Source organism: Phyllobates terribilis, unplaced genomic scaffold (assembly GCF_046119375.1).
Source record: "Phyllobates terribilis strain yellow unplaced genomic scaffold, ASM4611937v1 Scaffold_1__5_contigs__length_1240528914, whole genome shotgun sequence".
NCBI lineage: Eukaryota > Metazoa > Chordata > Amphibia > Anura > Dendrobatidae > Phyllobates > Phyllobates terribilis.
Window position 1 is genome coordinate 1,028,619,802 of NW_027362761.1, and position 72,089 is coordinate 1,028,691,890.

Consider the following 72,089-nt stretch of genomic DNA (forward strand, 5'->3'; position numbering starts at 1 on the left):
CTGCATCTACCTCTGAAAAAATATTGGGCTTCAAGCTGTGTGTGGGTCTTGTTCTATTAATCCATCTATACTGACCTCCATCAGGTTGCAAACTGAATATAATTTTTTTCTGCATCTAGCTCTGAAAAAATATTTGGCCTTCTAGCAGTGTGTCGGACTTTCTCTATTAGTCCATCTATACTGACCTCCATCAGGTTGCAAATTAAAACTAATTTTGATCTGCATCTACAGTACCTCTGAAAAAATATTTGGGCTTCTAGCTGTGTGTGGGACTTGTTGTATTAGTCCATCTATACTGACCTCCATCAGGTTGCAAACTGAATATATTTTTTTCTGCATCTACCTCTGAAAAAATATTTGGGCTTCTAGCTGTGTGTGGGACTTGTTGCATTAGTCCATCTATACTGACCTCCATCAGGTTGCAAACTGAATATATTTTTTTCTGCATCTAACCCAGCCAATAGTTTTGGCCTAATACCACAGTTTGGCCACTCAGCTCTGCTCGGTTACCATCCATTGTTTTTTTGTGCAAACAACTCCAGAGTTGTGAATTAGTTAACCACCAAAATGAGTGGAAAAAGGCCTGCTGCTGGTGGAAAGGGGAATAGGCGTGTTGGGAAGGGGAAAAAAGGTTGTGTCCGTGGGGTAGGTGTTAAAGCAACAGTAACATCTGCAGAAGAAAGACCATCTTCCAGCCAAACTAAAATGTCTACTTCTTTTAGCGGACAATGTGATAAGATCCCTTTCTTACGGCCACGCCAATCGCTACAAATTCCAGATGAGGCACAAAAACAGCAGGTGCTTCAACGGATATCAAGTGCTCCTTTAAGTGGGCTCTCCTCCACATCAACTTCAACATCACAAATACTCCAGTCCTCAAAGGTGTCACCCAAATCGCACTTGCTTCCTCACAGCTCCCAAATCTCCAGCTGCCCGTCTGAGTATGAGGTAGAACAGATGGTTGAGTCTGCAGAGCTGTTTACTCATACTATAGCCTGGGAATCAGAGGTCGACTCCAGCGCTTCTGTGAATCCAGACGAGGAAATGATCTGCACTGATGCCCAGAATCTTTATGAGTCGGATCCAGGACCAGACGCAGAAGGTTCTGACCATAATGTAGACCCTCATTCCCAAACTGTAACTCCTGTTGGTGGAGACAATGAGGAAGACGATGATAAGACTCAAATACCTGATTGGAGCGACAACTTTAGTTTTTTGTCAGGGCAGGAACAGGTTGGCTCTGAGGACGACGGGTGTGATAACGCACAGGGTGATGATGATGAGGTTGGAGATCCCACTTACTGTCAACCCACAGTCAGCCAAGAGATGAGGTCAGCAGAGGAGGTGGAGGAAGATGCTAGTGACCACGAGGTCAGGTTGCGCCTTCCTGGACAGAGACGTAGTACTGGAAGCACGTCAACAACTGCATCCTCAAACACAACTCTGCCTCTCACCACAAGTCGTGGTGGCTCTTCAGGTCGCATGGGTGCTAAGCCTTGCATAGCCTGGGCATTTTTTCAGATCGATAAAGATGACCCAACTCGTGTTATCTGTAACATTTGTCAGTAAAAGCTAAGTAGAGGCCAAAAAATACATAGTTTGAGTACTTCATGCATGAACCGGCACATGGACATGAAGCATAAGTTGCAGTGGGAAGCTCAGTGTGCTACAATGCGGCCTAGCCGGCCGGGCCAACCACCGTCTGCCATATCTTGTGCATCCGCGGCCTCTTCATCCTCTGTGACTGGGGGGACAGCAGTCACACCTGTTTTGGGGCGCAGACCTGCCACCTCTTTACCCGCAACAGCCAGCGTGATTGGCAGGTCATCATTTTCTTTGGAGGTGGTAACACCAGCTGGTCTTGAGCGCTGTCCGACATCGATAGCACCACCTTTGGATCAAGGCAACCTAACATGTCCGCCTGCATCTTCCTCACAGACCGGCAGTTTGCCGGGGACACCCTTATCAACCCCGTCTAAGCACAATAGCCAGCCCTCGGTCCCTCAGATGTGGACAAGTAAAAGACCATTTCCTCCTAGCCATGAGAAAGCTAAGAGGTTGAATTTCACCATCTGCAAGCTCTTGGCTACAGAAATGCTGCTTTTCCGCCTGGTGGACACAGAGGATTTTCGAGAACTTATGTCCGTCGCAGTGCCCCAGTACCAGATGCCCAGTCGGCACTACTTCTCAAAGAAAGGTGTGCCTGCGCTCCACCAGCATGTCGCACACAACATCACCACTTCTTTGAGAAACTCTGTGTGTGACAGGGTGCATTTCACCACAGACACTTGAACGAGTAGGCATGGACAGGGGCGTTACATGTCGCTGACTGGGCACTGGGTAACTATGGTGACAGCAGGACAAGGGGCTGCTGTCCAAGTGTTGCCGTCCCCACGAGTTGTGCGTCAATCCTCTTTATGTCAAAGTTCCTCCACTGCTTCTGCCTCCTCAACCTCCTCACGGTCTTCCACCTGCACCCAAAGCCTGTCTGGTCATGCCACAAGCTTTCTAACTGCGCAGAAGGGATCCTGCACACCTCCTTACTATGCTGGCAGTAGGGCTCAAAGTCATCAGGCGGTTTTTACTTTGAAATGTCTGGGAAATGTGAGTCACACAGCTGAGGAGTTGTGGTCAGCTCTGGAGAACCAATTTCATGAATGGTTGTCTCCACTGGACCTGAAACCAGGGAAGGCCGTGTGCGACAATGCTGCAAACCTGGGTGCGGCCCTTCGCCGGGGCAATGTCACACACGTGCCTTGTATGGCTCACGTGTTGAACCTGGTTGTCCAGCAATTTTTAGCCCACTATCCCAGACTAGATGGCCTTCTGCAGAGGGCACGGTCGCTGTGTGCTCACTTCCGCCGTTCGCATCCCGCAGCTCAGCGACTTACATCTCTACAGAAGTCGTTGGGCCTGCCACTTCACCGGCTAAAATGCGATGTGCCTACCCGGTGGAATTCAACTCTGCACATGTTGCAGCGACTGTGGCAGCACCGACAAGCCCTGGTGCAATACGTTCTGACGTATAGCCTGGGCCAACGAGATTCAGAGGTGGGGCAAATCACGCTGGAGGAGTGGTCTCAGATCAGGGACCTATGCACCCTTCTGCACAGTTTTGAAATGGCGACGAAGATGTTTAGTGCTGACGATGCCATTATCAGCATGACTATTCCGGTGATTTAAATGCTGGAGCACATGTTAAACAGAATTCGGAGTCAGGTGGTGGCACAAGAGGAGGTGGAGGAAGTAGAGGAGGAGGAGTTGTATGCGGAAGGGCTAACATCTGCAAGGTCCAGACGGTCGGCAGCACCAAGGCGGCAGGCATGTGAGGGTGGGGGAGATGGTTTTACCAGGGCGCATGGTAGCAGCCAAACTAGTGAGGAAGGTGCAGGAGCCCAGGAAGAAGTGGAGGACGAACTGATGGAAGACTCATCAGATGAGGGAGACCTTGATCACATTTCTGTTGTGCGAGGTTGGGGGGAGAGGACAGAGGAAGGAAGCATGATTGTTACCTCGCCACCAACACAACAGGGACTTGGTGCTCCTGGATGCGCAACACACATGAGTGCCTTCTTGCTGCACTACCTGCAACATGACCCTCGAATTGTGAGAATTAGAAATAATCCTGACTACTGGGTTGCCACACTGTTAGATCCCCGGTACAAAAGTAAACTTGCAGAAATTATTCCTGCCATAGAAAGGGATGCACGCATGCAGGAGTATCAGCAGAGACTGTTGCAGAATCTTACATGTGCTTTTCCACAAAATACCAGTGGTGCACGTAGTGAATCTCACAGTTCCAACTTGCCAACCGTGGGACCGTCAAGTGTTCAGCACTCAAACCGTAACAGAGCCACAGTATCTGCTGGTAACATCAATTTTGCGGAATCATTTCACCACTTTTTTAGCCCATCCTTTGCAAGGCCACAGGAGACAAAAAGTCTGACACATAGTCAACGCCTAGAGACGATGGTACAGGAGTATCTACAAGTAAACATTGAAGCCACGACTGTGTAACTGGACCCTTGCTCTTTTTGGGCTTCCAATCTGGATAAATGGCCGGAGCTAGCCATTTACGCCTTGGAGATCTTGTCATGCCCCGCAGCCAGCGTTCTGTCTGAACGTGTGTTCAGCGCTGCTGGTGGTGTGCTGACAGATAAGCGCACGCGGCTCTCCATTGATAATGTAGACAGACTCACGTTCATAAAGATGAACAAATCATGGATCCGAAACGACTTTTCTACCCCTGTGTCATCCTGGGGAGAGTAAAAGCTTGATGATTGGTTAAAATCACCCTACCAACCGTTTTAAGCTTTCAAATTACTACTCATGTTTATCTGTATCTTGACTGGAAAATAATTTGGGCTTTGTAGCAGTGTGCAGCACTGATCCTATTAGGCCATCTATACTAAAGCTTCACCAGATTTAAAATTAAAAATAATTTTTAGCTGCATCTAGCCCGGAAAATAATTTTGGGGCTCCGAGATGCGCAAGACACATAAGTGCCTTCTTGCTGCACTACCTGCAGCATGACCCTCATATTGTCAGAATTCGAAGTAATCATGACTACTGGGTTGCCACACTCTTAGATCCCCCAAACTTTTCGATCAACCTTTTCATTTTAATAAAGACCAAAAAAATGGTCATTTTTGAAATTATAAGCATTAGCAGGTTGTTAGAAACTGAAATCAAACAGTTTTCAACTCAAAACTTTATTCTAGGTGATGTTACATTTTCACATAGGACCCCTTGTTCGAAAGGAGCTTCTGAACTCTCTCGTCCATTGAATTTGTCAGGTTTTGGATGGTTTCTGCTTCAATTGTTTTGCATGAGGACAGAATACCCTCCCAGAGCTGTTGCTTAGATGTGAACTGCCTCCCGCCATCATAGACACTCCTTTTAATGATGCTCCAAAGGTTCTGAATGGGGTACAGGTCAGGGGAGCATGGGGGTCACACCATAAGTTTGTCCCCTTTTATGCCCATATCAGCCAGAGATGCAGGTATTTTATGTGCAGCATGAGATGGTGCATTATCATGCAGAAAAATGATCTTGCTGTGAAATACACGGTTCTTCTTCTTGAACCATGGCAGGAAGTGCTGTTTGAGAAAATCCACATACATTATGGAGTTCATCTTTAGCGCCTTCAGGGATCCTAAAGGGGCCGACAATCTCTCTCCCCATGATTCCAGCCCAAAACATTACTCCACCTCCTCCTTGTTGGCGCTGTAGCCGTGTTTGCATGGGGTGTCCATCAACCAGCCATCCTCCACTCCATCCATCTGGACCATCGAGCGCTGCACGGCACTCATCCGTGAACAAAACAGTTTTGAAATCAGTCTTCATGTAATGTTTGGCCCACTGGAGCCGTTTCTGCTTGTGTGAAGTAGATAGAGGAGGTCGACAGGATGGCGTATGCACAGCTGCAAACCTCTGAAGGACCCTGCATCTTGTTGTTCGGGGGACGTTGGAGGCACAAGCAGCTTCAAAAACTTGTCTGCTGCTATGACAAGGCTTTTTTGCCGCTGCTCTTTCAACCTGACGTAATTGCCTGTAGGAAAGAGTCCTCAATTTGCCCTTATCAGCACGCACACGTGTGTACTGTGAATCAGCTACATACTTCTTGATTGCCAAGACACGTCATCCTGATCATCGCACAATGTTGATTGTAGTCATGCCTTGACCTAAACACTCCACAATTTGTTGCTTCTCAGCAGCCGACACATCCTTTTTCTTTCCCACTTTGGCAGAAAATGTAGGCTGCTGAATAATGTGAGAGAGCCTTCTTAAGTAGTCTTGCCTTTCATTGGACACACCTGCCAAACTAATTAGCACTGGTGTCTGCAATTGCTTACAGTGATATAAAGAGCCCTGACACACATCACCATCAATGAGTTTAACTGACAAACAAACAAATTCTTCCCTTATCACTCCTAAACACTTTTTGCATAATAATTTGGAACACAGTGTACATGTGCTTTTCCACAAAACACCAGTGGTTCACGTAGTGAATCTTACAGTTCTAACTTGCCAACCGTGGTCTGTATGGAGTTGTTCAATAAAGGGCCCAAAATTAAGATAACATAGATGGGAGAGGTCTCTATGAATAGGAATTCCTAAGTATTTGCTACCCTGTGAGGGCCAGGCAAAGGAAAAGTTGGACTGGATGGAATCCTATATGGATTTGGGGAGGGAGACATCGAGGGCCTCAGACTTCGCTGCATTGATTTTAAAATTTGACCATGTAACAAAGTGATCTATTTCAGCCATAACAGCATGGATGGATATATGTGATTGAGTGATATATACTAGGACATCATCAGCAAATAGAGAGCACTTGTACTCGGTGCCTCCCACCTCAATCCACCTAATATTGGGGTTATGGCGAATTGATGAGAGCAGGTGCTCCGTCACTAGGATGTATAAGAGAGGGGACAGAGAACATCCCTGCCTTGTCCCAATGGTGATTGTGAAAGGTGATGAAAATGTTCTGACGCGCCCCCTGGGCCTTGGGACACCCGGAGCCGGACCCTTTTTGGTGGATGCTGGTGGTTGTAGTCTCCGTGGCGGCAACCCGGTTCCGTGGCTCAGGGCGGTCAAACCAGTGGCGGAACTATTTATGTGGTTTTGATGTTTAAATGTCTGACTACGCCACCCGTGGATTGCGGTCAGAGTGAACCGCCGCTCCAGGGCAGACCGCTGAGGCTGGTGTTGTGGGTGCAGCAGAGCGTAGCATAACTCCCCACGGGAGGAGTATAGCCTCAGGGCAGTGTATGCGGAGGATGGCGGTGATGGTGCAGGGCAGCAGCAGTAATGACACGGAGTCAGTGATGCAGTCCAGGGACTTTACTCACAGTTCTTATTATCCAGACCACGTTTGCAGGTAACGGCTGCCCACGTCGTACTGTGCTCATCAGGTGAGGGGCTCAGACAACTCCCAGATAACTTTGGAGTGCTTCACAGGACCCCCTTTGTGTGTCCTTTGTCTGGCCTTTCTTACCAACCCTTCTGTCCGGCTGCCTCGGGCCTCCTCTTGGTAAACTTGGCGCCAGTTTCCCTGACCCTATGTGGTGCCTTCCTAGCGGGTGTAGCGAGGGGCTGCGCCACATAAAATGTCACAGCCTCCTGTTTCTAGCTGAGGGTCGTTTCCTGCCTCCACTAGTTTCGGGGACCGGTCTCCCCCTTTGGCCTGACCCCTCCACGCAGGTGGATTCTGGCGTGCGGTGGCGACTCGCCCGTCCGCACCCCTGAGATCCCTTCGTTCCTCGTTCCTGGAGCCTTCTCCGCTCCTATTCCTTCCTTCTCCTTCTTCCAGGCCTGGGCCTTTGTTACTAGGCCCGCCTCTGGAGCAGAGCTCATGCAGAGCCCCTGCTCCCTGCCACTTCTGCTCAGACTTCTCTGCACTGAATTAAGATGGTGCCCACCTTTTATACTCCCTTCTCAATGCACCCAGGAACTGCTTCCTCCCTGCTCCTGCACTACAGGGTTCCCCTTCCTCAGTGTTCCCTCCCCCCACTCCAGCCAGGGACAGGGACTGTCGTGCCCATCTCAGGGGCATATTGGTCGCCCTGCCCCACGGCAATGTGGTGTAATGCATGCAGGTGTCGGGTCCTGATCCACACTACATCCTTACCTGAGAGTGAGATATCACACCTCTGGGTGAGGTGCAATACCTCTGTAGCAACCGAGCCCTCAGGGTGCTACAGTTCCATTTATCTTCAGCCTAGGTGACGTATTGCGATACAGGGCCGTGATTTTGGCTATAAAAGGGTCCCCTAGACCCCTACCCCAAGCTTTTTAAGAGAATCATATATGGCGTGCCAGGAGACTCTATGGAATGCTTTCTCAGCATCCAACGAGAGTATCTAATTACAAATTTTTAACTGCATCTAGCCCAGGAAATACTTTGTGCCTAGTAGCAGGGTCTGCTAGTCAGCGGATTATCCCGGCTGTTAAGCAAGCTAAACCACCTGTAGTTTGGACACTTCATTTTTTCAAAGGAAATGCTTCGGGACCACTGGATACTCAGTGAAGAGCATCAGGAGGCACCCCAAGGCATAGGGGCTGGGACTGGCAGTAGGATGCCTTGCGGTGGACAGCCGAGCTCGATCCTTATAAAAGCTTTTTAACTGCAACAGCTTTAGTGGACGCTACTGGAGCTGGAATTACGTGGCTGCTGGCATGAGACTTGCCCTCCAATAGATCCTTGTAAATGGATTTAAAGTGTATTCATTCAAATTAGAGAGACAATTTAAATTAAAAAGCTTAGAGCTGCCTACACCACAGGGGGGCTCGCTCGACCCACCAGCGGACAGGCACCAGTATTGGGAGAGGGGGGCTGGCCATCAGGGTTCACCGCGGCTCTGGCACAAACCCGACGACAAGGAGGTGGCACGGGCAGGAGCGGACTGGCCGTGTCGGCTTCTCACTTTTTGGATTTTAGAAGGGCATGACATGCCTATATCTGTGTCTCCCCCTCCTTTTACTCCTCCACCTCTTTTATTTTCGCATGACTATATGTACTTGTCACTTTTCCATGTGTTAGTTATGTCTTCTGAGCAGTTTGTCAGCTTTTGGACACCTTTGAAGGTGTTTTCTATGTGTTTCTATGTGTTTTTGTTTGCCTGCCATTGGTTTTAACGGTGTTCGAAGGTGTTCGACAAACAGTTCGACGAACCGAACCGAACTCGAACACTACGGGGGTGGCTCAACACTAGTCACAAACACTATTTTTATAGGGCCATCAGGCGGCCCTTACTATTCTTAAAGGGCCAGCAGTCAGCTATGCTTTGTTGTTCCCATTATTAAAGAGTGGGTCTCCTATACTGTTATTGGGCATGCAGTGACTGCAAGGGCTGCCAAAAATTTGGATGCACCCCAATGTCCCTTTGAAGAGACACAGAGTAGGGCCTCAGTAAAAAAAATGTTCCCATTATAAAGGAGTGGGTCTCCTATAGTGGTAATGCCCATGCAGTGACTGCAAGGGCTGCCAAAATTTGGGAAAAACCCCAATGCCAATTTAAAGACACATAGAGCCGTGTCTCAGTAACGACATGTTCCCATTAGAAAGGCGCGGGTCTGCTATCCAGTTATAGGGTATGCAGTGAGTCCAGCGGCTGCCAAAATTAAGGAAAAACTCCAATACCAATTCAAGACACATAGAGCTGGGCCACAGTAACGACATGTTCCCATTAGAAAGGAGCAGGTCTGCTGTACAGTTATAGGGTATGCAGTGAGTCCAATAGCTGCCAAAATTTAGGAAAAACACCAATACCAATTTAAAGACACATACAGCTAGGCCATAGTAACGACATGCTCCCATTAGAAAGGAGTGCATCTTCCATACTGTTTGACTATGCAGTGAATGCAACAGCTGCCAAAAATTGGGAGGAACTCCAATGTCCCTTGCAAGAGACATAGAGGTCGAAGGGCATCCTGAAAACAATTTTCCCCATATTAGGAAGTGGGTCTCTCATACTGTTCACCTATGCAGTGAATGCAACGGCTGCCCAAAATTTAGAGGAACTCCAATGCCCCTTGCAAGAGACGTAGATATGGTGATATGGTAGATATTTTGGTGACATGGTGGTGGAGGATGAGAAGAAGGAGGAGGACAAGAGCAAATAGGCAAAATCAGAAAGCGTATACCCATGTCTGGGTGTGAAGATAGAGGTGCATGCGAATAGAGTTTAACCTCCCCAAAAATGGATACTGTATTTGAGATTATGCTTCGCTGCTATCATTCGGTGGTGTTGAGAAGTCTGGCCCAATCCAGCCCTTTTTCATTTTTATAAGAGTCAGCCTGTCAGTATTTTCAGTTGACGCGTGGATGCGCCTATCGGTCATAATTCCACCAGTGGCACTAAAAACCCGCTCTGACAAAATGCTAGCAGCAGGGCAGGCCAGGACCTCCAAGGCGTAGAGAGCCAGTTCTTGCCACATGTCCAGCTTGGATACCCAATAATTATAAGGCACAGACAAATCACGGAGGACTTTGGTACAGTCGGCAAGGTACTCCCTCAGCATCTTCCAAAACTTTGCACTCCTTGTGAGAGCACCCCGCACCTCAGGGCCTGTGCGATGGGAGGGTCTGAGAAAACTCTCCCAGAACTTTGACAGTGTTCCCCTGCCTCTGCTGGATTGCATTTGTGTCTCTCTCGCCTGTACTCCTTGGTTGTCCAATGAATTGTGACCTCTGCAGCCAACGTTTTCAGATGGGATTTTTTTCAATAATTCCGCAACAAGGGCCTTTTGTACTGCACTATTTTATTAGGCTTGTCCTGCAACGGAATAAGAGACAGAAAGTTCTCCAAAATTTGGACAACGCGAGGGTCACGGGAAAGTCAGTGTAAAATAAACTCAGCTATGTGTGCCAGACTGCAAAGAAGCAAGACTTCCGTGTCCTCACCAAGAGGATGACTGACCATGCTCTCCATCTCATCCTCATCCTCCTCTTTTCCTCCTCCCTGTCCTCAGGTCATCCATGCTGAACAGATGGTATGACAATTGTGCAGGTAGTACCGTCCATAGCATAGGAAAATAGCTCCTGTTCTTCCTCCTCCTCCTCTTTCTCATTGTCACCCAAACCACATTGGGATGAGATGAGGCTGGGCTGTGTGGAATCACCCTGTATGGTTCCTTGCTCCATCTCATCATGCTCCACCTGCAATGCACCCTCTCTAATTATGAGCAGAGAGCATTTCAGAAGACAAAGAAACGAGATGGTGATGCTAATTATGGCATCTTCGCTGTTCACCATCTTTGTGGACTCCTCAAAGTTTTGAGTATGGTACAGATGTCTGACATCCATGTCCACTCCTGAGGTCTTATGTGTGAAGTCTGACCTGAATACAGACGGCCGTGTTGATGCTGGTAGTCAACAACTGTCCTCTTCTGCTAACAAATTCTTCCCAACATCTTCAATGTAGAGTTCCAACCATTCGGTGAGTTGGAAGCTACAAACACAGCTGAAGCACAGCAAGGGCAGCAGAAGCTGTAGCTGACTTTCTAAAATGGGCACACATGTGGCGTTCTTTGACAAGCAGATGCAACAGATCTGGGTAGGTTTTGAGAAATCATTGAACCACGAGGTTAAGCACATGGACTAGGCATGGTATGTGTGTGAGCTCTCCACGCTTCAGAGCCGCCACCAGGTTCCGGCCATTGTCACACACGACAATGCCTGGCTGTAGGTTCAGTGGTGTCAGCCACAGATCTGCCTGCTCTTTCAGAGCTGTCCACAACTCTTCAGCGGTGTGCGGTTTGTCACCTAAGCATATTAGCTTCAGCACAGCCTGTTGCCGCTTGGCCAAGGCAGTGCTGCAGTGTTTCCAGCTTCTGACTGTTGTGGTCATTAGAGATGAGCGGTGTTCGACTAGAACTGTTCGCCAATCTCAAATTCGAGCTGTTTTGGGTGGTGTTCGAGTTGTTCGACGAACCCGAACGATTTGCAAAAAATTCGGCTGTTCGAGGTTATGTTCGATAACTGTTTGTGCACCAAAAGCTTGTCCTGCATGTCTGGCGCTATTTAGAGCACCAATCATGCAGGGATTGTCTGCCACTCACTGTAATGCCACAGCCATGGTGGTTGTGGCATTACAGTGATTGCCGAAATCGATGGGAACAGTGCTCACAGTGAAACATGAAAAGCCGGCAATTCAGCAGCGGCATACACCGGTACCCGACAATTTAGAACCGAAAGAATAGAGCTTCACACATAGATTAGATAGATAGAAACATGTCAGTCACACATATAAGAAGCACAGTGACAGTGTTGATTACTGTACTTGTCATTTAGTGTAAAGGATTTATCAAAAAAAATAATAGTGTTTTCATGCACTGTCTCTTTAAAAAAGCTGGCTGGCAATTCAGCATCTGTACACGACAATTTAGAATAGAAGGAATAGAGAATCACACATAGATTAGATAGATAGACACATGTCAGCCACATATATACGAAGTACAGTGACAGTGTTGCTTACTGTACTTGTCATTTAGTGTAAAGGATTTATTAAAAAATATAATAGTGTTTTCGTGCACCGTCTCTTTAAAAAAGCCGGCCGGCAATACAGCAGCGGTACCCGACAATTTATAACAGACAGAATAGAGCTTCACACATAGATTAGATAGATAGAAACATGTCAGTCACATATATATGAAGTACTGTGACAGTGTTGCTTACTGTACTTGTCATTTACTGCAAAGGATTTATTAAAAAAAATAATAGTGTTTTCATGCACCGTCTCTTTAAAAAAGCCGGCCGGCAATTCAGCATCTGTACCTGACAATTTATAACAGAAAGAATAGAGAATCACACATAGATTAGGTAGATAGAAACATGTCAGTCACATATATATGAAGTACTGTGACAGTGTTGCTTACTGTACTTGTCATTTACTGCAAAGGATTTATTAAAAAAAATAATAGTGTTTTCATGCACCGTCTCTTTAAAAAAGCCGGCCGGCAATTCAGCATCTGTACCCGACAATTTATAACAGACAGAATAGAGCTTCACACATAGATTAGATAGATAGAAACATGTCAGTCACATATATAATAAGTACAGTGACAGTGTTGGTTACTGTACTTGTCATTTAGTATTAAAATAAAGGATTTATTATTAAAAAAAATTGGCGTGGGGTTCCCCGTAATTTTAGTCTCTAGCGGAGGTTAAGCAGACAGCTGGGGCAGATGTTTGAAGCCTGGGAAGGGGGTAATTCCCACGGAGCTTCCCAGGCTACTAATATCAGCCCCCAGCTGAATACCTAGCCTTTACTAGCTATTAAAATGGAGGACCCCCCCAAAAAAATGACGTGGGGTCCCCCCTAATTTAATAGCTAGCAAAGGCTAGGCAGACAGCTAGGGGCTGATATTAATAGCCCAGGAAGGGAGCCATGAATATTGGCCCCCTCCCAGGCTAGAAACACCAGCCATCAGCCGCCCCAGAAATGGCGCATCCATAGGATGCGCCAATTCTGGCACTAAGCCTCGCTCTTCCACGCTGCCCTGGTGCGGTGGCAGGGGGTAATAGGGTTGGGGTTGATGTCAGCTTATAATGCCAGCTGACATCAAGCCCAGGTTAGTAATGGAGAGGCGTCTATAAGACACCCCCATTACTAACCCCATAGTCAAAGTTAAAAGAAAACACAAACACCCAGAATAAAGTCCTTTAATTGAAATAAAGACACATTCCTTTATTGTTCTAAATTAAACCATACTTACCGTCACGCCCATTCCAGCTGAAGCCAACGATCTCCTGCAATAAAAGAAAAATAATAAAGCAACCTCATCCTTACCTTTCCATGGTTCCCACGACGGCTCCAGCTCTGCTACATCGAGATGACAGGCTGGACCGCAGCAGAACGCTGCCATCCAGCCTGTCATCCCGCAGACACTGAGAAGCGCAGGCATGCTTGCGCTCTGCAGTGTCTGGCTGTGACGGCATAAAGATGAGACGAGTTCTTGTCCAATGAACTCGGCGCACCTCATGCACGTCACTGACAGCGTGGGAGAATTCTCCTGCACTCAGCACTTCAGCGTGAGAATTCTCCCACGCTTGCAGTGACGTGCATGAGGTCAGCTGAGTTCATTGGACATGAATGAGCTCACCTCATGCACGTCACTGACAGCGTGGGAGAATTCTTACGCTGTAGCGCTGAGTGCAGGAGAATTTTCCCACTCTGTCAGTGACGTGCATGAGGTGAGCTGAGATCATTGGACATGAATGAGCTCACCTCATGCACGTCACTGACAGCGTGGGAAAATTCTCCTGCACTCAGCGCTTCAGCGTGAGAGTTTTCCCACGCTGTCAGTGACGTGCATGAGGTGAGCTCATTCATGTCCAATGAACTCAGCTGACCTCATGTACGTCACTGACAGCTTGGGAGAATTTTCACGCTGAAGTGCTGAATGCAGGAGAATTCTCCCACGCTGTCAGTGACGTGCATGAGGTGCGCCGAGTTCATTGGACATGAGCTTGTCTCATCTTTATGCCGTCACAGCGAGACACTGAGGAGCGCAAGCATGCCTGCGCTTCTGAGTGTCCGCGGGATGACAGGCTGGATGGCAGCTTTCTGCTGCGGTCCAGCCTGTCATCTCGATGTAGCAAAGCTGAAGCTGTCGTGGGAACCATGGAAAGGTAAGGATGAGGTTGCTTAATTATTTTACTTTTATTGCAGAAGACATTGGCTTCAGCTGGAATGGGCGTGACGGTAAGTATGGTTTAATTTAGAACAATAAAAAATTGTGTGTTTATTTCAATTAAAGGACTTTATTCTGGGTGTTGTGTTTTTTTAAATACTTTACTAGAAATTCATGGTGGTCATGTCTAATATTGGCGTGACCCCATGAATTTCGGGCTTAGGGCCAGCTGATAATGCCAAGCTGGCCTTAACCCTTTTATTACCCAGTGAGCCACCGCATCAGGGCCCTGGATGAGTTGGGTACAGCGCCAGAAGATGGCGCTTCTATGAACGCGCCATTTTCTGGGGCGGCTGCGGACTGCAATTTGCAGCGCGTGGGGCCCAGAAAGCTTGGGCCTCCCTGCGCTGCGGATTCCAGCTCCCAGCTGCCTAGTTGTACCTGGCTGGGCACAAAAATAGGGTGAAGCCCCACGCATTTTTTTTTTAAATTATTTCATGAAATTCATGGAATAATTAAGAAAAAAAGGGCTTCCCTATATTGTTGTGTCCAACCAGGTACAAATAGGCAGCTGGTGGTTGGGGGCAGCCCGTCCCTGCCTGCTGTACCTGGCTGGACACAAATATAGTGCGAAGCCCCACGTCAATTTTTTTTTAATTATTTCATGAAATAATTGTTTTAAAAAAGGGCTTCCCTATATTGTTGTGTCTGGCCAGGTACAAATAGGCAGCTGGTGGTTGGGGGCAGCCCGTTCCTGCCTGCTGTACCTGACTGGACACAAATATAGGGCGAAGCCCCACGTCAATTTTTTTTAAATTATTTCAGGAAATTCATGAAATAATGAAAAAAAAATTGATGTGGGGCTTCGCCCTATATTTGTGTCCAGTCAGGTACAGCAGGCAGGAACGGGCTGCTCCCAACCACCAGCTGCCTATTTGTACCTAGCCGGACACAACAATATAGGGAAGCCCTTTTTTTCTTAATTATTCCATGAATTTCATGAATTTAAAAAAAAAATACGTGGAGCTTCGCCCTATTTTTGTGTCCAGCCAGGTCCAATTAGGCAGCTGGGGGCTGGAATCTGCAGGGCAGGGAGGCCCAAGCTTTCTGGGCCCCACCCGCTGCAAATTGCAGTCCGCAGCCGCCCCTGAAAATGGCGCGTTCATAGAAGCGCCATCTTCTGGCGCTGTACCCAACTCATCCAGGGCCCTGGTGCGGTGGCTCACTGGGTAATAAAGGGGTTAAGGCCAGCTTGGCATTATCAGCTGGCCCTAAGCCCGAAATTCATGGGGTCACGCCAATATTAGACATGACCACCATGAATTTCTAGTAAAGTATTTAAAAAAAACACAAACACCCAGAAAAAAGTCCTTTAATTGAAATAAACACACAATTCTTTATTGTTCTAAATTAAACCATACTTACTGCCACGCCCATTCCAGCTGAAGCCAATGATCTCCTGCAATAAAAGTAAAATAATAAAGCAACATCATCCTTACCTTTCCGTGGCTCCCACGACAGCTTCAGCTCTGCTACATCGAGATGACAGGCTGGACCGCAGCAGAACGCTGCCATCCAGCCTGTCATCCCGCAGACACTGAGAAGCGCAGGCTTGCTTGCGCTACTCAGTGTCTGGCTGTGACGGCATCCAGATGAGCCGAGGTCATGTCCAATGAACTCGGCTCACCTCATGCTCGTCACTGACAGCGTGGGAAAATTCTCACGCTGAAGCGCTGAGTGCAGGAGAATTTTCCCACGCTGTCAGTGACGTACATGAGGTGAGCCGAGTTCATTGTCGGCTCATCTGGATGCCGTCACAGTCAGACACTGAGGAGCGCAAGCATGCCTGCGCTTCTCAGTGTCTGCGGGATGACAGGCTGGATGGCAGTGGTCTGCTGCGGTCCAGCCTGTCATCTCGATGTAGCAGAGCTGAAGCTGTCCTGGGAACCAGGGAAAGGTAAGGATGAGGTTGCTTTATTATTTTTCTTTTATTGCAGGAGATCGTTGGCTTCAGCTGGAATGGGCGTGATGGTAAGTATGGTTTAATTTAGAACAATAAAGAATTGTGTCTTTATTTCAATTAAAGGACTTTATTCTGGGTGTTTGTGTTTTTTTTTTAACTTTGACTATGGGGTTAGTAATGGGGGTGTCTTATAGACGCCTCTCCATTACTAACCTGGGCTTGATGTCAGCTGGCATTATAAGCTGACATCAACCCCAACCCTATTACCCCCTGCCACCGCACCAGGGCAGCGTGGAAGAGCGAGGCTAAGTGCCAGAATTGGCGCATCCTATGGATGCGCCATTTCTGGGGCAGCTGACGGCTGGTGTTTCTAGCCTGGGAGGGGGCCAATATTCATGGCTCCCTTCCTGGGCTATTAATATCAGCCCCCAGCTGTCTGCCTAGCCTTTGCTAGCTATTAAATTAGGGGGGACCCCACGTCATTTTTTTGGGGGGGTCCTCCATTTTAATAGCTAGTAAAGGCTAGGTATTCAGCTGGGGGCTGATATTAGTAGCCTGGGAAGCTCCGTGGGTATTACCCCCTTCCCAGGCTTCAAACATCTGCCCCAGCTGTCTGCTTAACCTCCGCTAGAGACTAAAATTACGGGGAACCCCACGCCAATTTTTTTTAATAATAAATCCTTTATTTTAATACTAAATGACAAGTACAGTAACCAACACTGTCACTGTACTTATTATATATCTGACTGACATGTTTCTATCTATCTAATCTATGTGTGAAGCTCTATTCTGTCTGTTATAAATTGTCGGGTACAGATGCTGAATTGCCGGCCGGCTTTTTTAAAGAGACGGTGCATGAAAACACTATTATTTTTTTTAATAAATCCTTTGCAGTAAATGACAAGTACAGTAAGCAACACTGTCACAGTACTTCATATATATGTGACTGACATGTTTCTATCTATCTAATCTATGTGTGAAGCTCTATTCTGTCTGTTATAAATTGTCGGGTACCGCTGCTGAATTGCCGGCCGGCTTTTTTAAAGAGACGGTGCACGAAAACACTATTATATTTTTTAATAAATCCTTTACACTAAATGACAAGTACAGTAAGCAACACTGTCACTGTACATCGTATATATGTGGCTGACATGTTTCTATCTATCTAATCTATGTGTGATTCTCTATTCCTTCTATTCTAAATTGTCGGGTACAGATGTTGAATTGCCAGCCGGCTTTTTTAAAGAGACGGTGCATGAAAACACTATTATTTTTTTTAATAAATCCTTTGCAGTAAATGACAAGTACAGTAAGCAACACTGTCACAGTACTTCATATATATGTGACTGACATGTTTCTATCTATCTAATCTATGTGTGAAGCTCTATTCTGTCTTGTATAAATTGTCGGGTACCGCTGCTGAATTGCCGGCCGGCTTTCTTAAAGAGACAGTGCACGAAAACACTATTATATTTTTTAATAAATCCTTTACACTAAATGACAAGTACAGTAAGCAACACTGTCACTGTACTTCATATATATGTGACTGACATGTTTCTATCTATCTAATCTATGTGTGATGCTCTATTCCTTCATGTCTAAATTGTCGGGTACCGGTGTATGCCGCTGCTGAATTGCCGGCCGGCTTTTTTAAAGAAAGCGTCTTCTGAGCAGTTTGTCAGCTTTTGGACACCTTTGAAGGTGTTTTCTATGTGTTTCTATGTGTTTTTGTTTGCCTGCCATTGGTTTTAACGGTGTTCGACGGTGTTCTAAGGTGTTCGACGAACAGTTCGACGAACAGTTCCTCGAACATCCCGGTGTTCGACGAACCGAACCGAACCCGAACACTACGGGGGTGGCTCAACACTAGTGGTCATTTCAGAGATGGAGGCTGAAGAGGAAGAGGAGGCTGAGGAGGATGAGGTGCAGGAGCTGTAGACTGTGGGGGCAACCCTGATTGATCTAGGGCCCGCAATCCTTGGCATTGGGAGGACGTGTTCTGTCCCAAGGTCTGACTGGGTCCCGGCTTCCACTATGTTAACCCAGTGTGCCATCAGCAAGATGTACCATCCCTGCCCACAAGCACTTGTCCACGTGTCCGTAGTTTAGTGGACTTAATTGCGCTTGCATTCCATGGACTTGGTACAGACAACTGAATTCTGTGCTTGGGCAAGGACGTGGATGTGCTTGCTGATGGTGCTAGTTGAGAGTGAACAATGACACGTGCAGGGCGGGAGGCATCTTGGCATGCGCCATGGAGAGGGGATTGGCGTGCACGCACAACAGTTGAATAAGCAGTGGTGTCACCCACAGACACTGTTTCTGTACCCTGGGGTTCGGCCCACCTAGTAGGGTGCTTTGCTGCCATGTGCCTGATCATGCTAGTGGTGGTAATGCTTCTAGTTTTGCTCCCCCTGCTGATGCTGGCCTGGCAGGTGGTGCAAATGGCCTTTTTGGGGTTATCTGCCGAGTATATAAAAAACAACCAGACTCGGTAAGACTTAACAGTTGTACTGGCACCTTCTGTCGTGTTGGTGTTACGGGAAACTCTTTGCCACCTTTGTCTACGGCCACCACACTGCTTCCTCCTGCCTGTTGTGGTGCTACGCCTCCCTCCCCCTGTGTGCTGCTGACCTCGCTCTGCATGTCCCCCATCGAGGTTGGGTCAGTTACTATATCATTCACCACCTCGTCTTCCACTTCCGCTCATTGGTTTTCCTCCTGACTTTCTGACAATTGTGTCTCATAATCATCATCATCCACTTCTTGCGACAGTAATTGCACTTTCCCACCTTTGCCTTCGTGTGACCGTGACTGCTCAAATATTTGGGCATCGCTTCACGCTTTTAACTCACTTGAAGCTGGCCGGGCGAGAGGCCCGAATCTACAAATGGAAAAGTGAACAGCTCTTTTGAGTGTCCAAGTGTGGGATCAGTTGTCTCCCAGCACTTGGCATGTTGGGAGGAAGGAGGATCAGGGTGAGGAATATGCGGTCCAGACTCACGGCTACTGAGACTTGACTGTGTGAAAGACAGGGTGGTATTGGTGCTGGCAAAGTGACTGGAAGCATTTTCTGCTATCCAACCAACAACCTTTTTACATTGCTCTGGGTTCAATAGTGGTGTTCTGTGGGCCCCTAGCAATTGGGACAGGGAGGTCGGGTCGGGCGACAAGATGTGGGTGTTTGTTGTGGCACAATTTCAGCTTGCCCACGGCCTCAGCCTTGGCCTTGGCCTCTGCATGCACCATCACCATCATGTCCACTTCTCCATCCCTTGCCACACACCTTGCCCATTTTAAATGGAAGACAATATTTTTCACGTTCACTAGAAATGGCTGATTTTCGAACGCAGTTATATGTGATACGTCTGACAGAGAACCACGGTTTTAAATAGCAGGCATGTAATTTAGTAATACTATTCTTCACAGATACCTAGCATTATTAGCTTGACTGACACACTGCAATGAAATGGAAGGCAGAAATGGCTGATTTTGGAACGCTGTTATATGTGATACGTCTGACAGAGAACCATGGTTTTAAATAGAAGGCCTGTAATTTAGTAATACTATTCTTCACAGAGACCTAGTGTGAATAGCTTGACTGACACAATGCAATGAAATGGAAGGCAGAAATGGCTGATTTTGGAACGCTGCTATATGTGATACGTCTAACAGAGAACCAAGGTTTTTAATAGCAGGCCTGTAATTTACTAGTACTATTCTTCACAGAAACCTAGTGTGAGTAGCTTGACTGACACACTGCAACGAAATGGAAGGCAGAAATGGCTGATTTTTGAACACAGTTATATATGTAATACTTCTGACAGAGAACCACGGTTTTAAATATCAGGCCTGTAATTTACTAATATTATTCTTCACAGAGACCTAGTGTGAATAGCTGACTGACACATTGCAACGAAATGGAAGGCAGAAATGGCTGATTTTGGAACGCTGTTATATGTGATATGTGTTATGTTCTGCTACCAAAGCTAAGGAAAGAGAGGAGATCTGTCCCTACTATAAGACTCAGCTGAATCCCTACGATGTAACAGGGAACCTGATCCTGCGATCAGACCTGCTAAAGTCCTAATCTAGTCTGTACGGAGACCTATAGATGTGAGGAGGGAATCCCTACAAGTACTAAGGACTGGGAGGAATATGGGACACCTCCTAACAGAAATAGTAGCAGACAGACGAACAAACAAAATAGATAGAACATAGAGGTCCGTAGACCAAGCAAACTAACAGAGTTAGATACAGAGCACAGGCTAGCTAGAAAGTAGATATACAATGAAGTCCAGCAAAGCCAGAAGGGCGGAGCAGGATTAAATAGGCCAACAAGGTCATGTGACCAGCAAAGGAAAAAAAACCTAACAGCAAGGTTCTAACAGTACCCCCCCTTCTAAGAGGATCCTCCGGATCCCCTAGGACCAGGCTTATCAGGAATTCTCCTGTGAAACGCTCTGATAAGTCTGGACGCGGAAACATCATCTGACCTCACCCAAGAGTTATCCTCGGGTCCGAAACCTTTCCAGGCCACAAGATACTGCAAACTACCTCTATACCGTCTAGAGTCAAGGATGCGAGAAATTTCATATTCCCCGTCCTCCACCACCGGAGGAACAGAGGCAGAGGCGTCACCATCCGACACAACAGCTTTTTTTAACAGAGAGACATGAAAGACCGGATTAATTCTCCAGGAGGTAGGAACCTCCAACCTAACAGCAGATTGGTTGACAACCTGAAGCACCTTAAAGGGCCCTACAAACTTGGGACCCAATTTCTTAGAAGGAATCCTCAACCGCAGATTCCTAGAGGACAACCAAACCATGTCACCAACAGCGAACAAAACCTCCTGTCGTTTCCTATCAAAGTAGTCTTTAGATTTTCTGTTGGCCTCCTGAAGATTACCACGCACATCCGTCCAAACTCTTTCCAAATCACCGGAAAAATTCTCCTCCTCAGGCACGGCAGATCCCAACTTGGAGAACGACCCAAACGACGGATGTCTCCCAGAACAACAAAAAAAAGGCGAACAACCAGCAGAAGAAGATGTATGATTGTTCAGAGCAAATTCGGCAAGTGGCAGAAACTCAGACCACCCCTCTTGATTGTCTGCCACAAAACAACGCAAGAACTGCTCAACATCCTGGTTTTTCCTTTCTGTCTGGCCATTAGATTCAGGATGATATCCGGACGAAAACGACAAATGAATTCCCAACCTGTCACAAAAGGCACGCCAAAAACGAGCCACGAACTGAGGACCCCTATCAGAAACAATGTCAGTAGGAACGCCATGAAGTCTGACAATTTCCTTGACAAAGGCCTTAGCGAGAGTTTTAGCGCAGGGCAGTTTGACGAAGGGAACCAAGTGACACATCTTGCTAAAACGGTCCACGACCACCCAGATGACAGTAAAACCCTCAGAGGAGGGAAGGTCAGTTATAAAGTCCATAGCCAAATGTGTCCAAGGAGCACTGGGGACCTCCAAAGGACAAAGCAACCCCGCAGCAGGAGTATGTGAGGACTTAGATCTAGCACATATAGTACATTGGCGCACCCACTTAATGACTTCCTTCTGCCATCCAGGCCACCAAAAACTGCGACCCACCAGTCTCTTGGTCTCAGAGATTCCGGGATGACCTGCCAACCGAGATTCGTGACACTCAACAAACAAATCTCTCCTAAAGGTCCCAGGCACAAACAACCTCCCATGAGGAGTGTTAGATGGGGCATTCTCCTGTGCTTTAAGAATCTCATCTTCCAAAACGGAGTCTAAAGCAGCTATCACAACACCTTCTTGTAAAATGTTTTCCTCTTTCTCAGCACCGACTATGGGAGAAAAACTGCGAGACAAGGCATCCGCCTTAACATTCTTAGTACCAGGGATGTAAGTAACGGAGAAATTAAACCGCGAGAAAAACAGTGCCCACCTAGCCTGACGGGCATTCAGGCGCTTGGCAGCATCAAGATATATCAGATTTTTATGATCCGTAAGAACCTGAACGGGAAATTCCGCACCTTCCAAGAAGTGGCGCCAGTGTTCAAATGCGAGTTTAATAGCCAATAATTCCCGATTACCAATATCGTAATTCAGTTCAGTCTCCGAAAATTTTTTTGAAAAAAAGGCACAGGGATGTAATCCATCCCCGTTATCCTGAGACAATACTGCGCCAACCCCCACAGAGGAAGCATCAACCTCAACCAAAAACGGCCTAGTAACATCAGGCTGCATAAGGATGGGAGCAGAGGTGAACCTCTCCTTGAGATACACAAAAGCTTCAATGGCCTCAGAAGACCACTGAACCGCATCAGCACCTTTCCTGGTGAGATCAGTCAGAGGTTTGACAATACTAGAAAAATTTTTTATGAATTTTCTGTAGTAATTGGCGAAACCCAAAAACCTCTGTATCGATTTCAAACCAATAGGCCTAGGCCATTCCTGCACAGCCTGAACCTTAACCGGATCCATCTCAAAACCTTTGCTGGAGATAATGTAGCCCAAAAAACTAATTCTCTGTACAGCGAACTCACATTTCTCCAGCTTAGCAAAAAGCGAATTGTCCATTAATAACTGTAATACCTCACGCACGCTCCGCCAATGAGACTCCAGATCTGGCGAATAAATCAAAATGTCATCCAAATACACAACCACATTTTTACCGATCAAAGGTCTAAGGATGTCATTAATCAGATTCTGAAAAAATGCAGGAGCATTAGTAAGACCAAAAGGCATAACCAGATTCTCAAAATGACCCACAGGAGTGTTAAAAGCAGTCTTCCATTCATCACCCTCCTTCATGCGCAACAGATTGTATGCCCCCTTAAGGTCAATTTTAGAGAACCACTTGGCCCCCAATAACTGGTTAAACAGATCAGGAATCAATGGCAGTGGGTAAGGATTGCGTACCGTAATTTTGTTAATCTCACGAAAATCCAGACAAGGACGTAAACCGCCGTCCTTTTTTTTTACAAAAAAAAATCCAACCGCCACAGGAGACTTAGAGGGCCTAATGTGACCGGCGGCCAAACTTGTCTGTATGTATTCCTCCAAAGCCTTCCTCTCAGGAATGGTAAGGTTAAATAAACGACTTTTAGGAAGAGTCGCTCCAGGGACAAATTCAATAGAACAATCATAGTCTCTATGGGGAGGCAAAACCTGCGATTCCTTCTCAGAAAAAACTCTCCAAAAATCCTGAATAGGAACAGGCAATTCTCCCCTATCCAAAGCTGCAATACGCCCGTTACAACACTTGTCATAACATTTATGGCTCCAGGATTTAATTTCACTGGTAGACCAATCCAGTACAGGATTGTGAAATTTTAACCAGGGCAAACCCAATATTACTGGAGAAGGCAAGTTATTCAACACTACCAAATCCAATTTCTCATGGTGAACACCATTAATAGTGAGAGGAAATTCACTGACCTTGAGAGTAATATTCTTCAAAGGGGAGCCATCCACAGAAACCACAGCAATGGGGGATGATAAAGGTTCAGGTTTTAAATTGAGTTTTTCCACGAATCCCCCATCAATTACATTCAGTGTAGACCCGCAATCAACAAACACCCGAAATTCCATTAATTTTTCCTGAGCAATCGTGGAAGCAGCTAACAATATACCCTTGGAATTTAAACAGGCAATACGGGCGTGACTGACCATTTTTTTTTCTTTCTTCATACGAAGCTCACAGCCTTTAATCAAATGACCAGATTTTCCGCAATAGAAACACAAGCCTTCTGAAAAACGACGGTCTTTTTCTTGAGAGCGAGGTGCCACCGATCCAATCTCCATCGGTTCACCACTGTTAGTACACACATTATCATAACCAGAAACTGACATAGCAGAGGATTTGCTCTCATTAACCCTAGCACGCAGTCTTCTATCCACCCGTATAGCTAATTGCATAGCCTGTTGCAAATCCTCAGGTGTAGGATAAGCAATTAGCAGGTCTTTAACCCTTTCACTGAGCCCAGCAAGAAATAGACTTTTCAGAGCAGAATCGTTCCACCCTGTTTGAGTGGACCAACGACGAAAATGAGTACAATATTTTTCGACATTACCTGATCCTTGTTTTAAACGTCTCAACTCAGTCTCAGCTGATGCCACACGGTCAGGATCATCATATAATAGTCCTAAAGCAGAAAAAAAACTATCCACTGATCTGAAGCATGTATCACTAGGTTGCAAAGAAAAGGCCCACTCCTGAGGCTCTTTGCGCAAAAGTGACATTATGAACCCTACGTGCTGGGATTCATCCCCAGAGGACTTGGGTCTCAAACGAAAATACAATAAGCAAGCATTTTTAAATGAAAAAAATTCTCGATGTTCACCAAAAAATAAATCCGGCAAACATACCTTAGGCTCCAAGAAATATGCTCCAGGACAGTTACTCACGTGCTGACGGAGCTCGGCCACTTCCAGAGAGAGTCCCTGCAGGTGTTTAGCCAAATCCTGAACCGACACCATGATGGAACAAAAAAAAAAAAAAAAAATCTTTCCTTAGAGAATTTGCAGGCTGTACTTACTGTTATGTTCTGCTACCAAAGCTAAGGAAAGAGAGGAGATCTGTCCCTACTATAGGACTCAGCTGAATCCCTACGATGTAACAGGGAACCTGATCCTGCGATCAGACCTGCTAAAGTCCTAATCTAGTCTGTACGGAGACCTATAGATGTGGGGAGGGAATCCCTACAAGTACTAAGGACTGGGAGGAATATGGGACACCTCCTAACAGAAATAGTAGCAGACAGACGAACAAACAAAATAGATAGAACATAGAGGTCCGTAGACCAAGCAAACTAACAGAGTTAGATACAGAGCACAGGCTAGCTAGAAAGTAGATATACAATGAAGTCCAGCAAAGCCAGAAGGGCGGAGCAGGATTAAATAGGCCAACAAGGTCATGTGACCAGCAAAGGAAAAAAAACCTAACAGCAAGATTCTAACAATATGTCTGACAGAGAACCAAGGTGTTGAATAGCAGGCCTGTAATTTACTAATACTATTCTTCACAGAGACCTAGTGTGAATAGCTTGACCAACGCACTGCGACAAAATGGAAGGCAGAAATGGCTGATTTTGGAACACAGTTATATGTGAGATACATCTGACAGAGAACCACGGTTTTAAATAGCAGGCCTGTAGTTTACTAATACTATTCTTCTCAGAGACTTAGTGTGAATAGCTTGACCGACACACTGCAGCAAAATGAAAATGTAAACCAATATTTTCCACGTTCACTTCAAATTTCTGGATTTTCATCACTGTATTATGGCTGTATTCTGCAGTGCTAACAAGCAAATGGAGCAGAAAAAATGTGTACCCTGGATTGCTTTTTAAGCAAATAATCAGGATTAAGTTAAAAAGAAATTGGACCTGGCCCCTGATATATGTGGTTATATCTACAAATATCTGTAAGAACAGCAGCAGCAGGAATGTGCAATGGACCCTCTTGCACTATATGCACTGCAGTCTTCCACATACACTGCCTGCCTGCCTAACTCCTGCTATCACCTTCACCACTGAAAATATGCACCTGGATTATTCCTCAGAAGGACTGTTAGTTCAGATGGATATATATATATATATGTTGTGGAATACCTATACTAACTCTAAACAAGCAAATCTTTCCCTTACTCAGCAGCAGCTCTCCCTACTCTGCCTGATTCCGGGGTAGACTGTGATGAGCATTGTGGCGCCTGGTCTTACATAGACCTGATGACGCTGTGCGGCCAGCCTATCACTGTAATGCCCACAACCAACATGGCTACGGCATTACAGTAAACAAGCAATCCCTGTATGTTCATTGGCTCTCTAAAATGCAAGGTTGGGACCCGAGTTCCCGGGTTCTCTGACCAACACCACACTACAAGGCCACTGCCTGAAAACATGTTCATCATACTTGATCCCATATTACTGCGGTAATAATACAAACATTTTGTGGAGCATGCCAAATATACTCCATTTCAAGTCTGCCAGCTTGTATTGTTAAACCTATTTACACTTGGTCGCTGACCAATACCACACTACAAGGCCACAGACTAAAACAGTGGTCATCACACATGATCCCACATTACTGCGGTTATAATACAGACATTTTGTGGAGCATGCCAAATATACTCCATTTCAAGTCTGCCAGCTGTGTGTTGAACCTATTCACACTTTGTCGCTGACCAATACCACACTACAAGGCCACTGCCTAAAACCGTGGTCATCACACATGATTCCATAATACTGCTGTAATAATACAGACATTTTTTGGAGCGTGCCAAATATTATACTCCATTTAAAATGGGTAAGGCACGTGGCAAGGGATGGGGAAGTGGACGTGATGGTGATGGTGCACGCAGAGTCCGAGTCCTGAGGGAGCACAACAAACACCCACATCATGTGGAACTACCTTCCTGTCCCAATTACTAGGGGGCTGCAGAACACCACTCTTGAGGCCAGAGTAGTGTGAAAAGGTTGTTGGTTGGATAGCATGTAATGCTTCCAATCAGTTTGCCACCACGACCACCACCCTGTCTTCCACACGGTCAAGTCTCAGAAGGCTTGAGTCTGGACCACATATTCCTCATCCTGATCCTCCTTCCTCCCACCATGCTGAGTGCCCGGAGGCAACTGATCCCACAATTAGACACTCTGAAGAGTTGTTCACTTTTCCATTTATAGATTCGAGCCTCTCGCCCGGCCAGCTTCAAGCGGGGCAAGAGGAGAATGCGTGTACCGATGCCCAAATATTTTAGCAGCCATGGTCACAAGAAGGTGACGGTGGGAAACTGTCGCAAGAGGTGGATGATGATGATGAGACACAATTGCCACCAAGTCAGGAGGAGGCCCAAGGTGCTTACGTGGAAGACGAGATGGTGGACGATTAAGTCACTGACCGAACCTGGGAAGGTGACATGCATAGCGAGGACAGCAGCACAGAGGAGGATGGAGGCATAGCACCACCACAGGCAGGAACAAGCAGTGGGGTGGCCACAGACACAAGGCGGGCAACCATTACCCGGAACACCAACACGAGAGAAGTTGCCAGTCCAACTGATAGGTCTTCCAGAGTCTGACTCTTTTTTAAAGACTGTCCGGATAACCCCAAAAAGGCCATTTGCAACATCTGCCAGGCAAGCATCAGCAAGGGCAGCAAAACTACCAGCTTGACCACCACCAGCATGCTCAGACACATGACAGCAATGCACCCGACTAGTTGGGCCGAATGGCAGGGTCCAGAAACAGTGTCTGCAGATGACACCACTGCCTGTACCGCTGTTGTGCGTGTACACCAATCCTCTGTCTATGGCGCAAGTGAAGATGCCTCCCTCCCTGCATCTGTCGTTGCACACTTGCAACCATCACCGTCAGCAACCATTTTCTTGTCCCAGAGCATCATTCAGTTGTCCCTACCCCAGTCCTTTGAACGCAAGTACAAATACACAGCCAATGCCCCACAGCCCACAATACTAAACTCCCACTTTTCTCAAATGTTTGCACTTGAAATGTTGCCTTTTCGGCTCAGTACTCGGTCCCCAGCCACCACTATTTATCCCGGTGTGCTGTCCCTGCATTGCACAAGTACAGGGACATTACATCTCACTGACGGCACACTGGGTTAATATAGTGGAAGCCGAAACCCATTCGGACCCTGGGACAGAACATGTCCTCCTGACACCGAGGATTATGGGCCCTTGGTCAATCAGGGTTGCCCTCATATTCTACAGCTCCTGCACCTCCTCCTCCTCTTCAGCCTCCATTCCTGAAATGACCACATCAGTCACTAGCTGGAAGCACTGCAGCACTGCCTCGGCCAAGCAGCAACAGGCTATGCTGAAGCTAATATGCTTAGGTGACAAACCGCACACCGCTGAAGAGTTGTTGATAGCTGTAAAAGGGCAGGCAGGTCTGTGGCTGTCACCGCTGAACCTACTGCCAGGCATGGTCGTGTGTGACAAACTTTGAGGACTCTACCAAGGTGCACCAATATAGGAGACCCACTCCTTAACATTGGTAACAATTTTTTTAATGAGGACCTCCTCTACGTTTCTTCAAAGGGGTATTGGAGTGCGTCCTAATTTTTGGCAGCCCTTGCAGTCACTGCATGTGCAATCACAGTATAAGAGACCCACTGCTTTACAATGGTAACAATTTTTTTACTGAGGCCCTTCTCTATGTCTGTTCAAAGGGGTATTGGAGTGCATCCAAATTTTTGGCAGCCAATGCAGTCACTGCATGCGCAATCACAGTATAGGAGACCCACTCTTCTATAATGGGAACATTTTTTTTTACTGAGGCCCTCCTCTATATCTCTTCAAAGGGGTATTGGGGTATGTACAAATTTTTAGCAGCACTTGCAGTCACTGCATATGCAATAAAAGTATAGGAGACCCACTATTTAATAATGAGAACAACAAAGCATAGCTGACTGATGGCCCTCTAACAAAAGTGAGGGCTGACTGCTGGCATTTTAAAAATAGTAAGGACCGCCTTATCGCCCTGTAAAAATAGGTTTTGTGACTTTCAGAGTCCCTCCTTCATACATGAAACAGGATGTGTCTGATCATGACTCATACACAACATGGGCAGATAAGGTAGTAAAATTTTTAAATTACATTTACTGGTGAATGTATTTTCCACCGTTTAAAGCAATACGATAGTGCAAAAATGCATCAAAAACACTACGTGTAAACAAAGCGCAAGGTGTGGAGGAGCATTTTTGTTTTTGGTTATTTATTTTGCCTTATATACAAGTCATAACCCTGGAAAGAATGTTCGTTAACATTTTTTCCAGGAAAATCCATTTTGGTTTAGTTTTGGTATGTTTTATTGTGAGTCCGTAAAAGTGGTGTAGTACTCTGACAACATTGCTCACAGCAATGACGTGGGAGTCAGAGATGCTTTACATGGGGTCTTCCACATACCATGCTGTTCCCATATCATTTTAGCACTTTTCCCGTCGATTTTGGGCCCTCTGCAGGCCTACAGGGGGGGGGGGGGGCAGAAAAATGGTCGAGTTTCCCATTGACTTACATTGGGCTTGTTACTCGGGTCAAGCACCCGAGCATTACGATTTGCTCGACCCGAGCAAAGAGCACCCGAGCATTTTAATGCTTGCTCATCACTAGTCTACATCTTGCTGCCTGTACATGTGGTTATGTACTGAGGAAGAAGTTGGGAAAACTTTGAAGCACGTTGACTCAAAACAATACAAAACTAGTGTTGAGTGAGTATGCTCGGTTAACCCTTTCGCCAAATATACTCGGCCGAGCACCGAGTATTTATAGAATGCTCGGGCTTTAAGTTTTCGTCCCTCCGTGAACATAATTTGCGACTGTTTGACAGATTTAATACATGTGAGGAATGCCTGTTTTTCCAGCATTCCTCACATGTATTAAATGTGTCAAACAGTTGCAAATCATGTTCACGGAGCGATGAAAACTTAAAGCCCGAGCATTCTATAAATACTCGGTGCTTGGCCGAGTATACTCGGCGAAAGTGTTAACCGAACATACTCGCTCAGCACTATACAAAACGCAATAATTTCTTCGAGTATCCTGGATTCACACTTACTCTTCAGCAGCGCAGAATGATCCACATTTTAATTCCGTTTAGTAAAATTACCGGTCAGAAGACCCGTGGTCCTGCAGCGCCTTTGATTCTATGCTTTGACATTGTTGTGTGAACACAACTCTACCAGGTTAGAATAACCTTATTCATTCTTTTAATTCATACTTGGAGAAGACCCTATTTGTGTTTTTTTTGCTATTAGCGCCTTCATTATTTATTTATCTTAGGGTGCCAACCTTCAAGGTCAGGCAGGGACAAACCAGGGTCAGAGAAGGGCTTACTTAGTCTGAACTGGGACCAGTCAGGTTCAGACTTTTCTCTCCGTGGTTTGTTCGTTAGCTGTGTGAATATGCTTTGGCAGTCATAACATTATCATCAGCCCCCGCCATTTGTTGTGTGCCGAGAAGTCATCATGGATGACCTGACTGTGCAATTGCAATCTTTGTCTTTGTAAGTGGGAGACATCAAGCAGCAAGAACAGCTTTCATTTTCCACCGCTCCGCAGGTTCTACTCCCCCCTAATCAGTCATCTGAGCCAAAGGTAAAATTACCGCACTGTTACGACGGGTACCAAACTATGTTTTGCATCTTTTTTGCTTCATGTAAATTTAATTTTTTTTGCATGTCCCACCTCCTCCAGGGGAGAAAGTCAATGCGCAAGTATTGTTTTGTCATTGCATTGTGGAGATCCTCAGTCTTGGGCATTCTCTTTGCCAAAAAGATTTTTCAGTGTTTTCCTCTGGCACTTTTTTTTTCTGCTCTGGGGCTCATTTATGATGACCCAGATAAAGTTGTGGTTGCTGTATCAATGATCCATAGGTTGGTTCAGGGAAATAGAAAAGTGGAGGACTACTGCTCTCTGTTCAGGTGATGGGCAGTGGAGACCTTCTGGAATGACCCAGCTCTCTGCAGTCATTTCTGCCATGGTCTCTCTAGTAAAATATGTGATAATATGGTTTATAGTTAGTGATGCGCGAATGCATAAGGGATTATCCAAGCACGCTTGGATGATAACCGTGTATCTGCGGCGTGCTCCCAAATAGGTTCACGTTGCTGTGGTTGCATGATTCACGGCTGTTTGACAAACAGGCAATCCCTGCATATGTTGCAGCTGTCTAACAGCCACGGCGACGCAAACCTGTTTTACGAGCACGCCGAAGATACTCAGCACCCGAGTGTGCTCGGATAACCCCTTTTCCGAGCACGCCTGGATGGACGTCTTAGGGATAAGGACACATTTGAGACTGTTTCTGTGATTACTCTCTTTCATCCTATTGCATGTAAACCCATGCAAATTGGGGCCTGCAGAGAGTCCAAGGTAGGAGTTGTACATGAAGCACCTGCTCATTTCTGTTTATACTGCGGTCGAATGGGTGATGTAATTATTCAATGTTTCAAATACAACAATGAATTTCTTAAAGGTAAAGAGGATATAAAAAGAAATACATTAAGATGTAAGCATACTGATCCTAACAGTTTGAAGTTATTTCTCATGAATACTACTGGTTGTTTTTTACAAATATCTTTGGTTACCAAATCGGGAGTTATAGTTACCTCTGAATTTGTTGACTCAGGTTCTGACTTAGATCTCATTGACAGTGATTTTGCTATCAAGTGTGCGTACACAGTGTCAACCGTTGGTCATCCTATTCAAGTATCCACAATTGATCATTTTCCCATTACCCAAAGTCATGTTACTTCTAAGGTTGAGAATCTGTGCATGAGAGTGGGATTGTTACACACGAATACATGTCTTTCATGGTCTTTCCTTCATTACCAGCTAAAGTTTTGGGTATGCCCTGGATGGTGAAACACAATCCTTCCCTGAATTGGGAGAGTCACAAGGTTAAGTCTTCGGGGAATTTTTGTTTTTCCAATTGTTTATCTAAATTCCTGGTGTCTATGAGATCTCTTCTTCCAGATTTTATTCAGGATTTTGAGAATGTTTTTTCTGAGACTAAATGTGAAGTTGTTCCTCCACATAGGTCATATGATTGTGATATTGAATTTATCCCAGAGGCCAAATTGCCTAAATCTTGTCTGCTTAATCTATTTCTTCCAGAGAGAGATGCCTTGAAAGAGTACATTCAAAATAGTCTCTCTAAGGGTCACATTAGGCCTTCCACCTCACCATTCGCCATGGGAATTTTCTTTGTTAAGAAAAAAGAAGTTTGCGTCCTTGTTTGGATTTTAGAGAGATTGATAAGATTACTGTACATAACCCATACCAGTTACCTCTTATTCCTGATCTGGTTAATTAACAAGTGGGAGCCAAGTGGTTTTCTAAACTGGATCTGAGATTGGGATGTAACCTTCCACGTGTTCACCAGGGTGATGGGTGGAAGACTGCCTTCAATACCCTCGAGGGTCACTTTGTGAATTTGGTGATGCCATTCAGTTTGACCAATGCTTTTTCTGTATTTCAGAACTTCATAAGTGATATTTTTTCTTCTTTGGTGGGTAGATTTGTGGTGATATACTTGGAAGAAATTTTGATCTATTTAGGTTCTCGTCAGGAGCATCGGGCATGATTGACATGTGCTTCAGGTTCTTCATGACAATCATTTGTTTGCCAAACTAGAGAAGTGTCCATTTGAGGTGCAACAGACTCAGTTTTTGGGTTATTTGGTTTCTGCTGAAGGTTTTCTGATGAATCCCGTTAAGGTACAGGACATCTTTGCTTGGGTGCAACCTACTAATCTTAAAGCTTTACTAATATTCTTAGGTTGTGCTAATTATTATCATAAGTTCATTAAAAACTTCTCAGTCATAGTCAAATGATATGACTAAGAAAGGTGCTGACTTTACTTCTTGGTCTTCTGAGGCTGTTGATGCTTTTGCTGCTCTCAAGTTAGCCTTTTCAAAAGCTCCAGTCCTAAAGTAACCTGATGTTGATTTGCCTTTTGTGGTTGAGGTACATACCTCTTCTGTAGGGATGCAATTCTTTCGCAGATGAAGGAGGTTACTTTCATCCTCGTTTTTTTTCTCTCGGAAATTCTCACAAGCAGAGTCCAACTATAATATAGATGATGAGGAACTATTAGTTGTTAAGAGAGTTTTCGAGGAATGGAGATATTGGTTGGAGGGGGCTAGGCATAGAGAAACAACCTTTACTGATAAGAAAAATTTACTGTATGTTGACTCTGCTAAGTGCCTGAATACTAGACAGGCCAGGTGGGCTTTCTTTTTCGCTCGGTTTGAATTCTCTGTGACATATCTCCTGGGAACTAAAAATGTTAAGGCGGATGCCTTATCACATAGTTTCGTTCCAGAGTAAAGGAATGAAAATCCAGTCAAAATCCTTAGTGAAGAATTGGTGTGTGCTTTGGGTATCGATCTCAAATAGTGCATTATGGAGACTCAGGATGGTGCATCGGAGGGTTTGTCACCCGGCAAGTTTTTTGTGACTTCCTTGCTTCGAACTGATATTCTTAATGAAGTACATGACTCTGTGTTTGCAGGACATCCGGGTTCCTCTGTCACCTGAAGAGCTGTTTCCAAGTTCTTTTGGTCGCAGAGTGCTCGAAAAGATGTGGATGAGTATGTTCGTAAGTGCAGGATTTGCGTCAAGTCTAAAGCCCCTCGCCAGACCCTGGCAGGGTTTTTTGCCTATCGAGGTTCCTTCTCAACCTTGGACCCATTTGTCTATCGATTTTTTCACAGATTTGCCTAATTCTTGTGGTAATACTGTGGTGTGGGTGGTGGTTGACCTTTTTAGTAATATGGTTTACTTTGTTCCTCTACAAAAATTGCCTATGGCTAAGGGTTTAGATACTTTGCTTATCTCCCACATCATTAATCACATGGTGTTCCTAAAAACATTATTTTCGATAGAGGGGTTCAGGTTGTTGCTAGCTTTTGGTGCAGTTTTTGCTATGGGTTTGGAATTAAGCTTTCATTCTCCTCAGGTTATCATCATGAGACCAATGGTCAGACTGAGAGAATGAACCAGGAATTGGAACAATATTTAAGATGTTTTGTCTCATCTAATCAAGAGGATTGGGTGGATTTTTTTCCTCTGGCTGAGTTTGCACTCAATAACTGCACCTCTACTGCTACAGGTACCTCAACTTTTTTTGTTGCAGGGGTTTTCATCCAGTGTTCAGAGATTTTTCTAGTTTGCTGTCTGCGGTTCCAGAGGAGGAAAGATATTTTTCATGTTTGGTTAAGGTTTGGAGAGAAGTTAAAAGAGGTATTTTGATAACTTGTGATAGGACCAAGAGAACTACCAACCACAGACGTAGGTGTTATCCAAAAATCTATTACAATGGCTCCTAGGTAACAGACAGTAATGGCACCAGGCCTCAAAAACAAATTTACTGCAACAGGAAGCACAGAAAAAAAAGTAAAGAAAACCTGAAAATAATGCAAACACTCGTCCAAGGGCCAGAATTATACATCTGTAGGGAATCAGGGGACGAATATATATATATATATATATATATAATATTATATACACACACTAAATACAACATATGAGTATCATTTTGCAATGTGTATATATTACAAAAGGATTATTGCAAAATTAGCAATAATGACCATTATCGTTATAAAATAAAATTGACATACAGTGTCCATATAATACAAACCGAATACTGATATACAGTGCTCAAACACCAACCAAATACCAACATACAGTGCCCAAATAATATCAAAATATACCAATATTCAGTGCCTGAATAATGCCAACCAAAAAATACCAATGTACAGTGCCCAAATATTAGAAACCAAATACTGATCTACAGTGTCCATATACAGGTGCATCTCACTAAATTAGAATATCATCAAAAAGTTAATTTATTTCAGTTCTTCAATACAAAAAGTGAAACTCATATATTATATAGAGTCATTACAAATAGAGTTATCTATTTTAAGTGTTTATTTCTCTTAATGTTGATGATTATGGCTTACAGCCAATGAAAACACAAAAGTCATTATCTCAGTAAATTAGAATACTTTATAACAACAGATTGAAAAATGTTTTTAAAATCTGAAATGTTGGCCTACTGAAATGTTTGTTTAGTAAATGCACTCAATACTTTGTCGGGGATCCTTTTGCATCAATTTCTGCATCAATGTGGCGTGGCATGGAGGCGATCAGCCTGTGGCACTGCTGAGGTGTTATGGAAGCCCAGGTTGCTTTTATAGCAGCCTTCAGCTCGTCTGCATTGTTGGGGCTGGTGTCTCTCATCTTCCTTTTGACAATACCCCATAGATTCTCTATAGGGTTAAGGTCAGGCGAGTTTGCTGGCCAATCAAGCACAGTGATACTGTTATTTTTAAACCAGGTATTGGTACTTTTGGCAGTGTGAACAGGTGCCAAGTCCTGCTGGAGAATGAAATTTCCATCTCCAAAAAGCTTGTCGGCAGAGGGAAGCATGAAGTGCTCTAAAATTTCCTGGTAGACGGCTACGCTGACTTTGGTATTGATAAAACACAGTGGACCTACACCAGCAGATGACATGGCTCCCCAAACCATCAATGATTGTGGAAACTTCACATTAGACCTCAAGCAGCTTGGATTGTATGCCTCTCCACTAGTGTTGAGCATTCCGATACTGAAATATCGGGTATCGGCCGATATTCGCGGTATCGGAATTCCGATACTTAATTCCGATACTTTTACAATATCGAATACCGGAATCGGAAGTTCCCATAATGCCTGCGCTCTGCGGTGTCTCTGAAGGATGACAAGCTGGGTGGCAGCGCTCAGCTGCGATCCAGCCTGTCATCAGAATGCCATCCCAGCGTGGGAGAATTCTCCTGATTGTTTAAAAGCCGGCGGGCGGTAAAAAGCCGCCGGCTTTTAAACAATCACACAGCCCCATACTGCTTCCCCGCAGCCTTCCCCCCCCGATCCTCCGCTCCCCTCGCCACCTCCCATCCCGATCGTAAGTTAGGACAGGGCGGGGAGCGCAACACCAAGGAGCGGGGAGCGAAGGACCCAGGCGGGGAAGCCGGCAGTGAAAAGACTTCACCGCCGGCTTTCCCGTTCTGTGCTGCGCTTTCCCGCCGGTTATTTCAAATGAACAGCTGAGGTATCAGGTGATGCCGATCAGCTGTTCATTTGAAGTCGCCGCGGTGCCCTCAGAGGGTTCATGTGAGTTCATGCTTGACTGCATGAACTCACATGAACTTTCCCACGGTCGCACAGGTCAGCCTCACCTCCCAGACCCGTCATGATTGGTGTGTGTGGGTGTCTGTGCGATGTGTGCGGGTGTGCGCGGTGTCTGTGCGATGTGTGCGGTGTCTGTGCGATGTCTGGGGGTGTGTGCGGTGTCTGTGCGATGTCTGGGGGTGTGCGCGGTGTCTGTGCGATGTCTGCGGGTGTGTGTGCGCGGTGTCTGTGCGATGTGTGCGGGTGTGTGCGTGCAGGCAGACATAGGCCGATGTGACACTACTACTCCCATCGGCCTATGTCTGTCCCCCGTCCACTCGTGCCAGCAGGATCAGCTTGATGGGAGCAGTAGTTCCCATCAGCCTGATCCTGCTATTTAAATTGCCCTACTGTGTCCCCAATAAATGTTAAATACATGTCATTGGTGGCCAGTGGTTGCCTACAATAAATTAGTTCATACATTACCTGTCCCCTCCGATCGCCACCTAAAATAAAGTAAAAAATAAAAAACTACACCTATACTCACCTAGACACCTAATTCCCCGAAGCCATCGATCTCCTGTAATAAAATGTAAAATAATAAACCACAACCTTATCCTTACCCCTCCGTAGTAGTCCACGAGTGTCCCACGAAGATCTCCAGTTCAGAGCAGCCACATAGAATGTGACCGCTCTGAACCGCTGCCGCCGCTAGAATGAAGGGGCCGTAAAGCAGCCCCGTCATTGCATAAGCGGGTTCGCCGGAGTTCAGGCAGCGCTGCTCCGGTTAGCTGCTTTACGGCCCTGCTGTATCGTGAGAAATTCCCACGGTACAGCAGTGCCGCAAAGGAGGTCTCCGGAGCAGCACTGACTGAATGCACTCCGGTGACCTCAGTCAGTGGCTCCCGCTGCCGGGAGCGGACGTGTTCCCGGCAGCGTGAGCTTACAGCAGCCATGCACAGCTGTCACCATCTCCAGATGTGACAGCTGTGCATGGGAGATCAGCGCAGGAACGTGGACAGGTAACTATTTTTTTTTAGTAAACTAAGAATTAAATAAAATGGTGTGTTTTATTTCAAATAAATTATTTTTTTCTGGGTGTAGTGTGTTTTTTCTTTTTAACACTTTGTAGGTTAGTAATGGGGGTGTCTTATAGACGCCCATCATTACTAACCTGGGCTTCATGGCAGCTGGCGCTGAGATGAACCCCAGCCCTATTACCCCCTGCCACCGCACCAGGGCAGCGTGGAAGAGCGAGGCTAAGTGCCAGAATTGGCGCATCCTATGGATACGCCATTTCTGGGGCGGCTGACGGCTGGTGTTTCTAGCCTGGGAGGGGGCCAATATTCATGGCAACCTTCCTGGGCTTTTAATATCAGCCCCCAGCTGTCTGCCTAGCCTTTGCTAGCTATTAAAATAGGGGGGACCCCACGTCATTTTTTTAGGGGGGTCCCCCATTTTAATAGCTAGTAAAGGCTAGGTATTCAGCTGGGGGCTGATATTAGTAGTCTGGGAAGATCCGTGGGTATTACCCCCTTCCCAGGCTTCAAACATGTTCCCCAGCCGTCTGCTTAACCTCCGCTAGAGACTAAAATTATGGGGGATCCCACGCCAATTTTTTTTTTAAATAAATCCTTTATTTTAACACTAAATGACATTTGAGGAGTTAATAAAGATGCAGTCCCTAAATTATTATTTATTTTTTAAATAATTTTTCCCAAAAATTTTGACGTGGGCTTTGCCATATTTTTGTATGCCAGCCAGGTACAGCATCCAGCTTCGATGAACGCGTCATTTTCCGGGGCGGCTGCGGACTGCAATTTGCAGCGGGTGGGGCCCAGAAAGCTTGGGCCTCCCTGCGCTGCGGATTCCAGCCCCCAGCTGCCTAGTTGTACCTGGCTGGACACAAAAATAGGGCGAAGCTCCACGTATTTTTTTTTTAAATTATTTCATGAAATTCATGAAATAATAAAGAAAAAAAGGTCTTCCCTATATTGTTGTGTCCGGCCAGGTACAAATAGGCAGCTGGTGGTTGGGGGCAGCCCGTTCCTGCCTGCTGTACCTGGCTGGACACAAATATAGTGCAAAGCCCCACGTCAATTTTTTTTTAATTATTTCAGGAAATTCATGAAATAATTTAAAAAAAATTGATGTGGGGCTTCGTCCTATATTTGTGTCCAGCCAGGTACAGCAGGCAGGAACGGGCTGCCCCCAACCACCAGCTGCCTATTTGTACCTGGCCGGACACAACAATATAGGGAAGCCCTTTTTTTCTTAATTATTTCATGAATTTCATGAAATAATTAAAAAAAAAAATACGTGGGGCTTCGCCCTATTTTTGTGTCCAGCCAGGTACAACTAGGCAGCTGGGGGCTGGAATCCGCAGCGCAGGGAGGCCCAAGCTTTCTGGGCCCCACCCGCTGCAAATTGCAGTCCGCAGCCGCCCCGGAAAATGGCACGTTCATAGAAGCGCCATCTTCTGGCGCTGTACCCAACTCATCCAGGGCCCTGGTGCGGTGGCTCACTGGGTAATAAAGGGGTTAAGGCCAGCTTGGCATTATCAGCTGACCCTAAGCCCGAAATTCATGGGGTCACGCCAATATTAGACATGACCACCATGAATTTCTAGTAAAGTATTTAAAAAAAACACAACACCCAGAATAAAGTCCTTTAATTGAAATAAACACACAATTCTTTATTGTTCTAAATTAAACCATACTTACCGTCACGCCCATTCCAGCTGAAGCCAACGATCTCCTGCAATAAAAGAAAAATAATAAACCAACCTCATCCTTACCTTCCCATGGATCCCACGACAGCTTCAGCTCTGCTACATCGAGATGACAGGCTGGACTGCAGCAGAACGCTGCCATCCAGCCTGTCATCCCGCAGACACTGAGAAGCGCAGGCATGCTTGCGCTCCTCAGTGTCTCTCTGTGACGGCATAAAGATGAGCCGAGTTCATGTCCAATGAACTCAGCTCACCTCATGCACGTCACTGACAGCGTGGGAAAATTCTCCTGCACTCAGCGCTTCAGCGTGAGAATTCTCCCACGCTGTCAGTGACGTACATGAAGTGAGCTGAGTTCAATGGACATGAGCTCACCTCATGCACGTCACTGACAGCGTGGGGAAATTCTCACGCTGAAGCGCTGAGTGCAGGAGAATTTTCCCACGCTGTCAGTGACGTGCATGAGGTGAGGTCATGTCCAATGAACTCGGCTCACCTCATGCACGTCACTGACAGCGTGGGAAAATTCTCCTGCACTCAGCGCTTCAGCGTGAGAATTCTCCCACGCTGTCAGTGACGTACATGAGGTGAGCCGAGTTCATTGGACATGACCTCGGCTCATCTTTATGCCGTCACAGAGAGACACTGTGGAGCGCAAGCATGCCTGCGCTTCTCAGTGTCCGCGGGATGACAGGCTGGATGGCAGCGTTCTGCTGCAGTCCAGCCTGTCATCTCGATGTAGCAGAGCTGGAGCCTTCGTGGGAACCATGGAAAGGTAAGGATTAGGTTGCTTTATTATTTTTCTTTTATTGCAGGAGATCGTTGGCTTCAGCTGGAATGTGCGTGATGGTAAGTATTTTTTAATTTAGAACAATAAAGGATTGTGTGTTTATTTCAATTAAAGGACTTTATTCTGGGTGTTTGTGGTTTTTTTTTAACTTTCACTATGAGGTTAGTAATGGGGGTGTCTTATAGATGCCTCTCCATTACTAACCTGGGCTTGATGTCAGCTGGCATTATAAGCTGACATCAACCCCAGCCCTATTACCCCACTGCCACCACTACAGGGCAGTGGGAAGAGCGAGGCTAAGTGCCAGAATTGGCGCATCCTATGGATGCACCATTTCTGGGGCGGCTGAAGGCTGGTGTTTCTAGCCTGGGAGGGAGCCAATATTCATGGCTCCCTTCCTGGGCTATTAATATCAGCCCCCAGCTGTCTGCCTAGCCTTTGCTAGCTATTAAAATAGGGGGGACCCCACGTCATTTTTTTGGGGGGGTCCCCCATTTTAATAGCTAGTAAGGGCTAGGTATTCAGCTGGGGGCTGATGTTAGTAGCCTGGGAAGCTCCGTGGGTTTTACCCCCTTCCCAGGCTTCAAACATCTGCCCCAGCCGTCTGCTTAACCTCCGCTAGAGACTAATATTAAGGGGAGCCCCACGCCAATTTTTTTTTAAATAAATCCTTTATTTTAACACTAAATGACAAGTACAATAATCAACACTATCACTGTACTTCATATATATGTGACTGACATGTTTCTATCTATCTAATCTATGTATGATTCTCTATTCCTTCTATTCTAAATTGTCGGGAACAGATGCTGAATTTGCCGGCCGGCTTTCTTAAAGAGACGGTGCATGAAAACACTATTATTTTTTTTAATAAATCCTTTACACTAAATGACAAGTACAGTAATCAACACTGTCCCTGTACTTCATATATATGTGACGGACATGTTTCTATCTATCTAATCTATGTGTGAAGCTCTATTCTTTCTGTTGTAAATTGTCAGGTACCTGTGTATGCGCTGATGAATTGCCGGCTTTTCGCATAATACATTCTACATTATTCTTAGTTGTTTTACTTCATGTAGAATTAACCTACAAGGAAAGAAAGGGTTTATTTTCATTCCGATATTAGTGTCCCATTGACTTGCATTGGTTTCCAGTATCGGAATCGGCGATATCCGATACTTTTTGAGTATCGGTCCGATCCAATCCGATACGATATTTCCTGATATCGGAAGGTATCGCTCAACACTACTCTCCACTCTTCCTCCAGACTCTAGGACCTTGATTTCCAAATGAAAATTGGAACTCTGGGACCTTGTGGAGTGTGTCAATGACTGCTTTCTGGACATCTGTCAAGTCAGCAGTCTTCTCCATGATTGTGGAGCCTCCTGAAACAGACTAAGGGACCTTTTTAAATGCTTAGGAAGCCTTTGCAGGTGTTTTTTGTTAATTAATTTAATTTACTGAGATAATGACTTTTCTGTTTTCATTGACTGTAAGCCATAATCATCAACATTAGCCGTAATAAACACTTGAAATAGATCACTCTGTTTGTAATGACTCTATGTAATATATGAGTTTCACTTTTTGTATTGAAGAACTGAAATAAATTAACTTTTTGATGATATTCTAATTTAGTGAGATGCACCTGTAATACCAATAATACAAATACCAACATAGAATTCCCAATTAATACTAATATATGATCCCCAAATAATACCAATTTACAGTACCAAAGTATCACAAACGAAATATGCATACAGTGCTCAAATAATACCAGCAAAATAATATCCACCATATAATATCAATATATAGTGCCAAAATAATACTGACATACAGTGCCCAAGTAATTCAGTAGCAGCAATAGAAAATATATATAAAAAAGGGAATGTTTTCACCCATCTGATGGTTCTGGGTTGATCTTGCTCCCTTTGTCTCTGTGTCCACTGTTTTGGTTCAGTCTCTCTGCCCTTTTCCACATGTATGTCACTTGACAAGCGGTAAGGTTTTAAATATTAGAGTTAGGACTGTCCCAGAAGGGTCGCCGTGATGACGCAGGATGGCTTTTGCATTATTTTGATCAAAAATATGTTAACTAAGCACCCTTTGTTATTTTCATGCACTATTGCGATTTATGTATTTACTGCAAGGTATTTGTTTATTGTATTTCTGTCTGTTTTTTTTTTTGTTTAGTGGCCATGTGTGAACATGCTCTTAAATGCTGCATGCACACCAATTTACATTCCAGTTCAGGTCTCTGTTTTTTTTTCAGTCTAATGTGTACAAGCACATATAAGGGTGTGGCCGCCCTTTCTTTGACCTGGAAACCTTATTCATCTTGCTCCTCATGTCTCTGTGTCCACTGTTTTGGTTCAGTCTCTCTGCCCTTATCCACATGTATGTCACTTGACAAACGGTAAGGTTTTAAATATTACAGTTAGGACTGTCCCATAAGGGTTGCCGTGACGAGGCGGGATGGCTTTCGCATTATTTTGATCAAAATTATGTTGACTAAGTACCCTTTATTATTTTCATGCACTATTGTGATTTATTTATTTACTGAAGGGTATTTGTGTATTGTATTTCTGTCTTTATTTTTTTTCTGCTTAGTGGCCATGTGTGAACATGCTCTTACATGCTGCATGCACACCAATTTACATTCCAGTTCAGGTCTCTTGGTTGGTTCTGGGTTGAGCAGTGGATACCAATACAAAAAAACACGGCAAAAACATGGAGTCATCACTACAAATATATCCAGTGCTGTTTCCATACACTCCAGGTCAGGTGGATCCTCTAAGCCCAAGGACTCAGTATTATATTGAGCAGTAAACTGAGCACTTACAATTGCTCATTTTGCCTTTATAACAAGTTAATTGTTCTGTTTTCTCTGCTCTTTGTAGAAACAGGAAGTATCTTTAGCCTGCATGAATCATTCCCCTTTTCAATTCCTGATCCAGCTGCTTCGCCCCGCCCTCTCTGCCAGGTACTTTTGCAGTGATGACTTATTCAAGGAAGATAGACTTCCTGTTTCTACATACAGCTTAGAAGGATTTAGCTAGTCTGTTTTTAATCACGTCATGTTATAGACCTAATGGAAAACAGAAGAATTATCTGGGTAGAAAGGCAAAATGAGCAACTGTAAGTACACAGTGCTGTATAATATGATGAGTGCAATATATTAAGAGGATAAAAACTTTGATAGGAGTGCTTCTTTAAAAACAATTGTTACATCCCTGGACTTGTTTCTCCAAAATGATTAAATATGTTTTAGTAAATTCTGTCTTTCAAGATTGCCTAATTTCTGATTTATAAAAGAAGTACAATGTAGTTATTTAAAAGTTTGTCAATTTTCAGTACCTCACTTTGTGAATGTATTTTTACTATGTTATCTTATAACTAATGTTTTTTGCATTTTTGCTCAGACTCTGCAAAGAACACCCTCTGCATTTTTGACTCTTCGCATTTCCTGACCTATTTATATTAATAAATTACCTTTTTTTTTAAGAAAATGCAACCAAGAATATTCAAAAACCATTAAAAATCACAATTACATTGATTTTTTTTTTTTGCAGTATTTGCTGCAATACAAATAGTGAATGTACTTTGTGAGAAAGCTGGAGAGTGGACAGATGTGGAATTATTTATATGGTAAAATTGAAGTCTAAATGCATATTACTGGACTAGGGACTAGAAAAATAACTAACAGATTATATTTTAAAATTTACTGTCGAGATGTAACAAGTATAATAAAAAATAGTTTAGTGTGGCAGAGCACTTTTTTCATTGTGTCAGAGTTGCATTTTTATTTGCCACACATTGTATTATAATGGATACACTTTAACAAAATATTATCTGTGATTTCAGGTGGAGATCAGACAGTGTAACCATACAGAGGGTATGGAAAGTAATCAGACCCCTTTAAATTTTTTACTCTGTTTCATTGCAGCCATTTGCTAAATTCTAAAAAGTTAATTATTTTCTCATTAAATTTATTAAAAAAGAAAAACTGAAATATCACATGGTCATAAGTAGTCAGACCCTTTGCTCAATATTGAGTAGAAGCACCCTTTTGAGCTAGTACAGCCATGAGTCTTCTTGGGAATGATGCAACAAGTTTTTCACACCTGGATTTGGGGATCCCCTGCCATTCTTCCTTGCAGATCCTCTCCAGTTCCGTCAGGTTGGATGGTGAACTTTGGTGGACAGCCATTTTCAGGTCTCTCCAGAGATGCTCAATTGGGTTTAGGTCAAGGCTCTGGCTGGGCCAGTCAAGAATGGTCACAGAGTTGTTCTGAAGCCACTTCTTTGTTATTTTAGCTGTGTGCTTAGGGTCATTGTCTTTTTGACGGTGATCCTTCGGCCAAGTCTGAGGTGCAGAGCACTCTGGAAAAGGTTTTCATCCAGGATATCTCTGTACTTGGCCGCATTCATGTTTCCTTCAATTGCAACCAGTGGTCCTGTCCCTGCAGCTGAAAAACACCCCTATAGCATGATGCTGCCCCCACCATGTTTCACTGTGGGGATTGTATTGGGCAGGTGATGAGCAGTGGCTGGTTTTCTCCACATATACCGCTTAGAATGATCACCAAAAAGTTTTATCTTCATCTCATCAGATCAGAGAATCTTATTTCTCATAGTCTGTGATTCCTTCATGTGTTTGCACTGAGGAGAGGCTTCCATCGGGCCATTCTGCCATAAAGGCCTGAATGGTGGAGGACTGCAGTGATATTTGACTTTGTGGAACTTTCTTCCATCTCCCTACTGCATCTCTGGAGCTCAGCCACAATGTTCTTGGGGTTCTTCTTTACCTCTCTCACCAAGGCTCTTCTCCCACGATTGCTGAGTTTGGCTGGACGACCAGGTCTAGGAAGACATCTGGTGGTCCCAAACTTTTTCCATTTAAGGATTATGGAGGCCACTGTGCTCTTAGGAATCTTGAGTATTGCAGAAATTATTTTGTAACTTAGGCCAGATCTGTGCCTTGCCACAATTCTGTTTCTGAGCTTCTTGGGCAGTTCCTTTGAGCTCATGTTTCTTATTTGGTCTGACATGCACTGTGAGCTGTGAGGTCTTATATAGACAGGTGTGTGCCTTTCCAAATCAAGTCCTATCAGTTTAATTAAACACAGCTGGACTCCAATGAAGGAGTAGAACCATCTCAAGGAGGATCACAAGGAAATGGACAGAATGTGACTTAAATATGAGTGTCTAAGCAAAGGGTCTGAATACTTATGACCATGTGATATTTCAGTTTTTCTTTTTCAATAAATTTGCAAAAATTTCTACATTTCTGTTTTTTTTCAGTCAAGATGGGATGCAAAGTGTACTTTAATGGGAAAAGAATTAACTTTTTAAAATTTACCAAATGGCTGTAATGAATCAAAGAGTGAACAATTTAAAGGGGTCTGAATTCTTTCCGTACCCACTGTAAGTAAAATGAATATGAATCTACACCCAAACTGAATAATGTAAAGAAGGTCTTAATATAATAATTGGGGTTCAAAAGAAAACCAAATCATGTATGTAAAACCTCCAGGAAAACTGTTTACTTGCAATTGTAGACAGGAAAAATACAGTAAAACCTTAAAGCATGCTATAATAATATTATTATAATATTATTATTTTCATCAATAATGGATTACAAGGAGGGAAAAGGGACTATTAATGCTAAGCCTTCAACACCTAAATGCCTACATCTTCCAGATCCTTTAAGCCAGAGTTTGAAAAGATTGTAAATGTACTGTACCTTTAAACATTTTATCATGTTGTAGCATTTTGCTTGTTCTATGTGTGATTGACGGCATTTTTACATGGGTAAACATTGAGAAAGTGCTTTCTAATGAATTCTCGCTTGGTGGTTATCTGCCCAGGTAAAAGGCCTATAGTCATACAATAGTCATATCTGGAAATGATAAAGCTAAATGTTTTGTAACTGTCTAAAATACAGGAAAGATAGATAATAGAGATGAGAGATAAATTGATAGATAGATAGATAGATAGATAGATAGATACAGTTAGGTCCATATATATTTGGACAGAGACAACATTTTTCTAATTTTGGTTCTAGACATTACCACAATGAATTTTAAACAAAACAATTCAGATGCAGTTGAAGTTCAGACTTTCAGCTTTCATTTGAGGGTATCCACATTAAAATTGGATGAAGGGTTTAGGACTTTCAGCTCCTTAACATGTGCCACCCTGTTTTTAAAGGGACCAAAAGTAATTGGACAGATTAAATAATTGTAAATAAAATGTTCATTTCTAGTACTTGGTTGAAAATCCTTTGTTGGCAATGACTGCCTGAAGTCTTGAACTCATGGACATCACAAGACGCTGTGTTTCCTCCTTTTTGATGCTCTGCCAGGCCTTCACTGGTTTTCAGTTGCTATTTGTTTGTGGGCCTTTCTGTCTGAAGTTTAGTCTTTAACAAGTGAAATGCATGCTCAATTGGGTTGAGATCAGGTGACTGACTTGGCCATTCAAGAATATTCCACTTCTTTGCTTTAATAAACTCCTGGGTTGCTTTGGATTTATGTTTTGGGTCATTGTCCATCTGTAGTATGAAACGACGACCAATCAGTTTGGCTGTATTTGGGTGGATCTGAGCACACAGTATGGCTCTGAATACATCTGAATTTATTCGGCTGCTTCTGTCCTGTGTCACATCATCAATAAACACTAGTGACCCAGTGCCACTGGCAGCCATGCATGCCCAAGCCATCACACTGCCTCTGCCATGTTTTACAGATGATGTGGTATGCTTTGGATCATGAGCTGTACCACGCCTTTGCCATACTTTTCTCTTTCCATCATCTGGTAGAGGTTGATCTTGGTTTCATCTGTCCAAAGAATGTTCTTCCAGAACTGTGCTGGCTTTTTTAGATGTTTTTTAGCAAAGTTCAGTCTAGCCTTTTTATTCTTGATGCTTATGAGTGGCTTGCACCGTGCAGTGAACCCTCTGTATTTACTTTCATGCAGTCTTCTCTTTATGGTAGATTTGGATATTGATACGCCTACCTCCTGGAGAATGTTGTTCACTTGGTTGGCTGTTGTGAAGGGGTTTCTCTTCACCATGGAGATTATTCTGTGATCATCCACCACTGTTGTCTTCCATGGGCGCCCAGGTCTTTTTGCATTGATGAGTTCACCAGTGCTTTCTTTTTTCTCAGGATGTACCAAACTGTAGATTTTGCCACTCCTAATATTGTAGCAATTTCTCGGATGTTTTTTTTCTGTCTTTGCAGCTTAAGGATGTCTTGTTTCACCTGCATGGAGAGCACCTTTGACCGCATGTTTACTTCACAGCAAAACCTTCCAAATGCAAGCACCACACCTCAAATCAACTACAGGCCTTTTATCTGCTTAATTGAGAATGACATAACAAAGGGATTGCCCACACCTGTCCATGAAATAGCCTTGGAGTCAATTGTCCAATTACTTTTGGTCCCTTTAAAAACAGGGTGGCACATGTTAAGGAGCTGAAACTCCTACACCCTTCATCCAATTTTAATTTGGATACCCTCAAATGAAAGATGAAAGTCTGAACTTCAACTGCATCTGAATTATTTTGTTTAAAATTCATTGTGGTAATGTCTAGAACAAAAATTAGAAAAATGTTGTCTCTGTCCAACTATATATGGACCTAACTGTAGATAGATAAGTTACTCAATAACGCATTGTCTTTTAAATTATGTTACAGAGGTTATCTTAAAGTCCTCCATATTTGGGTAATTGTTAGTGATGGACGAGCACTAAAATGCTCAGGTGCTCGATGCTCGGGTCGAGCAAACTGGAATGCTCGGGTGCTCGACCCGAGCAACGAGCCCAATGTGAGTCTATGGGAAATTTTTCAGGCGGTTCCCCCCGGCAGTCTGCAGAGGGCCTAAAAATTGCCCAAATCGATGGGAACAGTGCTCAAATGACATGGGAACAGCATGGGGAAAGACCCCTGGAAGCATATCTGACTCCAAGGTCACTGCTGTCAACAACGTAGTCAGAGGTATTACGCCACTTTTGCGGACTCACAATAAAACATACAAAAACGAATTCAAAATGGATTTTCCTGGGAAATATGTTAAGGAACATCCTTTCCAGGGTAATGACTTGTAAATATGGCAAAATAAATAACCAAAACCAAAATACTCCTCCACACCTTGGGCTATGTTCACAAGTAGCGTTTTTGCACTTTTGCATTGCTTTCAACCAAGACAAATGCATTCACTGGGAAATGTAATTTTAACATTTTGCAACCGTATCTGGCCATGTGGTGTGTGACACATTATCAGAAACATGCATACAGTGCTGAAAAGACATGGGAACAGCATGGGGAAAACCCCTGGAAGCATCTCTGACTCCCAGGTCGCTGCCTAAAAGTGTGCCCATCAAAAGTGATCCTTGGAGCATGCAAAGATGCCTCCCGCCATGCACCTGTCATTGCAGACTTGCAACAATCACCGTCCACGTCCTTGTCCCAGTGTAGCGTTCAGTTGTCCCTACCCCATTCCTTGGAATGCAAGCGTAAATATGCAGCCTACCACCCACCCACAGGCTGCAATACTATACTGCCAAATTTTTGAAAGCTGCTTGCACTTGAAATGTGGCCTTTTAGGTTCGTGGAGGTGGAAGCTGTCCACAATCTTATGGCGGTGGGGACCGGGTATCCGTACTCTGTCCCCAGCCGCCACTATTTCTCCTGGTATCGTCTCCGCCATCCACAAGCACGGATCCCGCAACATTACCCGTGCCCTCCCCAGTGCACTTACTGAGAAGGACCGCCTAACCACAAACACGTGGTCAAGTGAATGTGGCCAGGGACGGTATGGAGCCAGTCCACAGCTTTTTTTGCTGAGAGTTGTAGTTCACCACAGCCATATTCTTTAGCTTGGTGAAAGGACTTGGGAAAACTTATCTACTCCAGCTGTCATTTCTCCCAGGAAGTCCGCTAAAGCTCCATTCACTTGAAATGGGGACTTTTAGGTTCGTGGAGGCGGAAGCTTTTCACAACCTCATGCCGACGGCGTCCGGGTATCCATACTCGGTCCCCAGCTGCAACCATTTCTCCCGGTATCGTCTCCGCCTTCCACAAGCACGGGTCCCACAACAGTACCCCTGCCCTCACCAGTGCACTTACTGGGAAGGACCGCCTAACCACAAACACGTGGACAGGTGAATGTGGCCAAGGACGGTACGGAGCCAGTCCATAGCTTTTTTTGCTGAGAGTTGTATTTCAACACAGACATATTCTGTAGCTCGGTGAATGGACCGGCATAGAGGGAAACCATATCTACTCTGGGTGTCATTTCTCCCAGGAAGTCCTCTAATGCAGCTTGTTGCAGAAGCAATGGCAGCCCATCCAACATGAGCTCGAATTTTTATGTGGTGCTTCGACACACAAACATCTTTCTTTGCGCCTTTAATTTCATGACTACAGAGTTGGGCAATGGCCTGAACTGCAATGCGATTTGAGAAATAACATGCATAAGAACGTCCAATCCACATTAAAAAAGCAGCCATAGAGTGTCCGGGAACCTTCCCACACACTTTTCTTAGCCAGGGCTGCTTTTCGGCAGGGTTGGACGGGCCCACCAGAGAATTCTCTGGTGTGCCCTGGCTTCAACATCAGGAGAGTTCATGATAGCGCTAATTTTGCAGCTGCTATGGGGCTCTTGAGTGAGGGAGAAAGGTGAACCCTAATAGTCAAATCTTCTGGTGAGTCCAATGTTTTTTAATCTGAAGCATCTTCTCAGTGGGAGTTGTATTTCACCACAGCCATATTCTTTAGCTCAGTGAAAGGACTGGCAAAGAGGGAAACCGTATCTACTCCGGCTGTCATTTCTCCATCACCAAGTTCCAATTGTCACACACGACCATGCCTGGCAGTATGTTCTTCGGTGAGAGCCACAGATCAGGCTGCTGTGTTACAGCTTTCAACAACTCTGCAGCACTGGGCGGTTTGTCACCAATGCATTAAGAATGCTATCTTCAGCACAGCCTGTTGCCACTTGACCAAGGCAGTGCTGCAGTACTTTCAGCTTGTGACTGATGTGGTCATTTCGGAGATGGAGGAGGAGGTGCAGGAGCTGAACAATGTGATTACATTGAGGTTACATTGGCGAATCTGTTTTTTTATACTAAAGAAAGATCCTACTGCGTTTTTTTTTACGTTATTTTTTAAGACAAATGTATTCACTGGGAAATTTCATTTTATAACCTTATCTGGCCATGTGGTGTGTGACACATCATCAGACACATCCAGTTTCATTTATGATGGAGGGACTCTGAAAGTCACAAAGCCTATTTTTATAGCTCCATCAGGCGGCCCTTATTATTTTTAAAAGGCCAGCAGTCGGCCCTCACTATTGTTAGAGAGCCATCAGCCGGCTATGCTTTGTTGTTCCCATTATTAACGAGTGGGTCTCCTATACTGTTATTGCATATGCAGTGACTGCAAGGGCTGTCAAAAATTCGGCCGCAACCCAATACCACTTTGAAGAGACATAGAGGAGGGTTTCAGTAAAAAAAATGTTCCCATTATAAAGGAGCGGGTCTCCTATAGTCGTAATGCCCATGCTGTGACTGCAAGGGCTCCCAAAATGTGGGAAAAAACCCACTAACAATTTAAAGACACATAGAGCAGGGCCACAGTAATGACATGTTTCCATTACAAAGGAGCGGGTGTGCTATACAGTTATAGGGTATGCAGTGAGTCCAATGGCTGACCAAATTTAGGAAAAATCTGACTAACAATTTAAAGACACAAGAAGCAGGGCCACAGTAACGAGTACGACATGTTTCCATTAGAAAGCAGAGGGTCTGCTATACAGTTATAGGGTATGCAGTGAGTCTAACGGCTGACCAAATTTAGGAAAAACCCCACTAAGAATTTAAAGACACATAGAGCAGGGCCACAGTAACGAGTACAACATGTTCCTATTAGAAAGGAGAGGGTCTGCTATACAGTTATAGGGTATGCAGTGAGTCCAGCGACTGTCCAAATTTAGGAAAAACCCCACTAAGAATTTAAAGACACATAGAGCAGGGCCACAGTAATGAGTACAACATGTTCCCATTAGAAAGGAGAGGGTCTGCTATACAGTTATACGGGCAGCATGGTGGCGTAGTGGTTAGCACTGCAGCCTTGCAGCGCTGGGGTCCTGTGTTCAATCCCACCAACGACACCATCTGCAAGGAGTTTGTATGTTCTCCCCGTGTTTGCGTGGGTTTTCTCCCGTTTCCTCCCACACTCCAAAGTCATACTGATAGGGAATCTAGATTGTGAGCCCCGATGGGGACAGCGACGATACTGTATGTAAAGCGCTGCAGAATATGTTAGCGCTATATAAAAGTAAAGATTATTATTATTATTATTATTATGCAGTGAGTCCAACGGCTGACCACATTTAGGAAAAACCTCACTAAGAATATAAAGACACATAGAGCAGAGCAACAGTAACGAGTACGACATGTTCCCATTAGAAAGGAGAGTTTCTGCTATAGAGTTATAGGGTATGCAGTGAGTCCAACGGCTGACCAAATTTAGGAAAAACCCCACTAATAATATAAAGACACATAGAGCAGAGTAACAGTAACGAGTGCGACATGTTCCCATTAGAAAGGAGAGGGTCTGCTATACAGTTATAGGGTATGCAGTGAGTCCAACGGCTGACCAAATTTAGGAAAAACCTCACTAAGAATTTAAAAACACATAGAGCAGGGCAACAGTGACGACAAATTCCCATTAGATAGGAGAGGGTCTCCAATAGTGTTGCCCTATGCAGTGAATGCAAGGGCTGCCAAAAATTGGGAGGCACTCCAATACCCCTTGGAAGAGACTTAGAGGGCCTCATAAAAAAATGTTCCCTTTAGAAAGGAGCGGGTCTCCCATATTTGTAATGCCCATGCACTAAGTGTATGGGCTGACAAACATTTACCCCTGGGGGGTATACATAAACATACTGTATAAAATTTTTTTTTTTATCGGGCATCATAAACATCCTATAAAAAAATTATGTGGGTGTTGCATCATGGACCATGGTCACCTTGGTGATATGGTGGTAGAGAATAAAGATGAGGAGTAGGAGGAGGACAAGAGCAAAAATCAGGAAGCGTATATCCATGTGTGGGTGTGAAAAGGTGCATGGGAATACACCTCTCAAAAAAAGACAGTGGATTTGAGTTTATGTTACGCTGCTATCATTCGGTGGTGTTGAGAAGTCTAGCCCAATCCAGCCCTTGTTCATTTTTATAAGAGTCAGCCTGTCAGCATTTTCAGTTGACAGGCGGATGCGCTTATCAGTTATAATTCCACCAGCTGCACTTAAAACCTGCTCTGATAAAACTTTAGCGGCAGGTCAGGCCAGGACCTCCAAGACATAGAGAGCCAGTTCATTCCATGTATCCTCCTAGGATATCAAACAATTATAAGGCACAGAGGAATCACGGAGGATGTTGGTACGGTCGGCAAGGTACTCCCTCTGCATCTTCCCAAACTTTGCACTCCTTGTGAGAGTACTCCGCGCCTCAGGGCTTGTGCGATAGGAGGGGCTGAGAAAATTCTCCCAGAACTTTGACAGTGCTTCCCTGCCTCTGCTGGAATGGAATGTGTCTCTCTCGTCTGTAGTCCTTGGTTGTCCAGTGAACTATGACCGCCAGCGTTTTCAGATGGGAATTTTTTCAATAGTTCCGCAACAAGGGCATTCTGGTACTGCCCCATTTTTGTAGACCTGTCCACCTCAGGAATAAGAGATATAAAATTCTCCTCGTAGCATGGGTCTAGAAGTGTCACCAACCAGTAATGACTGTCACCCAAAATTTTGAGAACGCGAGGGTCATGGGAAAGGCAGCGTAACATGAACTCAGCCATGCGTGCAAGACTAATAGCAGGCAAGACTTCCGTGTCCTCACCAAGAGGATGAGTGACCATGCTCTCCTCCTCATCCTCATCCTCCTCCTCTCTGTCATCAGGCCATCCACACTGAAGAGACGGTATGACAGTTGTGCAGTTAGTACCGTCTATAGCGCATGAAACTAGCTCATGTTCTTCCTCCTCCTCTTCCTCATTGTCACCCAATCCACGTTGGGATGAGATGAGGCTGGGCTGTGTGTAATCACCCTCTATGGTTCCTTGCTCCATCTCATCATGCTCTGCCTGCAATGCATCCTCTTTGATTGTGAGCAGAGAGTGTTTCAGAAGACAGAGAAGCGGGATGGTGACGCTAATTATGGCGTCATTGCTGCTCACCATCTTGGTGGAGTCCTCAAAGTTTTGGAGGTTGGTACATATGTCTAACATACATGTCCACTTCTGAGGTCTTATGTGTGGAGTCTGACCTGACTACCGACGGCCTTGTTGATGCTGGTAGTCAACAAGTGCCCTCTTCTGCTCACAAACCCTTCCCAACATCTGCAGTGTAGAGTTCCAACGCGCGGGGACATCACACACCAGTCTGTGAGACTGAATCTGCAAACGCTGCTGAAACACGGCAAGGGCGGCGGAAGCTGTAGATGACTTTCTAAAATGGGCACACAGGCGGCGTACTTTAACAAGCTGATCTGGAAGCTCCGGGTAGGATTTGAGAAATCGCTGAACCACGAAGTTAAACACATGGGCCAGGCATGGTATGTGTGTGAGCTCACCTCGCCTCAGAGCCGCCACCATGTTCCGGCCATTGTCACACATGACCATGCCTGGCTGTAGGTTCAGCAGGGTGAGCCACAGATCTGCCTGCTCTTTCAGAGCTGTCCACAACTCTTCAGCATTGTGCGGTTTGTCACCTAAGCATATTAGCTTCAACAGAGCCTGTTGTCGCTTGTCCATGGCAGTGCTGCAGTGCTTCCTGCTTGTGACTGATGTGGTCATTTCGTAGATGGGGAATGAAGAGGAGGAGGCTGAGGAGGATGAGGTGCAGGAGCTATAGACTGTGAGGGCAACCCTGATTGACCTAGGGTCTGCGATACTTGGCGTCGGGAGGACGTGTTCCATCCCAAGGTCCGACTGGATCCCGGCTTCCACTATGTTAACCCAGTGTGCCGTTATCGAGATGTACCGTCCCTGCCCACAAGCACTTGTCCACGTGTCCGTGGTTAGGTGGACTTTCCCGGTAACTGCGTTGTTGAGGGCAGGGCTAATGTTTTGGAACACGTGCTTGTGTAATGCGGGGACGGCACACCATGAGAAATAGTGGCGGCTGGGGACAAAGTAGCGAGGAATGGCCGCCAACATCAGGTTGCGGAATGCTTCCGTCTCCATGAACCTGAAAGGCAACATTTCGAATGCAAGCAGTCGCGAAATGTGGGACTTAGGTAGTGTGGCCTGTGGGGCGTTGGCTGCATATTTGCACTTGCATTCCAAGGACTGGGGTATGGACAACTGAACACTGCACTGGGACAAGGACGTGGACGTGCTTCCTGATGCTGCTACTTGAGAGCATGCAATGACAGGTGCAGGGCAGGAGGCATCTTTGAATGCACCATGGACAGGGAATTGGCTTGCATGCACAACAGCGGAAGAAGCAGTGGTGCCACCCGCAGACACTGTTCCTGGACCCTGGGGTTCGGCCCACAAAGTCGGGTGCTTTGCTACCATGTGCCTGATCATGCTGGTGGTGGTCAGGCTGGTCGTCTTGCCACACCTGCTGATGCTGGCCTGGCAGGTGGTGCAAATGGTCTTTTTGGGGTTATCGGCAGAGTCTTTAAAAAACAACCAGACTCGGGAAGTCCTAATAGTTGTACTGGCAACTTCCTTCGTGCTGGTGTTACAGGGAATGGTTGCCTGCCTTCTGTCTGTGGCCACCACACTGCTTCTTCCTGTCTGTTGGGGTGCTCTGCCTGCCTCCCCCTGTGTACTGCTCTCCTCGCTCTGCATGTTCTCCTGCCAGATTGGGTCAGTTACTATATCATCCACCACCTCATCTTCCACTTCCGCAGTCTGGTCCTCTTCCTGACTTTCTGGCAATTGTGTCTCATCGTCGTCCGCCTCTTGTGACACTTTCCCACTGTCGCTTTCATGTGACCTTGGCTGCTTAAATATTTGGGCATCGCTACATGCAATCTCCTCTTGCCTCGCTTCAAGTGGACTGGGCGAGAAGTCCGAATCTGTAAATGGAAAAGTGAACAGCTCTTTTGAGTGTCTAAGTGTGGGATCAGTTGTCTCCTGGCACTCGGCATGGTGGGAGGATGAAGGTTCAGGGTGAGGAAAATGCGGTCCAGACTCACAGCTACTGATAGTTGACTGTGTGGAAGACAATGTGGTGGTGGCTAAATGACTGGAAGCATTATATGCTATCCAACCAATAGCCTTTTCACACTGCTCTGTGTTCAATAGTGGTGCTCTGCGGCCCCTATTAATTGGGACAGGAAGGTTGAATGAGAAGATGTGGGTGTTTGTTGTGGCACAATTTCAGCTTGCCCACGGCCTCGTCCTCTGCATGCACCATCACCATCACGTCCAGTTCCCCGTACCTTGCCCATTTTAAATGGAGGATAATATCTTCCACGCCCACTACAAATGACTGAATTTGGAGCAAACTTATATGTGATCCATGTGACGGAAAAACCACATTTTTAAATACCTGGCCTTTAGGTAACTATTTTGATAGCAAACTGGTGTCAACAGCTTCACTGACACACTGAAACAAATTTTTAATGGAGGCCAGAAATGGCAGCATTTTCTGAAAACGTATATGTGATCCTTGTGATGGACAAAACCACAGTTTTAAATACCTGGCCTGTAGGTAACTATTTTGAACAGCAATCTGGTGTCAATAGCTTCACTGACACACTGAAACAAATTTTTTATGGAGGCCAGAAATGGCAGTATTTTCTGAAAACGTATTTGTCATCCGTGTGAGGAAAAAACACAGTTTTAATTTCCTGGCCTGTAGGTAACTATTTTGAACAGCAAAGTGGTGTCAATAGCTTCACTGACACACTGAAACAAATTTTTAATGGTGGACAGAAATGACAGTATTTTCTGAAAACGTATATGTGATCTGTGTGAGGAAAAAAACACAGTTTTAAATACCTGGCCTGTTGGTAACTATTTTGAACAGCAAAGTGGTGTCAATAGCTTCACTGACACACTGAAAAAATTTTTAATGGAGGCCAGAAATGGCAGTATTTTCTGAATTCATATATGTGATCTGTGTGACAGAGAATACACGGTTTAAATTACCTGGCCTGTAGGTGACTATTTTGAACAGCAAACTGGTGTCAATAGCTTTACTGACACACTGAAATTTTTTTTTATGGAGGCTAAAAATGGCAGTATTTTCAGCGCAATTATATGTGATCCATGTGACGGACAAACCAAAGTTTTTAATAGCTGGATTTTTAGCGCTGTAGTATGGAAAGGACCTGGCTGTATTCTGCAGTGCCAACAAGCAAATGGCGCAGAAAAACTGTGTTCTCTGGATTGCTTTTTAAGCCAATAATGAGGATTAAGATCCAAAAAAAAATTATTCCTGGCCCCTGAGACCTGGACATATTTCTAGAAATATCTAACCGCATCAGCAGCAGACAAAGCTGGAATGGAGCCTCTTGTGCTATATGCACTGCAGTCTGCTATATACCCTGCCTGCCTATATACACTGCCTGCCTGATATATCTGCAGATGGATTAGTCCTCAGAAGGACTGTTTGTTGAGATTGATATATGTCTCTAATATAGTTTGGTACACCTACACTAACTAGAAACAAGCAAATCTCTCCCTAGCTCAGCAGCACCTCTCCCTACACTGTCTGATTCCGGAGTGACGGTGACGAGCATGGCGGCGCCAGGTCTGATTTAGACCTGATGATGCTGTGCGGCCAGCCAATCACTGTAATGCCACAACCAACATGGCTGTGGCATTACAGTGAGTGGCAGGCAATCTCTGCATGTTCATTAACTCTGTAAAGAGCGCCAAACATTCAGGGAGGGATCCCGAGCTCCCGCCCTGCAACGCCGGAAATACTCGGCGAGCAGTGAGATGCTCGGGCGAGCACCGAGCAGTAGCGAGCGTGCTCGCTCATCACTAGTAATTGTATACCAAAGGTTCCAGAATTTTCAGTGTCTCCTTTATAATCAAACATTTGAAAAACATGTTTGAATTGTAGTCCTTAAAGGTGACAAAGAACGCTGGTTGGCGTTGGAAACGCATTGCTATGTGAATTTCCATGTACCTTGTGACCTCATCAGATTTTAAATTGATGTAATAAAAACTTGGAATTTTTTAATATAACTTTTTGGAGCTGGAATTTTTCACTTCTTTTTTGCATTGATTCCACGTGTGACCACATGTTCTTCCTGGCTTCGACACGCTGAAATCCGTGGATGGTGAGCTGACTTCCATTTGTTCTCTATTGTTTCTCACAAGCAATATCGGCGAGTCCTGGCATAAAGTGACTGCAGACTTTTATCAAAAGAGTGGACAATCTAATTGAAGTTAAAAGATGATACATTTTCACATCTCGTTACAAGAAAAGATTTACTGTTGAAATGTAACAAGTATAATAAAAAAGTTTAACGTGGCAGAGTTTATGCATTGTCATAGGATTACATTTTTATTTGCCACTCATTGTGATATACAGTACTGTGACAAAATTTTATCTATGAATTTTGGGCGAGATCATACATAGTGTAAGTATAAGTGAAATATAATATATTTGAATTTACACCCAAACTGAAAGATGTGAAGATGGCCTTAATCCCTTAGTGACCAATTTTGACCTTAATAACCAAGCCAAATTTTACAATTCTGACCAGTGCCACTTTATGACGTAATAACTCTGGAACGCTTCATCGGATCCCGCTGATGCTGATAATATTTTTTCAAGACATTGTACTTCATGATAGTGGTAACATTTCTTGGATTTGACTTGTGTTTATTTGTAAAAATAGGACATTGTAAGGATTAAAAGTTGACCAGCGATTTCTAATTTTTCCAACATAATTTACAAAACCATTTTTTTAGGGACCACATCACATTCTAAAAACTCCTCAAGGTGCTCAAAACCACATTCAAGAAGTTTATTAACCCTTCACTTTCTTCGCAGGAACTGAAGCAATGTACAAGGAAAAAATGAACATTTCACTTTTTTCACAAAAATTTTACTTCATTTTTTTTCACAAGGGTAACAAGAGAAAATGGACCACAAAATTTGTTGTGCAATTTTTTCTGAGCATACCGATACCCCATATGTGCGAGAAAACTACTCTTTGGGCGCACAGCAGGGCTCGGAAGGGAAGAAGCACATTTTGAGTTTTTGAATGCAAAATTGGCAGGAATCGAGAGCGGACGCCATGTTGGGTTTGGAGAGCCTCTGATGTGCCTAAACAGTGAAAAAAAACCACAAATGACTCTATTTTGCAAACTGCACCCCTCAAGGATTTTATCCATGGGTATAGTGAGCATTTTGAACTTACAGGTACAACACAGAATTTGATAACATTATTTTGTCATGTTGAAAAAGTTTTTTTTTTTCACAAAATGTTGCTTTAGCCCCAGATTTCTCACATTTTCAAGAGGTAACACTGAAACATGGCCCCCACAGTTTGATATGCACTTTCTTAAGAGAGTAGCCATATCCCACATGCAGTCAAAAAGTTCTGTATGGATAAATGGCAGGGCTTGGAGCGGAAGGAGCAACATTTGAATTCTGGAACACAAATTGGCTGAAATAGATTGTGGGCACAATGTCTCATTTGCAGGGCCCCTAAGATGCCTAAACAGCAGAAATCCCCCAAAACTGACCCTGTTTTGGAAACTACACCCCTCAAAGATTTTATCCAGGGGTATAATGAGGATGAGCCACATGTTTTGCGGCTGTTAGATAGCCCATCATAGCTTAACATTCGTCGCCATAATATCATCATTTTTTTTAACGTTTGAAAAAAAAAACAATCCTAACACCAACCCTAACTCCAACTTCAAACTTAATACTAACACAACCCTAACTCTAACACAACCCTAACCCTAACAAAACCATAACCCTAACACAACCCTAACCCTATCACAACTCCAACTCTACCCTAACCCTAAGACAACTCTAACCCTACCCCTAACCCTAACACAGCCCCAACCCTACCCTAACACAACCCTAACCCTAAGATAATACTACCCCTAATCCTAACCCCAAACCTAACCAGAAGCCTAACGCTAACATATCCCTAATCCCAACTCTAACCCTAACCCTAACACAACCCTAACCTAACACAACCCTAAGCCTAACCCTAACACAACCCTAACCCATCTCTAATAGTAACACAACCCTAACCCCAACCCTAACTGCAAAAAATTAAAACATTTTTTTTTTATTTTTTAATTTTTATATGACTAAGGGTATGACAGAGGGGGATTTTATTAACTATTTATTGGCTTTTGATCACTGTGATATCACTGCCGGGGAATGGATCAGGAGTGCTAGGGGATGGCGGAGGTACCGGGGAAGCTTGGGGGGCATCATTTCTTTTGCCTCTGAAATGTATATCATGTCAGAAGAGAGAGAAATGATTGTAACAGAGGCACACTTTTTCTCTTTTATTTGATCTCCATTATTCATTGAATAACGGCAATCATGTGATTGGGAAATGGAAAAACCGGCCCTGATCACATTCTCCAGGTTCTCAGCTACTCCCGGAAGCTGAAACTCCAGAGATTTTCTGATGCTGGGGGTGCTATACCCTTATTTCTCAGCGCCATTAAAAAGTGGCACTGAGGAATAAGGCCCCTTTACTACCGCCTTTAAAAGTCATTTCAGCAGTTGTTAAGGGGTTAAATAATCCCCTTGCAACTTATGGTATATAAGTGAAACAACACTGGACTTTAAGACCTGTGTCAACCATTACTGATACTGTATACCATATAGAAGAAGAAGATGGATTTGACGGTATCCAAACATTTCACAGAAAAGGGACATAATGAGAAGCATATTAGATTTAACCCCTTCACCACCCAGTCTGTTTTCAACTTCCTGACCAGTTCAAATTGTGCAATTCTGACCAGTGTCACTTTATGAGGCAAAAACTCTGAAATTCTTCAATGTATTCCAGTGATTCTGCAATAGGTTTTCGTGACATATTGTACCTGATGGTAGTGGTAAATTTAGGCAGATATGTTTTGCATTTATTTGTGAAAATATCAGAATTTTGGAGAAAATTTTTAACATTTCTCAATTTTCACACTTTTAATTTTTATGCTTTTAAACCAGATAGGTATATCACACAAACTAGTTAACAAATAACATTTACCAAATGTCTTCTTTACATCAGAATCATTTTGAAGTATAATTTTTTATTGTTAGGATGTTAGAAGGGTTAAAAGTTGATCAGCAATTTCTCAATTTTCCAACAAAATTTACTAAATACATTTTTATAGGGACCTCATCACATTTGAAGTGACTTTGAGCAGCCTATATGACTGAAAATACCCCAAATTTACACCATTTTAAAAACTGCACCTCTCAAAGTACTTAAAACCACATTCAAGAAGTTTATTTACCCATCAGGTGCTTCACAACAATTGATGCAATGTGGAAAGGAAAAATTAAAACTTCACTTTTTCCCTCAAAAATGTTGAATTTTTCATATTCACAAGGGTAGCAGGAAAAAATGACCAAATAATTTGTTGTGCAATTTCTCCTGAGTACTCTGATATTTGTTATGTGATAAACTACAGATGGGGTGCACGGCAGGGGTTGGAAGGGAAAGAGCACTGTATGTCTTTTAGAGCGCAAAATTGACTTGAATAGAAAGCAGATGCCATGTCGCATTTGCAGTGACCCCTATATGCCTAAACAGCAGGAACCCTTACAAGTGACCCACACAAGAGAATTTAAGAAAATATCCCCCCACAAGGAACTTATCTAGAGGTGTGGTGAGCACCTTGAACTCACAGGTGCTTCATAGAATTTTATAATGTTGAGTTAAGAAAATGAAAAAAGTAATTTTTCCCACAAAAAATGTTGGCTTTCCTCCAAATTTTGCATTTTTACAAGGGTGAAAGGAGAAAATGGACTGTAAAATTTGTTGTACAATTTCTCCTGAGTATGCTGATACCTCATATGTGGTGGAAAACTACTGTTTGGGTGCACGGCATGGCAAGGAAAGAAGCGCCAACTGAATTCTGAAGCTCAATTTTGGCTTGACTGGTTTGCGGATGTCATTTCACATTTGACGAGCCCCTGACATGCTGAAACAGCAGAAACCCTCACAAATATTCCCATTTTGGAAACTGCACCTCTCGAGGAATTCATCTAGGTGTATATTGAGCATTTTTCACTTTCAGGCGATTCACAGGATTATATAACATTAGGCTGAGTAAATGGAAATTTTAAACTTTTTCCACTAAAATGTTGTTTTGGCTTAAAGTTTTTAGATTTCAGAAGGGATATTAAGAGAAAATGAATGGTACAATTTGTTATGCAATTACTCTTGAGTACGCCAATATCCTAAATGTGGTTGAAAACTACTTTTGAGGCACAGCACTAAGCTCAGAATGGAAGAAGCACCATCTTGAAGTTCAGATTTTCCTGGAATTGTTGAGGGTGCCATGACACATTGGCAGAGTCCCTGAGTTGCCAGAAAAGCAATAACTCCCCATCAGTGACCTCATTTTAAAAACTGCACCCTGCAATGATTTCATCTAGGGGTACAGTGAGCATGCTGACACCACATGTGCCACAAAAATGTTATACCATTTGGCGGTGAAGAAACCTGGACCCATGATTCTCTATTAAAAAACTTCTCAGCACTAACTGTGTTGGAGACTGCTGTCCAGATTTAAAATCACAAGGCCAGGCACCTCGGTGATATATATACTTCATCCTGGACTTGTCCAGCTGCCACCTTACAATAGATAGATACAGTCAAGGACGAAAATGTTGGAACCCTTGAAATTGTTACAGAAAATGAAGCATTTCTCCCAGAAAATGTTTTGCTATACACATGTTTATTTTCTTTGTGTATTTTGGAACAACAAAAAAAAAACAGAGAAAAAAGGACAAATTGGACATAATTTAACGCAAAACCCCAAAAGAGGGCCAGACAAAATTGTTGCTACCCTCAACAAAGATCTCTCCACTGGTTTTCAATCGGATTTAGATCCAGACTCATTGCTGGCCACTTCAGAACTCTCCAGCGCTTTGTATGCATCCATTTCTGGTGGTTCTTGAAGTATATTTAGGGTGATTGTCCTGCTGGAAGACCCATGACCTGGGACGCAAGCCCAGCTTTCTGACACTGGTTACTATATTGCGACCCAAAATCCTTTAGTAATCTTCAGATTTCATGATGCCTTGCAATAATTTTCTGGTAGAAATACTTCATTTTCTGGAACAATTTCAAGGGTAGATAGATAGATAGATAAGTAACTAACTGATACAGCTAAACTTAATTAGAAAGTGTAGTGTGGCGGTGTTCACATTGTGCAGTAATGAGGCAGTGACCCAAGGCATGTCCAACTTAAATGGCTTTATTTAGCAAAAACTCACAAAGTAAAGGTAAACGGTATCCTTCGGATCACAGCTGGGTCGTAACACAGTCCTTCTCCAAACATGTTACCACGGGCGATGGCACCACCGTGTTGCACTGAGGAGCGCCAGGAGTTTTGCTTCCTTTGGCTCTCTGTTCAGCTTCACACAGGCCTGTGTTGCAGAGCCACCTGCTCTGCAGTTTGTAGACAAAACACTGACACACCCAAACCTTTACTGCAGGTTTTTAAAGGGAATCTGTGGCCATGAGCCACTTGTAAGACCCGGGCTGGAGGAAGTGGACTGCCCCACTGCCATCTTGTAGTCCACTCCAAGAATAAAAGCCCATGCCGGGTTTTCTTAAATCCAACTTAGACAAATAGCTTGATTAAGTTCAAACTTTACTTTTACTCTGCACTGCAATCACAACTGTGTCTGTAATAGCAATGCAATCCAACGGGTTAAAAATTCTTCTATGTGCATCCTTGGGGATACATACATCCCTCGCATATGATCCCTCTCACTGACTCACAAAAGGTAGAATGTGAAAAAGTGACTAATCATTAAATTTGACATTTTATTGAAGTAAAAACTCCTCTGTCTACAGTAAATGTAAGTATTTTAATTGCATTGCATGATGCAGTTTACAGCTGATTATGCTGTTTTCAGTGCATGAGTGATAATACATTTTAAGTGTACTGTTTCCATCTACTTCATATTAGCTTACAAATGTGCTTTTTTGACCACATTTGATGTGCTCTAATAAACTTTAGAAATGCAGGCAGAAGAAACTGACAAGGATTGCAGAGGAATGCTTCATACACAGTACAGTATAGTACGATAAGCTATAAAATATTAAACAGCTGTAATTTCTGCTCAGTAATAGCAATTGCTCTTTTCAACTATGCTGACTTTGAAATAACATTGGAGGAAGGGTAGCAATAAAAAATTAAGAGTTAGTGATAGTCCTTGAAGAAGCTGCCTTTTTTAAATTCAATTCTAAACACAGTCTGACTATACCTACTGAAAAACGTGTATAATGCAGCAAGGTCACACATAAACTCTGGTGACATTATGTACAGATTGCCAGCTAGTAACTTCTACTGGGTTCAGCATGTCAATTAAAATCACTAAATTATAGGTTAAACATTCTATTAAATAGAAAAAGCAAAAGTAGAGTGTGAGGTATGGAATATAGTAGTTTATTATTCCAATTACTGATTCCAGGCAAATTATACAAATTAAAGGGAACCTGCCATCAGGTTTCCCATCATTAAACTTCTGCCAGCATGTTACAGTATGTGCCTCCTATGTAAGATCCTAATAATCAGTTCCATGCACCCCAGCAGCCTAGAATGCCATAAAAAATCTTTACACAACGCTATAACTGTATGGTAATCAGTGCCAAACAGTCCAACGGGGATTAACTTTGGCTATTGCTGTGACCTCATTAATCTGGCCCCATCATTCAAAGGCAGAGGGCCCAGGTTAACTCACAGCAGGCAAGGAGGTTGGTCCGTACATGCCCATCAGACTGCTCGACGCTTGAAATGTAAGGAGAGTGATGTATGAAGATAATTTTTAGCGGTATGCCAGGTTGCAGGCGTGCATCGAACAAATCATTTTCATCCTAATTAGGACGGAATTAATGTGCTAACAACAGCTTCATAACAAAAAATCGGATTACAGGATCCCTTTAAAAAATGATTTACCATTTATATATGGGCTAATGTACTCCTACTGTAGAGTATAGTAATATTAAGAGACACAGAGGACTTTATGACTAGTGTTGAGCCACCCCCGTAGTGTTCGGGTTCGGATCGGTTCGTCGAACACCGGGATGTTCGAGGAACTGTTCGTCGAACTGTTCATCGAACACCTTAGAACACCGTCGAACACCGTTAAAACCAATGGCAGGCAAACAAAAACACATAGGAACACATAGAAAACACCTTCAAAGGTGTCCAAAAGCTCACAAACTGCTCAGAAGACGCTTTCTTTAAAAAAGCCGGCTGGCAATTCAGCAGAGGCATACACCGGTACCCGACAATTTAGACATGAAGGAATAGAGCATCACACATAGATTAGATAGATAGAAACATGTCAGTCACATATATATGAAGTACAGTGACAGTGTTGCTTACTGTACTTGTCATTTAGTGTAAAGGATTTATTAAAAAATATAATAGTGTTTTCGTGCACTGTCTCTTTAAAAAAGCCGGCCGGCAATTCAGCAGCGGTACCCGACAATTTATAACAGACAGAATAGAGCTTCACACATAGATTAGATAGATAGAAACATGTCAGTCACATATATATGAAGTACTGTGACAGTGTTGCTTACTGTACTTCTCATTTACTGCAAAGGATTTATTAAAAAAAATAATAGTGTTTTCATGCACCGTCTCTTTAAAAAAGCCGGCTGGCAATTCAGCATCTGTACCCGACAATTTAGAATAGAAGGAATAGAGCTTCACACATAGATTAGATAGATAGAAACATGTCAGTCACATATATAATAAGTACAGTGATAGTGTTGGTCACTGTACTTGTCATTTAGTATTAAAATAAAGAATTTATTATTAAAAAAAATTGGCGTGGGGTTCCCCGTAATTTTAGTCTCTAGCGGAGGTTAAGCAGACAGCTGGGGCAGATGTTTGAAGCCTGGGAAGGGGGTAATACCCACAGAGCTTCCCAGGCTACTAATATCAGCCCCCAGCTGAATAGCTAGCCTTTACTAGCTATTAAAATGGAGGACCCCCCCAAAAAAAATGACGTGGGGTCCCCCCTAATTTAATAGCTAGCAAAGGCTAGGCAGACAGCTGGGGGCTGATATTAATAGCCCAGGAAGGGAGCCATGATTATTGGCCCCCTCCCAGGCTAGAAACACCAGCCGTCAGCCACCCCAGAAATGGCGCATCCATAGGATGCGCCAATTCTGGCACTTAGCCTCGCTCTTCCACGCTGCCCTGGTGCGGTGGCAGGGGGTAATAGGGTTGGGGTTGATGTCAGCTTATAATGCCAGCTGACATCAAGCCCAGGTTAGTAATGGAGAGGCGTCTATAAGACACCCCCATTACTAACCCCATAGTCAAAGTTAAAAAAAAAACACAAACACCCAGAATAAAGTCCTTTAATTGAAATAAAGACACAATTCTTTATTGTTCTAAATTAAACCATACTTACCATCACGCCCATTCCAGCTCAAGCCAACGATCCTCCAATAAAAGAAAAATAATAAAGCAACCTCATCCTTACCTTTCCATGGTTCCCAGGACAGCTTCAGCTCTGCTACATCGAGATGACAGGCTGGACCTGCAGAACGCTGCCATCCAGGCTGTCATCCCGCAGACACTGAGAAGCGCAGGCATGCTTGCGCTCCTCAGTGTCTGACTGTGACGGCATCCAGATGAGCCGACAGTGAACTCGGCTCACCTCATGCACGTCACTGACAGCGTGGGAAAATTCTCCTGCACTCAGTGCTTCAGCGTGAGAATTTTCCCACGCTGTCAGTGACGTGCATGAGGTGCGCCGAGTTCATTGGACATGACCTCGGCTCATCTGGATGCCGTCACAGCCAGACACTGAGTAGCGCAAGCAAGCCTGCGCTTCTCAGTGTCTGCGGGATGACAGGCTGGATGGCAGCGTTCTGCTGCGGTCCAGCCTGTCATCTCGATGCAGCAGAGCTGAAGCTGTCGTGGGAGCCATGGAAAGGTAAGGATGATGTTGATTTATTATTTTACTTTTATTGCAGGAGATCATTGGCTTCAGCTGGAATGGGCGTGATGGTAAGTATGGTTTAATTTAGAACAATAAAGAATTGTGTGTTTATTTCAATTAAAGGACTTTTTTCTGGGTGTTGTGTTTTTTTTAAATACTTTACTAGAAATTCATGGTGGTCATGTCTAATATTGGCGTGACCCCATGAATTTCGGGCTTAGGGCCAGCTGATAATGCCAAGCTGGCCTTAACCCCTTTATTACCCAGTGAGCCACCACACCAGGGCCCTGGATGAGTTGGGTACAGCGCCAGAAGATGGCGCTTCTATGAACGCGCCATTTTCCGGGGCGGCTGTGGACTGCAATTTGCAGCGAGTGGGGCCCAGAAAGCTTGGGCCTCCCTGCGCTGCAGATTCCAGCCCCCAGCTGCCTAGTTGTACCTGGCTGGACACAAAAATAGGGCGAAGCTCCACGTATTTTTTTTTTAAATTCATGAAATTCATGGAATAATTAAGAAAAAAGGGCTTCCCTATATTGTTGTGTCCGGCTAGGTACAAATAGGCAGCTGGTGGTTGGGAGCAGCCCGTTCCTGCCTGCTGTACCTGACTGGACACAAATATAGGGCGAAGCCCCACATCAATTTTTTTTTCATTATTTCATGAATTTCCTGAAATAATTTAAAAAAAATTGACGTGGGGCTTCGCCCTCTATTTGTGTCTAGTCAGGTACAGCAGGCAGGAACGGGCTGCCCCCAACCACCAGCTGCCTATTTGTACCTGGCCAGACACAACAATATAGGGAAGCCCTTTTTTAAAAAAATTATTTCATGAAATAATTTAAAAAAAATTGACGTGGGGCTTCGCACTATATTTGTGTCCAGCCAGGTACAGCAGGCAGGGACGGGCTGCCCCCAACCACCAGCTGCCTATTTGTACCTGGTTGGACACAACAATATAGGGAAGCCCTTTTTTTCTTAATTATTCCATGAATTTCATGAAATAATTTAAAAAAAAAATGCGTGGGGCTTCGCCCTATTTTTGTGCCCAGCCAGGTACAACTAGGCAGCTGGGAGCTGGAATCCGCAGCACAGGGAGGCCCAAGCTTTCTGGGCCCCACCCGCTGCAAATTGCAGTCCGCAGCCGCCCCAGAAAATGGCGCGTTCATAGAAGCGCCATCTTCTGGCGCTGTACCCAACTCATCCAGGGCCCTGGTGCGGTGGCTCACTGGGTAATAAAGGGTTTAAGGCCAGCTTGGCATTATCAGCTGGCCCTAAGCCCGAAATTCATGGGGTCACGACAATATTAGACATGACCACCATGAATTTCTAGTAAAGTATTTAAAAAAACACAACACCCAGAATAAAGTCCTTTAATTGAAATAAACACACAATTCTTTATTGCTCTAAATTAAACCATACTTACCGTCACGCCCATTCCAGCTGAATCCAATGTCTTCTGCAATAAAAGTAAAATAATTAAGCAACCTCATCCTTACCTTTCCATGGTTCCCACGACAGCTTCAGCTCTGCTACATCGAGATGACAGGCTGGACCGCAGCAGAAAGCTGCCATCCAGCCTGTCAACCCGCGGACACTGAGAAGCGCAGGCATGCTTGCGCTCCTCAGTGTCTCGCTATGACGGCATAAAGATGAGACAAGTTCATGTCCAATGAACTCGGCGCACCTCATGCACGTCACTGACAGCGTGGGAGAATTCTCCTGCACTCAGCACTTCAGCGTGAAAATTCTCCCACGCTGTCAGTGACGTACATGAGGTCAGCTGAGTTCATTGGACATGAATGAGCTCACCTCATGCACGTCACTGACAGCGTGGGAAAATTCTCACGCTGAAGCGCTGAGTGCAGGAGAATTTTCCCACGCTGTCAGTGACGTGCATGAGGTGAGCTCATTCATGTCCAATGAACTCAGCTGACCTCATGTACGTCACTGACAGCGTGGGAGAATTCTCACGCTGAAGTGCTGAGTGCAGGAGAATTCTCCCACCCTGTCAGTGACGTGCATGAGGTGCGCCGAGTTCATTGGACATGACCTCGGCTCATCTGGATGCCGTCACAGCCAGACACTGCAGAGCGCAAGCATGCCTGCGCTTCTCAGTGTCTGCGGGATGACAGGCTGGATGGCAGCATTCTGCTGCGGTCCAGCCTGCTATCTCGATGTAGCAGAGCTGAAGCTGTCGTGGGAACCATGGAAAGGTAAGGATGAGGTTGCTTTATTATTTTTCTTTTATTGCAGGAGATCGTTGGCTTCAGCTGGAATGGGCGTGACGGTAAGTATGGTTTAATTTAGAACAATAAAGGAATGTGTCTTTATTTCAATTAAAGGACTTTATTCTGGGTGTTTGTGTTTTCTTTTAACTTTGACTATGGGGTTAGTAATGGGGGTGTCTTATAGACGCCTCTCCATTACTAACCTGCGCTTGATGTCAGCTGGCATTATAAGCTGACATCAACCCCAACCCTATTACCCCACTGCCACTGCTACAGGGCAGTGGGAAGAGCGAGGCTAAGTGCCAGAATTGGCGCATCCTAAGGATGCGCCATTTCTGGGGCGGCTGACGGCTGGTGTTTCTAGCCTGGGAGGGGGCCAATATTCATGGAACCCTTCCTGGGCTATTAATATCAGCCCCCAGCTGTCTGCCTAGCCTTTGCTAGCTATTAAAATAGGGGGGACCCCACATCATTTTTTGGGGGGCTCCCCCATTTTAATAGCTAGTAAAGGCTAGGTATTCCGCTGGGGGCTGATATTAATAGCCTGGGAAGCTCCGTGGGTATTACCCCCTTCCCAGGCTTCAAACATCTGCCCCAGCCGTCTGGTTAACCTCCGCTAGAGCCTAAAATTATGGGGATCCCCACGCCAATTTTTTTTTAAATAAATCCTTTATTTTAACACTAAATGACAAGTACAGTAATCAACACTGTCACTGTACTTCATATATATGTGACTGACATGTTTCTATCTACCTAATCTATGTGTGACCCTCTATTCCTTCTATTCTAAATTGTTGGGTACAGATGCTGAATTGCCGGCTGGCTTTTTTAAAGAGACGGTGCATGAAAACACTATTATTTTTTTTAATAAATCCTTTACACTAAATGACAAGTACAGTAATCAACACTGTCACTGTACTTCATATATATGTGACTGACATGTTTCTATCTATCTAATCTATGTGTGAAGCTCTATTCTTTCGGTTCTAAATTGTCGGGTACCGGTGTATGCCGCTGATGAATTGCCGGCTTTTCATGTTTCACTGTTGGCACTGTTCCCATCGATTTGGGCAATCACTGTAATGCCACAACCACCATGGCTGTGGCATTACAGTGAGTGGCAGACAATCCCTGCATGATTGGTGCTCTAAATAGCGCCAGACATGCAGGACACGCTTTTGGTGCACGAACAGTTATCGAACATAACCTCGAACAGCCGAATTTTTTGCAAATCGTTCGGGTTCGTCGAACAACTCGAACACCGCCCAAAACAGCTCGAATTTGAGATTGGCGAACAGTTCTAGTCGAACACCGCTCATCTCTATTTATGACCATATAAAACCGCAAGGCTAAAGATCAGATACCTTTATATAAGTCATTGAATTCTCTGGTGACTTTTGATATTCTGTACTTGATTCTGCACAACACAGTTGGCTGCTGCAAAATCTATTTAGAGTTCCAACATGTCAATGACTGGTTGAATAATATATACTGCTTTATCTCCGAAAGGAAGGTCTGTAAAAGGTCCTCTAATATAGTATGTGTCACTTATAATGCAAGAGTCTTCCTTTAAGACAGAGATTCCATTGGACAAGCACTAGCGCCCAGAGGTAGAGATGATTGAATGTTTTGAAATTCAAATTGTTCAGTTTGTCGAACTGTTCCTAAAAATGTGATTAGCATCGAATCAGTTTGCTGCAAATTGCAACACTGCAAGCTTCCAATTGCCTTCTAAAGATGATGTGTCGCCCTATGATTGTACCCAACCCCTTTCAGGCTCTTTAACACAAATGCATCCCAGAAAAAAAGAGAGGCCATACTTACAATATGATGTCTAGGCACAAATGCACAACAGGATGCAGCAGGTTTAAAATGACATGCCCAATAAAACATTGGTATGATAAACTCGTGTTTACATACTTTTGTTCATGATAAGTACATGAAAAGCAGAAAAATATTACAAAAAAGCTGACTAATAAGGTTATACCTGAATGGAGAGTCGACCGCAAACAATGTTGTAATATACTGTACTGCTTGGCACACTGATCGGTACTGTTAAAGGACTTACATTATGGCCCAGGAACATCAATATATGCCAGTGTGTAATGCGCTGTAACAATAATTGTCTTTATCTACATGCCACACTAATTGACTAATGCTTACCACAACAAGAGTTTATTTTTTACTTAATGCTCTATTATGTAACCGATCACAGTAAATATTATGCTCAAAACAATATTTTTTTTAAATTCTATTGGTTAGTTTTTTTTCTTTATAACATGACGGGAAAAGGACAATAGGGATGTTAGTGTTTCCTTTATACTTTCCCTTCTTTCTTGATCCTTTTATGGCTTTCACTTAATAAACCAAATAAAAAAATGTATTAAAAATTGCATGAGAGAATCTATTGTAAGATGTAACCTGGAACTTTCTCAGGATCTCATAGGTCAGTTTGACATGTCTGTTTTTAGATGTTTTTTAACTTCTATGGACATTTTTCTTGTTTAGTCTATATAATTGCCTTTTAATAAATATCTATATATTTTGCATATTACTTAGTGGTGCACGCTCCCTTTTTATATAATGTGTGCTTGATTTTATGCACTTTGCTGATTTGTCCACACATCAGTGGTACTCCATAAACTTTATTGTTTTGCTGTGCTTGCTTCTTCTAGAAGACAAAATGTGTTAACCCCTTAAAGACTTATGACCTACTATATCTGTCATAAGTCATCTCCCTGCCTTTGATGCAGGCTCACAAGCCAAGTTCACATTTTTTCTGGCAGATGATGGTTGTGATAATCAGCCATCATCTACCCCTAACAGCCATGGGTGTAGTGGCGCTGTTAACCTGTTAAATGCCATTGTCGATCTGTGACAGCGGTATTTAACGCGCGCCGGAAACGGGTCGCCCTATTCTAACCCCTCATCGGTGTTCCCGCGATGCGATCGCTGGACGCTGATGGGTAGCCATTACAGCCAATGGACTGCTTAAGAGTGGTGTCTGTCCTCATGATACTCCTTTGAAAAACAGCCTGCAGCTGACATTCATAGGAGAACGTGATTTCTGCTATATACAGCAATGCTATGGCATTGCTATATGTAGCTCAAGCGATAGGATGATCGCAGATTCAAGTCTCCTAAAAGGACTATCAAATACAGTGAAAAATGAAAATAAAATGTTTTAAAAAATATGATAAAAATAAAAATCATAAGTTTAAATCACTCCTATTTTGCCATATTAAAAATTAAGAAATATATTTTTTTTAAAAATACACATATTGCTGCATTCATAAAAGCCTGATCTACGAAAATATAAAGTAAGTTAATCCGAAAGATAAATGGCTTAGCAAGAAATAAAATCAAAATGCCACAATTGCGTTTTTTGGCTGCAGCAGCAACAGAGAAAAGTTTAATAACAGGTGATCAAAGCATCATATCAATCCCAAAATGATATGTATAAAATCATCAAAAAACAAGCCCTCACACAGCTCTATATCCCGAAAATGTCAAGCGTTATGGCTCTCGGAAAGCGACATTTTTTTTTTTTACAAATTTCTGTTTTGTATTGCAATAACCATACTGACCTGGAGAATTATATTATCATGTCACTTTTATGGTAAAATAAACGCTGAAAATAAAAAATGAAAAAAACAATTGGAAAATTGCATTTTTGGGGATATTTTGCCGCACTTTTACTATTTCACCAAACATATGGTATGATTGTGACATTCAAAGGTACATCTCATCCCTCAAAAAACAAGGTCTCACACAGCTATAATGACAGAAAAATAAAAAAATGATGGCTCTAGGAATAAGGGGAGGAAAAACCGAAAGCGCAAAAGTGAAAACTCGCCCTGTCCTTATAGGGGTAAAATATGGCGGATGACAATTATAGATGCGCCTAAAAGCTAAAGATGGCATCAATGCACCAGAACATAGGAGCAAAACATTTTGTAAATGCTTATTAAAATGTTCCACAGGGATGTTTCATTCGGTCCCAGACTTAACATAGACTGCAGTCTACACAATGATGGATATTTATCAATACTGTCTAACTCTTAAGATAAGAGTCTTACATTTTGCCAGATTTATTATTACCTATTAGTTTTTTACTTTGTACCAGATATTTATGCCAAAATTTAGGGGCATTTTCAGCTCACCATGTTATCCATTAAACCACACTTTACATTACATTACACTACTTTTCATCAGAGACTAATCCCCTTGTTGGACTAGAAAGTGTCTATAACACTTAATAAATAACAACAGGTCATGAAAGTCCATTTTAGCTTGGAAAACTTACTGCAATATGCCACCAATGTTTCTCATGTTAACTAAGAAAATCACTAGATTTAGACTCTACTAGAATAGAGACACAAACCTGCATAGTCATATCCATTTTGTTTTTTT